The sequence below is a fragment of the Salvia splendens genome, chromosome 15, assembly GCF_004379255.2.
Source record: "Salvia splendens isolate huo1 chromosome 15, SspV2, whole genome shotgun sequence".
Classification (NCBI taxonomy): domain Eukaryota; kingdom Viridiplantae; phylum Streptophyta; class Magnoliopsida; order Lamiales; family Lamiaceae; genus Salvia; species Salvia splendens.
This window is the reverse complement of record NC_056046.1, coordinates 34,445,317-34,517,405: the sequence shown is the minus strand read 5'-3', so window position 1 is coordinate 34,517,405 and position 72,089 is coordinate 34,445,317. Positions and strand designations below refer to the sequence as shown.

General features: G+C 36.6%; 3 protein-coding genes, 3 long non-coding RNA genes and 3 pseudogenes across 6 annotated transcripts; 4 read left to right on the top strand and 5 right to left on the bottom strand.

Annotated features, from left to right (window-relative positions):
* Nucleotides 1–10,447: 10,447 nt before the first annotated feature.
* Nucleotides 10,448–13,612, bottom strand: LOC121767088 (annotated as a pseudogene).
* A 1,152-nt stretch (nucleotides 13,613–14,764) lies between these two features.
* Nucleotides 14,765–17,131, top strand: LOC121769485 ((+)-pulegone reductase-like). Its single transcript, XM_042166306.1, has 5 exons — nucleotides 14,765–15,016; nucleotides 15,416–15,613; nucleotides 15,882–16,037; nucleotides 16,172–16,254; nucleotides 16,599–17,131. The coding sequence occupies exons 1-5, from the start codon at nucleotides 14,792–14,794 to the stop codon at nucleotides 16,978–16,980; spliced, it is 1,044 nt and encodes a 347-aa protein (XP_042022240.1). The 5' UTR covers nucleotides 14,765–14,791; the 3' UTR covers nucleotides 16,981–17,131.
* A 5,963-nt stretch (nucleotides 17,132–23,094) lies between these two features.
* LOC121767756 lies at nucleotides 23,095–24,498 on the bottom strand. Its single transcript, XR_006043197.1, has 2 exons — nucleotides 23,741–24,498; nucleotides 23,095–23,565 (listed from the first exon to the last, which is right to left on the bottom strand). It is a non-coding gene; the product is annotated as an uncharacterized LOC121767756 (long non-coding RNA).
* A 747-nt stretch (nucleotides 24,499–25,245) lies between these two features.
* LOC121768338 lies at nucleotides 25,246–26,460 on the top strand. The gene is made up of 3 exons (XR_006043353.1): nucleotides 25,246–25,297; nucleotides 25,394–25,464; nucleotides 26,401–26,460. It is a non-coding gene; the product is annotated as an uncharacterized LOC121768338 (long non-coding RNA).
* Nucleotides 26,461–34,695: 8,235 nt separating this feature from the next.
* LOC121767086 ((+)-pulegone reductase-like) lies at nucleotides 34,696–38,833 on the top strand. The gene is made up of 3 exons (XM_042163285.1): nucleotides 34,696–34,702; nucleotides 38,084–38,321; nucleotides 38,723–38,833. Exons 2-3 carry the CDS (start codon nucleotides 38,097–38,099, stop codon nucleotides 38,831–38,833), a joined length of 336 nt encoding a protein of 111 aa, XP_042019219.1. The 5' UTR covers nucleotides 34,696–34,702; nucleotides 38,084–38,096.
* Nucleotides 38,833–40,290, top strand: LOC121767085 ((+)-pulegone reductase-like; the record flags this gene model as incomplete). The annotated part of the gene is made up of 4 exons (XM_042163284.1): nucleotides 38,833–38,901; nucleotides 39,189–39,344; nucleotides 39,479–39,561; nucleotides 39,907–40,290. Coding segments are annotated over 4 exons (615 nt in total), but the record flags the coding sequence as incomplete, so codon positions are not given.
* Nucleotides 40,291–45,220: 4,930 nt separating this feature from the next.
* Nucleotides 45,221–49,666, bottom strand: LOC121767084 (annotated as a pseudogene).
* Nucleotides 49,667–64,762: 15,096 nt separating this feature from the next.
* Nucleotides 64,763–70,274, bottom strand: LOC121766439 (annotated as a pseudogene).
* LOC121766507 lies at nucleotides 65,991–68,067 on the bottom strand. The gene is made up of 2 exons (XR_006043014.1): nucleotides 67,094–68,067; nucleotides 65,991–66,966 (listed from the first exon to the last, which is right to left on the bottom strand). It is a non-coding gene; the product is annotated as an uncharacterized LOC121766507 (long non-coding RNA).
* Nucleotides 70,275–72,089: the final 1,815 nt, after the last annotated feature.

Genomic DNA, 72,089 nt, shown 5'->3' with positions numbered 1-72,089 from the left:
ACCATCATGTGAAACGAGAATGTGGCCACAAACTCGATCACTGGACCGGCCGACCTAGAGGACGGCTCACGATCCCCATCAATGCACTAGCCTGAGTAGGGAACGGCTCACGATCCCCATCAGTGCACTAGCCTGAGTAGGGACTCACTCCCTAGTCAGACCCGAATTCGTTAACCATCAAAGTCTAGTAGGACATTATCCTAGTAGACAATCAGATAGACAATTCAAAACATAAAATACGGCATGACATAACATTTAAACCACCCTTATCTCTCCATAAACATATCATTGCAAATCAAAGAGTTTAAGTAATAGAGCCCACCTCAATAGCTTAGAAATTTCCTTTTATAACTTCTCGATCTGACTTTAACGAGCGTGCGAACCACCTTTTCGGAAAACAATTAAAATATACATCAATTCTCGGTAACGAAGACATTTAGAATGCATGCACTCTATTTAGAATCTTTTATTTTATTTTCTCGGTTTTCGTGCATTTTCGATTATTCGGCGGCCGCCCAAGGTGTCGCCGGTCGGCCGCTTACGCCCATTCTTTCCTCCGTTGGCTCCTCATATTTTCCATGACGTCAAAAATAATTTCTAAAAATTATTTAAGCGTATACTTTAATTATCGCAATTACTTATCGTTGAAAACATATTATTTCATGCTTAGGATAAAATTATTCATTCTTCAAAAATTATTCCAGAAATTAATTAAAAGCCAAGACTTAATTATTTTCCCCCGATTTATCTTTAATTACCGGCCCAAAAGATTAAGCTACTTAGCCACTTTATTCCTCCATAACCGAACAATACCCAACAAAAGTATGAGGCCCAATTTCCATAAGCAACAAAAGGCCCAACTAAAAAAAAACACATGGCCCATTCTTTTATCCCTCTCTCTATCTTCTCTCTCTCTTTCTTCTTTCTCTCTCCCCGTCTCTCTTTCTGCCGACCGAAACAGCGAGCAGCCGTCGTCGCCCTCTCTCCGGCTCGACGCCGTCGCTGCTGGAGTCGCCTGCCGTCGCAGCTGGAGTCGCCGGGAGTTGCTGTGCTGTCGGAAAGTTGCTGTCCGTCGGGAAGCTGCTGTCCGTCGGGAAGCTGCTGCGGTCGTCGACGCGGCTGTCCGTCGGGTAGCTGCTGTCATCAGGAAGGGTCGCACGACGCCGCTGCCGCGGGGAAAGCTCCTGCCGTCGCCCAACGGGAGCCGTCGCCTGCACCGGAACGTCGAGCGCGGCTGTCCGCCGCTGCCCGTCGCCGGCGGCGGCTTCTCCTCCTCCGAAACCACTCCGAAATGTCCCGCAATACACGTTATAGTTATAAAGTTAAGTTCTTTCATAGTTTCGGTTACGTACGACGATCGTTTGGTTGATTCTTAGTGGATTGCTATTTGGTTTGGTTATGGAACAAGAAGGTATAAAAACATATATGCAAAGCTAAAATAAACTCATGCTTTGATCGGAATGGATTATACCTCCAAAATGGTTGAAAATGGTAGAAGAAACACAAAAGATGGTGGCCAAATCTCCCTCCTTTCCTCTCGGCAATTTCCTCTCAGCCCTCTCACTTTCTTTTTCCTTGATTTCTTTGTTGTGTAATGTGAAGTGTTTAGGGAATGGATTAAAGAGGTAGTGGTTGTCTCTTGAGTTGTGGAAGTAATGGGGGAAGATAGAGGGGTGGAAAAATGGAGAGTCTCCTCCATGAAGGAGGAAACCGTCGGCCACCTTTGAGGAAGAGGAAGAAGAAAAGCTTTTGGGCTTGGAAATAATTCACTTCTATGTTGTTGGCTCAAATTAATTTATTTTGATTTGGGCTCAATTTAATTGGAAGCCCAAGTTAGAAAACCCCCAAAAAAATATACTATTATTTGGTGAATTTAACATAACTAGGATCCAAGCTATTTTGTTATCTCGTTCTTCATAACAAAAAAAATTAAAGTACGGGAAAATCGTACAACTTATATTTGGTGTTGTTCCAAATATAATTCCTTCAACCATTCCTCGATTTACGCACGTCATCTTCCATAAGAAAATATTCATCTCCACGTATTTCATTCGTCATGCTAAATATAGCAATATCGTCGTCATTCTTTCATAAAAAGTACGGGCGTTACATTCTACCTACCTTAACAGAAATTTCGTCCCGAAATTTGCTTATATCATAATATTATCAATCGTACTCCATTCATTATCACATCTAACATCAATTGCATAAACATTTCACATTTCAAAACATTTTACCTTCTCTTTTGTTGAGCGCGGCGAGACGGAATGTTGAGCCCTCGATGAATACTCTTTTAGTCTAGCGAAACGAGTCTAGACTAGATTGAATAAAAGACTCTCGGTCCAGAGCGGAAGGAAAAATTGCTCTGATACCATTCTGTCACGACCGCACTTCCTAAGGATAGAAAGTACGGTGGATCGCGACTAATGGGGGAATTAAGAAGCGGGGAAGAAAGGGAAATAACAATCAAGGGGTAGCAGTCAAGGAAGTACGACATATCGATCAAAATACGAAATTTTATTTATTAACAAGGTTTCAAATCTTTAAGGTACATAACGTGAATGACATAGTTTGACAATTCAAAGGAAAACAAAGAAATTATTAAAACTTGGCATAGCGGAAGCATTTGAGAGTTAGCTGCTACTATGTATGGAGACACAATAGTAACCGGAATGTTTATTGAATATGATCTCGGTCCAATGCTCAACATCCTCCGCCTCCCATCCTCGCTCAACCTGCACATAGGGAAAATATATGCAGGGGCTGAGTACTTGATGCACTCAGTGAACTCATGCCCAAAATACATTTATCGATTATGTCAAGCCATCATTGAGTGAAACTCGGGTTTTACTTTAAAAGGCCGAGAAACACTAAATCATTCCTTAAATAAAATTATGCCTGCAGGCAATCATCATCCCTCATCATGTACCATATCTGAACCATCATGTGAAACGAGAATGTGGCCACAAACTCGATCACTGGACCAGCCGACCTAGAGGACGGCTCACGATCCCCATCAATGCACTAGCCTGAGTAGGGGACGGCTCACGATCCCCATTAGTGCACTAGCCTGAGTAGGGACTCACTCCCTAGTCAGACCCGAATTCGTTAACCATCAAAGTCTAGTAGGACATTATCCTAGTAGACAATCAGATAGACAATTCAAAACATAAAATACGGCATGACATAACATTTAAACCACCCTTATCTCTCCATATACATATCATTGCAAATCAAAGAGTTTAAGTAATAGAGCACACCTCAATAGCTTAGAAATTTCCTTTTATAACTTCTCGATCCGACTTTAACGAGCGTGCGAACCACCTTTTCGGAAAACAATTAAAGTACACATCAATTCTCGGTAACGAAGACATTTAGAATGCATGCACTCTATTTAGAATCTTTTATTTCATTTTCTCGGTTTTCGTGCATTTTCGATTATTCGGCGGCCGCCCAAGGTGTCGCCGGTCGGCCGCTTACGCCCATTCTTTCCTCCGTTGGCTCCTCATATTTTCCATGACGTCAAAAATAATTTCTAAAAATTATTTAAGCGTATACTTTAATTATCGCAATTACTTATCGTTGAAAACATATTATTTCATGCTTAGGATAAAATTATTCATTCTTCAAAAATTATTCCGGAAATTAATTAAAAGCCAAGACTTAATTATTTTCCCCCGATTTATCTTTAATTATCGGCCCAAAAGATTAAGCTACATAGCCACTTTATTCCTCCATAACCGAACAATACCCAACAAAAGTATGAGGCCCAATTTCCATAAGCAACAAAAGGCCCAACTAAAAAAAACACATGGCCCATTCTTTTATCCCCCTCTCTATCTTCTCTCTCTCTTTCTTCTTTCTCTCTCCCCGTCTCTCTTTCTGCCGACCGAAACAGCGAGCAGCCGTCGTCGCCCTCTCTCCGGCTCGACGCCGTCGCTGCTGGAGTCGCCCGCCGTCGCAGCTGGAGTCGCCGGGAGTTGCTGTGCTGTCGGAAAGTTGTTGTCCGTCGGGAAGCTGCTGTCCGTCGGGAAGGGTCGCACGACGCCGCTGCCGCGGGGAAAGCTCCTGCCGTCGCCCAACGGGAGCCGTCGCCTGCACCGGAACGTCGAGCGCGGCTGTCCGCCGCTGCCCGTCGCCGGCGGCGGCTTCTCCTCCTCCGAAACCACTCCGAAATGTCCCGCAATACACGTTATAGTTATAAAGTTAAGTTCTTTCATAGTTTCGGTTACGTACGATGATCGTTTGGTTGATTCTTAGTGGATTGCTATTTGGTTTGGTTATGGAACAAGAAGGTATAAAAACATATATGCAAAGCTAAAATAAACTCATGCTTTGATCGGAATGGATTATACCTCCAAAATGGTTGAAAATGGTAGAAGAAACACAAAAGATGGTGGCCAAATCTCCCTCCTTTCCTCTCGGCAATTTCCTCTCAGCCCTCTCACTTTCTTTTTCCTTGATTTCTTTGTTGTGTAATGTGAAGTGTTTAGGGAATGGATTAAAGAGGTAGTGGTTGTCTCTTGAGTTGTGGAAGTAATGGGGGAAGATAGAGGGGTGAAAAAATGGAGAGTCTCCTCCATGAAGGAGGAAACCGTCGGCCACCTTTGAGGAAGAGGAAAAAGAAAAGCTTTTGGGCTTGGAAATAATTCACTTCTATGTTGTTGGCTCAAATTAATTTATTTTGATTTGGGCTCAATTTAATTGGAAGCCCAAGTTAGAAAACCCCAAAAAAAATATACTATTATTTGGTGAATTTAACATAACTAGGATCCAAGCTATTTTGTTATCTCGTTCTTCATAACAAAAAAAATTAAAGTACGGAAAAATCGTACAACTTATATTTGGTGTTGTTCCAAATATAATTCCTTCAACCATTCCTCGATTTACGCACGTCGTCTTCCATAAGAAAATATTCATCTCCACGTATTTCATTCGTCATGCTAAATATAGCAATATCGTCGTCATTCTTTCATAAAAAGTACGGGCGTTACATTCTACCTACCTTAACAGAAATTTCTTCCCGAAATTTGCTTATATCATAATATTATCAATCGTACTTCATTCATTATCACATCTAACATCAATTGCATAAACATTTCACATTTCAAAACATTTTACCTTCTCTTTTGTTGAGCGCGGCGAGACGGAATGTTGAGCCCTCGATGAATACTCTTTTAGTCTAGCGAAACGAGTCTAGACTAGATTGAATAAAAGACTCTCGGTCCAGAGCGGAAGGAAAAATTGCTCTGATACCATTCTGTCACGACCGCACTTCCTAAGGATAGAAAGTACGGTGGATCGCGACTAATGGGGGAATTAAGAAGCGGGGAAGAAAGGGAAATAACAATCAAGGGGTAGCAGTCAAGGAAGTACGACATATCGATCAAAATATGAAATTTCATTTATCAACAAGGTTTCAAATCTTTAAGGTACATAACGTGAATGACATAGTTTGACAATTCAAAGGAAAACAAAGAAATTATTAAAACTTGGCATAGCGGAAGCATTTGAGAGTTAGCTGCTACTATGTATGGAGACACAATAGTAACCGGAATGTTTATTGAATATGATCTCGGTCCAATGCTCAACATCCTCCGCCTCCCGTCCTCGCTCAACCTGCACATAGGGAAAATATATGCAGGGGCTGAGTACTTGATGCACTCAGTGAACTCATGCCCAAAATACATTTATCGATTATGTCAAGCCATCATTGAGTGAAACTCGGGTTTTACTTTAAAAGGCCGAGAAACACTAAATCATTCCTTAAATAAAATTATGCCTGCAGGCAATCATCATCCCTCATCATGTACCATATCTGAACCATCATGTGAAACGAGAATGTGGCCACAAACTCGATCACTGGACCAGCCGACCTAGAGGACGGCTCTCGATCCCCATCAATGCACTAGCCTGAGTAGGGGACGGCTCACGATCCCCATCAGTGCACTAGCCTGAGTAGGGACTCACTCCCTAGTCAGACCCGAATTCGTTAACCATCAAAGTCTAGTAGGACATTATCCTAGTGGACAATCAGATAGACAATTCAAAACATAAAATACGGCATGACATAACATTTAAACCACCCTTATCTCTCCATATACATATCATTGCAAATCAAAGAGTTTAAGTAATAGAGCACACCTCAATAGCTTAGAAATTTCCTTTTATAACTTCTCGATCCGACTTTAACGAGCGTGCGAACCACCTTTTCGGAAAACAATTAAAGTACACATCAATTCTCGGTAACGAAGACATTTAGAATGCATGCACTCTATTTAGAATCATTTATTTCATTTTCTCGGTTTTTGTGCATTTTCGATTATTCGGCGGCCGCCCAAGGTGTCGCCGGTCGGCCGCTTACGCTCATTCTTTCCTCCGTTGGCTCCTCATATTTTCCATGACGTCAAAAATAATTTCTAAAAATTATTTAAGCGTATACTTTAATTATCGCAATTACTTATCGTTGAAAACATATTATTTCATGCTTAGGATAAAATTATTCATTCTTCAAAAATTATTCCGGAAATTAATTAAAAGCCAAGACTTAATTATTTTCCCCCGATTTATCTTTAGTTATCGGCCCAAAAGATTAAGCTACATAGCCACTTTATTCCTCCATAACCGAACAATACCCAACAAAAGTATGAGGCCCAATTTCCATAAGCAACAAAAGGCCCAACTAAAAAAAACACATGGCCCATTCTTTTATCCCCCTCTCTATCTTCTCTCTCTCTTTCTTCTTTCTCTCTCCCCGTCTCTCTTTCTGCCGACCGAAACAGCGAGCAGCCGTCGTCGCCCTCTCTCCGGCTCGACGCCGTCGCTGCTGGAGTCGCCCGCCGTCGCAGCTGGAGTCGCCGGGAGTTGCTGTGCTGTCGGAAAGTTGTTGTCCGTCGGGAAGCTGCTGTCCGTCGGGAAGGGTCGCACGACGCCGCTGCCGCAGGGAAAGCTCCTGCCGTCGCCCAACGGGAGCCGTCGCCCGCACCGGAACGTCGAGCGCGGCTGTCCGCCGCTGCCCGTCGCCGGCGGCGGCGGCGGCTTCTCCTCCTCCGAAACCACTCCTAAACGTCCCGCAATACACGTTATAGTTATAAAGTTAAGTTCTTTCATAGTTTCGGTTACGTACGGCGATCGTTTGGTTGATTCTTAGTGGATTGCTATTTGGTTTGGTTATGGAACAAGAAGGTATAAAAACATATATGCAAAGCTAAAATAAACTCATGCTTTGATAGGAATGGATTATACCTCCAAAATGGTTGAAAATGGTAGAAGAAACACAAAAGATGGTGGCCAAATCTCCCTCCTTTCCTCTCGGCCCTCTCACTTTCTTTTTCCTTGATTTCTTTGTTGTGTAATGTGAAGTGTTTAGGGAATGGATTAAAGAGGTATTGGTTGTCTCTTGAGTTGTGGAAGTAATGGGGGAAGATAGAGGGGTGGAAAAATGGAGAGTCTCCTCCATGAAGGAAGAAACCGTCGGTCACCTTTGAGGAAGAGGAAGAAGAAAAGCTTTTGGGCTTGGAAATAATTCACTTCTATGTTGTTGGCTCAAATTAATTTATTTTGATTTGGGCTCAATTTAATTGGAAGCCCAAGTTAGAAAAACCCAAAAAAAATATACTATTATTTGGTGAATTTAATATAACTAGGATCCAAGCTATTTTGTTATCTCGTTCTTCATAACAAAAAAAATTAAAGTATGGGAAAATCGTACAACTTATATTTGGTGTTGTTGTAAATATAATTCCTTCAACCATTCCTCGATTTATGCACGTCGTCTTCCATAAGAAAATATTCATCTCCACGTATTTCATTCGTCATGCTAAATATAGCAATATCGTCGTCATTCTTTCATAAAAAGTACGGGCGCTACAAGCGACCACTACCATCTCTACTCCAAGTTCCTGGAGATGGTTGTGCCTCTAATCAAGGAAGAGAGGATCACATACGTCGAAGACATAGCCGAAGGCATTGAAAGCGCGCCTGGGGCTCTCTCTGGCTTATACTCCGGTCGCAACGTAGGGAAGCTGTTGGTGGTGGTTGCTCGTGAGTAATTTTGTTTTTACCATCGGAAACAAGGAAGGACTTAAATAAGGCTATAATCATGAATTATAAATATATGATCATGAATTTGATGTATTGTTATTAATTTAAACAGGTAGCACCTCCAATCCTCCATTTCTTATTTATCTCTTTTCTTCACTATTCATGGCTCTCATTATTTCATTTTCTATTTAATATATTTATTATAAAACTTAGTCAAAATACGAGATTTCTGAATTTTAACTTCCATAGACGTCTCTGGTAGGGTTGTCAATCGGGTCGGCCCAGCGGGTTTCAGGCCAACCTTGCCCGAGTTATGGGTCACTCAGGTGCGGGTTAATCAAGTAGTGGTTTTTTTCAGGTTATAGAAGTTCAACCCTAACCCTAAAAACTCGGGTTTCGGGCTAGCCCAACGGGTTAATCGGTTTGCTACCGATAAATTTAACATGTGATCAATCAAATAATGTTGAAAATTAGTTATATTTATAAAATGTAAAACATTTAATAAAATTGAATTTGAGATATATGCTTAAATTCAAACATAAACACGATTAAATACTATTGAGATTTATGCAAAATAAAACATAAACATCAAGAAATTTCAAAGCATATTTTAGAATTTTAAATGTTTTTCTTAGTGAATTTGAAGTTTCCAATTTATTTTATCTATTATTATATTAATAAAATTTAGTATATAATTTATATATTTAATATAAAATTGAAAGTTATTTTTTTTAGTTATCTATATTATAAAATAATCAATGAAGTGTTGAATTAGGAGTCAAACAAATCGGGCCAACCCTAATTTTACCCCCGGTGAAGCGCAATTATATTGACTCTTTTGCCCCCCGGTGAGGTCCGTGTTTTCCCTTTTCCTTCACCAAAAAGGCACCGTTGGGAATATTCCGTTTGATTTATGAGGTTTTCAGAATAAAATCTGATTCCTTTATCAAACCCCTCACGTAGTCTTTCGATACAATCTGCGTGTTTCCCTCCATTTTTCATTATGTGTTTTGTTTTGTTTATATTCTAAATTGAAGTGATCTTGACATATAATATCATGAAACTTTCCAAGTATTAGTTTTTCCCAAGAACATTAAAAATTGTCTAAATTATCACAAACTTTACATTTTATTGTTATTTCACAACTCGGCACAAATATGATATTTTCAGAAAAAATCTTATTATATGTGGGCAACCGTGAAGTGTTTATAATATTTTAGATATACGTTGAAAAGCTACGTTGAAAATCACAATGATTTAGTAAGTGCCAAGTAAGATAAAAAAAATGCGCGGAAGTTGGTTGGATATGGTGATTGACCTGCCATGGGAAATAGTAGTACTAACAAACAAATTAAGAGTAAAGTTTGTTATATTTTAGACCATTTTTTAAGTTATTGGGAAATACTAAATCTTGGCCTAATTTCGATGATTTTTGAGACCGACATCCCTTTATAAAACAATATGTGTTGGAAAAAAATTGCTTCCTATTATGTGTTGAAAATTTGGAAGTGCAATAAATTGAAAGGAATAATTTTCTTTAACCAAGCGTGAAATACGTTTATTGTTAGATGTGTGGGGATGGTCCGAGGAGTACTATAAAATTGACCATGCTTGTGAAAAATAAATGTTGGATTTATAGCAGCAGACCTTGAATAACAAAATGACTGCGTAGGAGTAATACTAATATAATACTAGTACAATAAATATCAATAATTGATCAACCATTGCCGGCGGATTCAGAATATAAATTGGATAGGAAATTTGTGTTCTCAACTTATCTTAGAGTACTTTAATGAGAGATAAAATTTTGATTCATAATTATAATGTTAGTTTAAAAATACATAATACATCATTAAGGGACGTCGTTGAAGTCTTTTTGACACATGTTCCTCGATAAGAATGCAACATATAACGTTTAGAAGACTGCGATATTTTAGTTTAATTTAAGCCCATATAATGGTGGTTGAAAGATGATAAAACTATACTATTATACAAAATTTCAACATGGAAATATTAATATTAAAATATTATAATTCAAGAATAATAAATTATTGTGTATCTAACAACATCTCCTGCTGTGACTGAATGCAAAGTATGAGATCGAAATGTGAACTATTCAGTGGCATTACTTTCACTCAAATTCAAAAGTTCTATCCCTTTGACTAGTGTATTCAAGCGTCGATTTCTCTTGACTAGGTCATCGAGAATTTGTTTTAATGAATTAAATAATTTTAAGCAAAGAAAATTTCATTGTTGCCTTTGATTTATTCTTCAAAGTAGAAAAAAGAAGTTTCATCTCTTAGTTTCTAGTTTCTAACATGTATAAAAATGGTAATTCTTTATTGAAGCTAACATAAATTATTTTAGATATACATTAATACACAAATCAATCGTCACCGTCCATTAAATCAAGATCGATAGGACCAAATTGATCAATCACGAGCCACAAGAACAACTTGCTTTCCCACTTTGCGACCAGAAAAGTGTCCAACCAAAGCAGCTGGCACAGCCTCAATTCCTTCAACAATGAAGTAGTTGAAGACGACGAATCCTTGCATTCGGATTTTCTTTACGATCACATACATCAAGTTGTGTGTCACGTCTGGCTCCTCCTTGTCATACTGCGAGATCGTCCCACAGGCGGTGATGCGACCGTGGGGTCTAATGTTCAGGAGCACCGAATCGAGCATTTTGCCTCCTACATTTTCGAAATATATGTCGATCCATTCGTGGAAGTACCTCAATAGTTGTGATTAATTTCATACACTTATTAGAGATAACAAAGTACGGGTCGGGGTTGTGCTCATTAGACCGAAAGGGAAATTTTGATCATAAATATATGTTTTTTGTTTATTTATGTGACTAGCCAGGGCCATATGGGCTATATGTATATATATCTTTGGATTGGACCGGCCCGACCCGACCCAATATCTTGTTGGCCCATAATCTATATGGTCAGATCAGTTAATTATATATGTAAAAGAAATTAATTAATTTTGTCACTTTATATATATACCTCTTTATGGCTTCATTCAGGTACGATTCTTCATTGTAGTTGAATGCATCATCAAACCCCAATATGTTCTTCAAAAGGTCAACCTTGAACAAAGTAATATATATAATTAAATTAACTCTAAAAAATATAAAGTAATTACAACCCCAAAAAGAAAATTGCTGCTTCAGTATTAAGATAATTGCTGAGGTTATTTTTATTAAAGATAATGCTTATTTAATATTTTAAACCTTGAATTAGAGTTGACTTTTGACTGTAGGTTATTTATGTTAATTATTACTATTATATTCCATATACATTTAATCACCAACAAATTATGCAAATTCAAATTGAAAAAAGAAGTTGGTGAATGGATTTTTATAAATTAATTTAAAAGAATAATTAAAAGACATTATGTTGTGATCCTGCGCTTCCAACGACATAACACCTAAATAGCTTAGCAAATTGGCCAACAAGCTAACCTACAACTCCTGATGCAGCCGATATAAAGACGAGTTCACCCTTTTTTAAAGAGCAAATCTCGTAAAATCCAACATATGCAGTGATACCGGCCATACCTTCACAAAATGATCGTCAAAATATGCAGTGATAGACGCAGAAAATTTCATTTAAAGATTATTACTTAAGTCTAATACTTTTGTTAGCGATGCGTGTATGATGTGGTTATGTGTTATTATTGTTAACATTTTAAAACACGTATTTCACAATTGATTTATTCTGATTTTGCTTCCGATTAAGATTTTGAGTTTAAAATGGTTTGATATAATTCTATAACCATAATTCAACCAATGAATTATTTAACTATAAAATTTAACATTATTTTGGTTTATGTCACATTTAATAGTTAAAATGCAAAATCAAATCGAATCAATAGTTTGGTTGCAAAATCAGAACAAATTAATAGTTTGATCGTTTACATGTGAATTTAATAGTTTGGTTGCAAAATAGAACAAATTAATAGTTTGATAATTTACATATGAATTGTAAAGTCTGTATGCAAAAACTATATTTTGATGAAAGTTTATAAATTTATAGGCAAATTATCCTACAATAATATGCACTGATACGATACATACGGCGGCTAATTTGACAAACAAATTTACCAAGAATTCCAGTGTAATAGGAGAGAGGCACATCTATAGAAGGGATTTATAATAAATGTGATGTATATTAAATTCAACCCTACTTATATTTTTCTTTTGTTTCTTGAACTTTGTTTATAGTTTGGCGTTTTTATATATTAAATTAAGTGAAAGATATGCATTAAAATCCCACTAGTCACGAATAAATATATTATTTTCATACGGTTAATTTTTACCGTGAATTATCCAAGTTTATACATTCAAAATATTATTCTCGATTCTCACATAAAATGTGATTTTCACATTAATCCATGAACACAGATAAAGTGATGTAATTATGTTATGACTATGAAAAAAAAAATACACTAGAACATTTAGTGTCTTAATACCTTCATAAATAACTTTATAGCGCCTAAATTAACATTTTATTAAGCCATAACGTGTAGTTTCTTCATAGCCTCCAATAAATATAGTATAAATTCTCATTTGATCCTTGATTAACACTCTCCTTTTCATTAGCCGTTGCATATCTGCTATTCTTTCTACATTGTTGGGTCGAAGACTTGAAGCACAACGACAAAAGCTTGATTCTGGCCGTATTCATGGGCTGGCAGTGGGGTCGATCGGCCCCCCTCGACCCCAATCGCCGTTCATTCCTAGATCTGGTTATATGCCTTGGCCATATTAAAATACTAATTTTGTTAATATTTAATGGTTAATTAATCTCATTTTGACTTGATGAATGAGTTAAATATGGATTGACTTGATTAACATTTTAAATATGAATTGAAATATATAGGTTAGGACCAGAAGCGAAGACTCTTAATTGATTATTATTGTATAGGACAAAATATGTTTTTTTTAATATGCGAGCCTAATTTTGGACTTTAAAATACAAGTACTCTACTAATTATTAATGTATAGGATAAAATATGTTTTTTAATATACGAGCCTAATATTAGACTTTAAAATAAAAGTACTCTACCTAATTGACAAAATCTATTAATGTATAGGACAAAATATGTTTTTTTAATATACGAGCCTAATTTTGGACTTTAAAATACAAGTACTCTACTAATTATTAATGTATAGGATGAAAATGTTTTTTTAATATAGGAGCCTAATTTTAGACTTTAAAATACAAGTACTCTATCTAATTGACAAAATTTATTAATGTATAGGACAAAATATGTTTTTTAAATATACAAGCCTAATTTTAGACTTTAAAATACAAGTACTCTACCTAATGGACAAAATCTTTAAACTGTGGTTCAAAATATCTTTTTAAATAAATATGCGAGACAAAATTTAAACTTTAGTCAAACTAAATAAATAATAAGTCTAATATTGTGTCGCATTTTTACGAAAAATTGAAAGTATTGAAAACAACTTTACAAATGTTGTGCGTGAATTAGCCAAATGTAGTGAACTTAATACCTAATGATCTATAAATACAATAAATTTTGCCAGCCATAACCTAAAGTCATAAAAGAAAATACAAACTGAGACTCGTTCAGTTTCCCTTATATGGCCTGGTGGGCCCACGTAATTGGATCTTTTTTCAAGTGTTCAGTGTTGGAGAATTGCGGCTGGTTAGGGGCTTTAGGTGTTAATATTTGTTTTTTAATTAAATGGTTGCTGAAGAAAATACCCCCGCCTATTATTGAGAAGAAGGAATATTTTATTAGTCCACGAACTTTGTTAATGTATCATTTTAGATCCGTGAACTTTAAAAATATCATTTGAAGTCTGTCAACTATGAGTTAATATCAATTAAAATATTTTTTTACTATTTTCAAGTTTTTTGGATGAAAATACCCTCAATACCGGGTACATATTTTTAATAAACTTATCACATACCCATATTTTTTTATACATATTTTAACTACTCCCTCCGTCCCTGAAATTTTGTCACATTTCATTTTCTGCACTCGTTTTGAACAAATGATACTTCCTCCGTCCGCAAAATGTTGTCCATGTTTGACTCGGCACGTGTTTTGAGAAATGTAAAGAAAAGTGAGTGAAAGAAGTTAGTGGAATGTAGGTCCCATATTTATATATTGAACTTATAATAGAATGTGAGTGTAATGAGTTAGTGGAATATGAGAACCATTTACCAAAAAAGTAAAATAATAGCAAAGTGCACAACATAACAGACGGACCAAAATGGAAAAACTGGAAAACGTTTCACGGACAGAGGGAGTAATAAATAATTAATGAAGAAATGGTAAAGTAAGATAGAGAATAATGTAGATAAGACTCTCTTCTATGTTATTCTCTCTCTTACTTTATCATATGTCCACTTTAGCTATTTATTATCATTTACAAAAACCATATGAGTATGTGATAGGTTAATTAAAAATATGATTGAGCGTATTTTCATCCAAAAAACTTGAAAATAGTAAAAAAGTGATATTAACTCACAGTTGACGGACCTCAAATTGTATTTTTAAAGTTCACGGATCTAAAATAATATAAAAAAAAAGATGTCCCTTCCATAGAAAATTAGAGCTCCCTATGATTCTCCTAGCAGAGGCGCCGCTACTACACACAACCCAAAACTTCTACTCCATTAGCCAAGAGATTTTCTAGGGATTTTCAGATATAAAACAATGAAGCTGAACACCAGAATTCCACCAGAATTAACGGCAAAATGGGTGAGGAAATTAGCAACAAGCAAGTGATACTCAGCAACTATGTCAAAACATCTGTGAAAGAATCCGATATGTCGCTGAGAACTTCCAAAATTCTGCTCAAAATTCCCAGCGGTTGCGACGGCGCCGTTTTGGTGAAGAATCTCTACTTATCCATCGATCCTTTTATTCTTGCCCTCATGAAGAATCAGGAGCTCGATTTACCTTCTTTCACGCTGGATTCTGTAAGTTTAGTTTTTTTAAGTGAAATTTTTCTTGTTGAAATTAATTTTTCTTCTGGTTGGAATAGAATTTGTTATACATGTCTTGATTTAAATTGGGGCCCTTAATTTTTTATTTTATTAAAAAAATAGACTTATAATACAATATTGTGCAGATGATCTCATTGGAATATAACAATAGTATTTTTTTCGTTTGATGAATAGTTTGAGATTTTGGGGAGAAAAATATAAACTGTATCTTTCTATTGATAAAATGTTTGTTATGTCTTTTGATGTTTCCGCAGAGGTCTTGTTTGATGAATAGTTTGAGATTTTGGGGAAAGAAATAAAAAATGTTATCTTTCCATTGATGCAATGTTGGTTGCATCTTTTTTGTGTTTGTTGACCTTTTTCTGGTGACAGCCTATTTATGGATTTGGAGTGTCGAAAGTACTGGATTCGTCTCATCCAAATTTCAAGACGGGCGAGCTAGTTTGGGGGTTTACTGGCTGGGAGGAGTATAGCCTTATTAAAGATCCAGACCAATTGTTTAAGGTTCAAGATAAAGATTTGCCCCTCTCTTATTATACAGGGATTCTTGGTGAGTTTCTCGAGCCCCTTGTGATTATCGACTTCAAATTTCACGCTTGATTCCTGCTTCCTAGTGCTATTTGTCTGATCTAGAACTAGTTGTTTGTGATTCTGCAGAAGTTATGTATGTAGTTAAACTGTTAACGAAAACGAGTTGTTGATGAACTATATATGCTTGAATTAATAGATTGGGAAATGTTGGATTTGTAGCGTTTATCTTGATAGTTTCTGAAAAACAACAGTAGGAGATGTACTAACTTGAGACTGAAAATCAACGTGTTTCGCGTTATCATTTTAGGCATGCCTTTATGTTGGTTTTTTCAAGTTTTGCTCTCCCAAAAAGGGGGAAACTGTGTTTGTCTCTGCTGCATCCGGAGCTGTTGGTCAGCTCGTTGGTCAGTTTGCAAAGATCGCAGGGTGTTACGTTGTTGGGAGTCCGGGGAGCAAAGAAAAGGTCAGAATCTAATGGCTTATCGAAAACTTATTAGATTGTTGGCTAGATTGGTTGTCGATTTATGTGCTATTTTTCTTCTGTGGCAAGTTTATGTTTCACATTTGATGAACAAGTCGGCTTTTGCATTGATGAAGGTCGATCTCTTGAAGAACAAATTCGGGTTTGACGAAGCATTCAACTACAAAGAAGAGCAAGACTATAATGCAGCGTTGAAGAGGTTCTATCATTGCTATAAAAATGTGTATACTTATTTAACATTGAAGAATAGTTAGTGATTTAACACATAATACACATATTTATGATCTTATATAACAAAAGAATCCTTTTGTATTCATGACAAATTTCATAAAAACTAGCAAAAAACCGCGAAGTTTGGTAAATCAGCTAAGAAAATCACCAAGTATGGATCAGTTCACAATCATCCCACGACTGTGAATAACAAATCCAAATATATAATTTTTTTGGTTAGTTTTTTGAAAGAATTTGACCAAATTTTATAGTTTTTCCGGCAATTTATCGTTATGTAGATAATACTCACAAATTTGTGTTGTTGTTAATTAGGTACTTCCCCGATGGCATCGACATCTACTTTGACAACGTGGGAGGGAAGATGCTCGAAGCGGTGCTAAACAACATGAGACTCAATGGCCGTGTTGCGCTTTGTGGGATGATCTCCCAATACAACAGCCTTGAGCAGCCCGAAGGCGTCTACAACTTGATTAACGCAATAGTAAAACGGGTCCGTATGGACGGATTTTTCACTAGCGACCACTACCATCTCTACTCCAAGTTCCTGGAGATGGTTGTGCCTCTAATCAAGGAAGAGAGGATCACATACGTCGAAGACACAGCCGAAGGCATTGAAAGCGCGCCTGGGGCTCTCTTTGGCTTATACTCCGGTCGCAACGTAGGGAAGCTGTTGGTGGTGGTTACTCGTGAGTAATTCTGTTTTTACCAACGGAAACAAGGAAGGACTTAAATAAAGCTATAATCATGAATTATAAATATATGATCATGAATTTGATGTATTGTTATTAATTTAAACAGGTAGCACCTCCAATCCTCCATTTCTTATTTATCTCTTCCCTTCACTATTCATGGCTCTCATTATTTCATTTTCTATTTAATATATTTATTATAAAACTTAGTCAAATTTCTGAATTTTAACTTCCATAGACGTCTCTGGTAGGGATGTCAATCGGGTCGGCCCAGCCGGTTTCAGGCCAACCTTGCCCGAGTTATGGGTCACTCAGGTGCGGGCTAATCAAGTAGTGGTTTTTTTCAGGTTATAGAAGTTCAACCCTAACCCTAAAAACTCGGGTTTCGGGCTAGCCCAACGGGTTAATCGGTTTGCTACCGATAAATTTAACATGTGATCAATCAAATAATGTTGAAAATTAGTTATATTTATAAAATGTAAAACATTTAATAATATTGAATTTGAGATATATGCTTAAATTCAAACATAAACACGATTAAATACTATTGAGATTTATGCAAAATAAAACATAAACATCAAGAAATTTCAAAGCATATTTTAGAATTTTAAATGTTTTTCTTAGTGAATTTGAAGTTTCCAATTTATTTTATCTATTATTATATTAATAAAATTTAGTATATAATTTATATATTTAATATAAAATTAAAAGTTATTTTTTTTAGTTATCTATATTATAAAATAATCAATGAAGTGTTGAATTAGGAGTCAAACAAATCGGGCCAACCCTAATTTTACCCCCGGTGAAGCGCAATTATATTGACTCTTTTGCCCCGCGGTGAGGTCCGTGTTTTCCCTTTTCCTTCACCAAAAAGGCACCGTTGTGAATATTCCGTTTGATTTATGAGGTTTTCAGAATAAAATCTGATTCCTTTATCAAACCCTTCAGGTAGTCTTTCGATACAATCTGCGTGTTTCCCTCCATTTTTCATTATGTGTTTTGTTTTGTTTATATTCTAAATTGAAGTGATCTTGACATACAATATCATGAAACTTTCCAAGTATTAGTTTTTCCCAAGAACATTAAAAATTGTCTAAATTATCACAAACTTTACATTTTATTGTTATTTCACAACTCGGCACAAATATGATATTTTCAGAAAAAATCTTATTATACGTGGGCAACCGTGAAGTGTTTATAATATTTTAGATATACGTTGAAAAGCTACGTTGAAAATCACAATGATTTAGTAAGTGCCAAGTAAGATAAAAAAAATGCGCGGAAGTTGGTTGGATATGGTGATTGACCTGCCATGGGAAATAGTAGTACTAACAAACAAATTAAGTGTAAAGTTTGTTATATTTTAGACCATTTTTTAAGTTATTGGGAAACACTAAGTCTTGGCCTAATTTCGATGATTTTGGAGACCGATATCCCTTTATAAAACAATATGTGTTGGAAAAAAATTGCTTCCTATTATGTGTTGAAAATTTGGAAGTGCAATAAATTGAAAGGAATAATTTTCTTTAACCAAGCGTGAAATACGTTTATTTTTAGATGTGTGGGGATGGTCCGAGGAGTACTATAAAATTGACCATGCTTGTGAAAAATAAATGTTGGATTTATAGCAGCAGACCTTGAATAACAAAATGACTGCGTAGGAGTAATACTAATATAATACTAGTACAATAAATATCAATAATTGATCAACCATTGCCAGCGGATTAAAAATATAATTTGGATAGGAAATTTGTGTTCTCAACTTATCTTAGAGTACTTTAATGAGAGATAAAATTTTGATTCATAATCATAATGTTAGTTTAAAAATACATGATACATCATTAAGGGACGTCGTTGAAGTCTTTTTGACACATGTTCCTCGATAAGAATGCAGCATATAACGTTTAGAAGACTGCGATATTTTAGTTTAATTTAAGCCCATATAATGGTGGTTGAAAGATGATAAAACTATACTATTATACAAAGTTTCAACATGGAAATATTAATATTAAAATATTATAATTCAAGAATAATAAATTATTGTGTATCTAACAACATCTCCTGCTGTGACTGAATGCAAAGTATGAGATCGAAATGTGAAATATTCAGTGGCATTACTTTCACTCAAATTCAAAAGTTCTATCCCTTTGACTAGTGTATTCAAGCGTCGATTTCTCTTGACTAGGTCATCGAGAATTTTTTTTAATGAATTAAACAATTTTAAGCAAAGAAAATTTCATTGTTGCCTTCGATTTATTCTTCAATGTAGAAAAAAGAAGTTTCATCTCTTAGTTTCTAGTTTCTAACATGTATAAAAATGGTAATTCTTTATTGAAGCTAACACAAATTATTTTAGATATAAATTAATACACAAATCAATCCTCACCGTCCATTTCCATTTACACCTTGGGCCAAAAGGAATTAATTTGAGGAAGTATCAGTTGGGCCACCTTTTAAAGAAAATTGGAAGTATGTGTTAAGAATTTAAATTAAATCATGGCCTCCTCTAAGTTGCTCAAATATTTGATGTTAAGAAGTGGTACGCTAATTAATTCCGAGCAGATGAATAGACTTCGGAAAATTTCTATGCTTAAACAATTTTACATAGGAGGTAACGCTTAAAGACTTTTATGAATGAAGGAAGTAAAGAAAAAGAATAAAATGATCACGCACTTAGGATGCATTCACGTTTGAGTTCAATTGGCTCCTTAAGCCTAATTGAGTATTATTTTTATGTTACTAAAAGGGCGTCTTCGCGCGTCATCTAAAATCAAGTCAAGGAGTTTGTGGGCTAAGAGATAGCCTTTGAGGTGGGCATTCTTTACAAAACATGATTTTAGTATGAAAATGTGAATCTTTTCTCAAGTATGTTTGTCATGCCATGTTTTGCTTTTATGATTACCTATCTGCTTGGTTGTGCCAATTAAGTTAAATCGAATTCGGGTCCCAGTAGCGCCGCAAACCCTACTCGGACTAGTGTACACATGAGGGGACCGTGAGCTAACATAGGAGTTGGCTGGTCCAGTGACCGTCGTGGAATGTGGCCACATTCCCGGTTCACATCAATATCAGATATGGTATTTAAGGTATGTGATTGCGCAATAGAATTTATGAAATGAAAGGAATTTAGTGACTCGGGCCTTTTTAATAAAAACCCCGTGATCACTCAACTGTGGCTGACAAACTAAATGGAAATTATTTTGGCACTGTGCCCACTGAGTATATCAAATACTCAGCCCTGCATGTTTCTTTTCTAACGTGCAGGTTGAGCGTGGACGAGGAGGCGAAGGGGTTGGGAAAAGACTATTAATAAGTAGTGGGTAGCCCAAAGTAGTATGTCTTCATACATATTATTTTGTCTTGGACTCTTCCGCTGCAAAGTAGAATTATGTTCGAGAGATTTATGAACTTAGTCGATACTCTGATTTCATTTTGACTATATACCTATTCGCCTTTGAAACCATTATTTTGAGTTGCTTTTTCACTTACGTTGCTCCATGACTTATTAATTTGTGTTTAGTCGCGAAATAACTACAGTCACTAGTACTAGGGAGTTGTGGTCGTGACAACATATTAAAATTCCTCTAAAATCTTAACCATTCCTTAGAGCATGGAATACAGAGGAGCAAAAACAATTACGAAATGCAGAAAAATAATATTCCAATAGAAGAGGATTCACATATTTTGACATTAGTAAGAACATCATCGGTGCAAGAAAATTGCATCGTGGAGACGGTTATTATCCTGCTTTTTGCCATGTTTGAATCTAGCTCAGATTTCAGTATTGAAAGCCAATATATAAACGCCGAAATTTCTCTTTTCATTGAAAGGATTCATTGTAATTTATTTTCCAAAACATATCATTAGTGTAAATCACATTAAATTTGTTGAGTAGTTGTGGGTACGTTTTGTAATTGCAACCCACATTTAAATATATTTTTATCATTAATATAAATCACATTAAATTTGTTGAGTGATCGTGGGTGATGTTTTGACACTACCACCCACATTCAAATACTCAATATATTTACATCGGTTACATAATTTCTAGGTCATTGATTTAATTAGATACCACATTAGTATAAATCAATAAATTACATCATTTAAAGGTATTTTAACGGAGAAAAAAAAATGTAAGCACAAAACTTATAAATATTCAAATTCATACCCAAAACTCTATAAATATTCAAAATTAAGGTCAAAACTCGCCTTTTATATATGTATAGATGAGACAGATGGAACAATTAATTTGAAAAACCTTCTCCTATATGTATAACTCTATTTTAACTTTTAAACTAGTATCACACCCATATATATGGATACATGGATTAAGATATTTTTTAACATTGATATATATGGGACAATAAATTAGTTAAATGAAATTAGAAACATTATAAACATGAAACAATTAATCATGAAACAATTTGATCACAAATTATAATGTTCCAATATTGATGCCACAATCAATGGAATCACAACACCACCATTTAAGCTGCAAAATTCTACATTGGACCACATGAGATGAAAATTACACGGGCACATGCAAGTTGAACCCAAGAATAATACTATATTTTTATTTAATTGGAAAATTAGTTGATCAGTTATCCAGCCTCTAATACAGCAAGCAAAGACTCCACCGTTCAAATCATAGATTTTTCTTTTTATCAAAAATTAAATAAGAACAACTATTGAAATTTGATCAATATCTTATTTTAATGCAACTAAAATGTCAACCATCACATTACATCCTTTTAGGAGTTGTCGATTGGCGGCGCACATGGGTGTTTTGAAGCTACATTCAATAACATTATTTCCTCAACTCAAGAGGAATAATGTTATTGAATGTAGCTTCAAAACACTCATATTCTTGAAGGGCTTCTCGAATTTGGGTTTTGGTTGATTCCCACCTTGGAGAATCATTTTCTCCTAGGTTGCTCAAATCAATCAAAGGGAGCTTCATGCTTACACAACTCAATTTTATGAATAAAAACCTAGGTAGCTCTCTTCTTGTAGGAAAACTCAAATCAGCTTGGTTTTGGTTATGGTATAGTTTCCATTTTATAGGGCTATTTATAGATCTTGGTTGTGGTTATGCTCTGTTCGGTTTGCAAGATTGTATCCGAGATTAAATTTGTAGTGTGTTTGGTTCATGAGATTCAACCCCACAACTCAATCCTAGATGGATCATGAGATAATTAGTCATAGCTAATCCCTACGACTAAAATAATCTCACAACTCAGTCCTAGGTTATATTTTGTTATTATTTTATCTTGGAAACCAAACAGTTGGCGGTTTAATTATTCATTAAAAAGCTCATTTAGTAGGGATGGGTAAGCATGAATACTTGGTAACATAGTACGGACCAAACTAACCTAATCCAATCCAATACAGACTCAAATATTACCCACAACAACTAACTCTATACTACTACTACTACTACTACTACTAATACTACTATTTTAATTATTTGTACTTTAATTTTAATATTTTTTAAATTTTATTCACTCAAATTATTTATATATTATTCAAAATCTCTTTGCAATTGATTTTTTTTTCAAATAATTATAGGAAGATAAATTTGAATATACATATTAATGTTCCATCTATCTCATATAAATAGTCCACTTCTATATTTGGTGACTTTATTGTTCCATCACTTTCTCTCTCAATGTTTCTCATATTTTACCAATTTTGCATCAACCTATGTCGTACCAAAAGTGTCTATTCTTATGGGACGAAATGGAGTAATATTTAACGTGATTAAAAAATTATCTAATAAATATATACGAAATACAATTAAAATTAGAAAATTATAGGAATATAGATGATTTAATTCTCACATAATTTTTTTTTAATTTAGAGTACTACAATTTATTAAAAAAACATTCAAAAATACATTTAAAAAAAACTGATAAAACAATAATTTAATTTATGGCTTACCCAACCTAGCTTGAGCTAGGTTGAGTCTAAACTTATAGAAAGAAAATGCAGCCCAATCTAGCCTACTTTAGTCATGGGCCTGAGTCTAGAAAGGCCTGGGCATGCGCCGCCAATTGACAACTCCTAAAAGGATGCAATGTGATGGTTGACATTTTATTTGCATTAAAATAAGATATTGATCAAATTTCAATAGCTGTTCTTAATTTTATTTTATTTTTGATGAAAAGAAAAATGCTCAAGCTAGGTAAACAAAGAGAAATAAGCCTCACAAACCACAAGAACAAAACTCACCCAAACCAACACCAAAAGTAAAGAAAAGTTAAAAAGTAAAAACATCTATACCAGGGATCTAGCCTCTAGGTATCAAAAACAAACACCAACCCAAAAATGTTTACATGTTGTTAATGGTTTAGGACTTTTGTTAATAATTTAGTGGGCAGAAAGTAACTATTGGATCTAGCCTTTAGCGGCGTAACAAATGGGGGTATATCTTCCTCCCCTTCAGAGGTAGAAAATGATGGACCTCCTGTGTTCAACCCGGACCTGGTGACAACGGGAACGAATGCTGTTCTTATCTTCCAATTTCCCTCGGAGTCTCTCCAGTTCCCGGTATTGTTCCAGCGTCCACGATTCGGGCCAAGGTACAGCAACTACAAGAAATAAGAAATAACAAAGTAAATAAACTATTTACACTAGTGTCTCAAACACAAGCACATAAAACGTCATCCATCCCCGGCAACGACGCCATTTGAAAAGCCTGCCTTTTAAGCTAATCCTTTATAACCCTCTGAAACACAATCAAAATTAAACACGTATAGCATATACCGCTTGGTCAAGTCTAAGAACGGATGGCTCAAGCTAAGCACAGCTACTGATGGCTGTTTGTGCTCCAGATTGAAATTTGGGATGCCTTTCAAGACCTTAACCCGCACTACTATCGTCTTAGTAGAGGGAAGTACGGGTCGAATCGCACAGGAATGGTTGCGAATGGAATTGAGATTGAGACATTTTGGGGGGTTTTGGCTGCTGCCACGCTTTTGGGGGTTAAGATTTACCTAAGAAAATAAACGACTCAACTTATAAAACTAAACTTATCAAGTTAAATAAGAATATGATGGAAGTAAATAACCAACTGATCAACTAGACTGATAAAGCGAAAAGCAAAAAGCATGTTGGGACCACTGACACAAATGCGCGCACTCCAAAAAGATGTGAAAACTAGAAAAGGTGACAGAAACATGCAGTTTAACTAACTACCATCTTCTTCTTCTCCAAGAAACTAAAAGCGAACATCAAACAACATATTTGAACAGTAACATGAAATAAAACAGACTCAACATAGATCCGTATGAGATCCAACGTAAATAAGACAGATCTAGACAATCTACTCTATTTTCATGCACCCAACTAGCTGAAAGCACAAAACTACCAACGTGAAAACAAAAAGAGAGCTGAAACTAAACGCATCAGGGTCATCATAATTGAAATCCACAGATCTAACACAGCAAGAACTAAAAACTCCATTTCATAAAGGATCGGCGGTGGAAATATCCAAACTCAGGTTCCAAACACAAAATGCACGATCTAAACACAACGGAATTGAAACTAGAGTAGTTAATAATTAATGGTTAATTAATCTCCTTTTGACTTTATGAATGAGTTATATATGGATTGACTTGATTAACATGTTAAATATGAATTGAACTATATAGGTTAGGACCAGAAGCGAGGACTGTAACGCCCCGTTTTTCTAAACCTAATTTTTAAACCCTAAAGTACTTGCATTTAATGCTATTAATATTGCGAAGTCCGTGAATTAATTGTTGAGTGGAATTGTGGCTAGACTGGGGATTTGTGAAATAAATTACTGAGCGGATTTAAAATAATTCCTTTCCGTGAGGAATAAATATATTGGCCTCAATCTGCGAGTTGGATCGAAAAAATTGAATAAGTGATATAAAAACTCAGTCCATGCTAAATAAATTGTGGCTGCACAGTTTAAATAAAATACAAAGGGACCGCGAATTAAACTAATTTAACTAAATCTTCTCCCTGTTGACTTGGTCACCGAGCTGCATTAATCCAAATTTTTTAATTAAAGATTCTGCAGAGATTTTCCTCCTCCGTGATGAGACTTTTCTCCTCCGTGATCTGTAAATAAATACCAAACAAATTCAAATTAATAAAAAAAGAAAAGAAGAAGAATTAGAATTAGAATTCCACCGCCTTAACCCACGTTAAAACCGTTTCCTCCCCACTTCCTAAATCTCTCCCATATCTTTTAATACCCTCCCTCTATATTATACACTCCCCAATTAGTTTCTCTTCTAATCGTTATCTGCAGCAAGAAACCAAGACCTATTCTTTCAACTTCTATTCAAGGTAATCTTGCAAACTCATTCAATCTTCTTGCTTTTGCAACTGGCGAGTACAAAATCGCAATTTATTTACTCGTGACACAATTGCTTGGCATCACAGTTTGAGAGGAAAAGCAAAACTTGCCGTGAATCCAATTTCTTTTGCTGCTAGGCAATTTCTTCTCCCCAAAGGTACATCAATTCCCCTCTACAATAGCCTTAATTATGTGCATCTCATAAGTTCCGTAACCAATCTAATAATCTGGTAATAAAAACAAAACCGAATAAAAGATTGAACATTTAACGAATCGGAATCAAGTAAGAACTTAGCTTCGGGGTAAATCGGGGCTGTTTCGGGAATAGAAACGGATATGCCAAACCATCGGACAACTCTGGTCGCAGCGCTGGAAACGATGATGGAGCGGCTGCTCGTGGAGACGATGGCGCGAGAAGAGAGTGTCCGTCAATTGGGGTTTTATCTTTGTTTCATTCGTTTCTGCTTGAGTTTAAATTTGGGGAAGAAGAAAAGGGGGATTGAGAGAGAAAGGGAGAACGACGGATCTGGAAAGAAGAAGTGTTGATTTCATTACTGTAAAACATTTTTTTATTATTAGTTGAAGACGTTTTTCCAAAGTTTGAATTTGAGACCGTATTTGTGTTTGTCAAAAAGGGGAAGAAGCATTGGAATTTGTATATATATATATATATATATATATTACTTTAATAATTGATGATGGTTTTAAAATAGTGGTGGAAGAGTATACGTGTACACGTATAGTGTTGAATGGGAATATGTGTTTCTAAATTGTTTTATTCATCTAATACCATTAGTATTTTATACTAAAGTAGAAAGGGATAAGAGTATATGTGTACGTGTACGATGGAGTATTTTAGTTCGTTTTTCTTACTCCCTTTTGCCCCATTTAATTTAGTTGGTTTATTTAATTGGTTTATGCCTGTCTTTTATGCGATTTGTTGGTGCTTGATCGCTCGGAGTTAATCGAAGTACTTAAGTTTCTAATTAAGAAAGTTTATAATCTTGATCGAGAAAATAATTGGAGACATAGGATGCATGCATTTTATTTATTTGAAAAGTGTGTTGATTTATGTATTATCAAAATTCTAAAGGTGAATTCTCGCAAGTGAATCGTGATACCAAGGGGAAGAAAGTACTTGAGAATTAAGCTGTCGAGGTGGGCTTTCTTTTGCTAAACTCTTTTACACTTTCAAAAGTATGATTATGGTGGAATAAGGGTGGTTTAAATTGTTATGTCATGCCATGTTTATTTTGATGATGAGATTGTCGCCTGATGCCTAGTTTGTGAGTTCGCTCCATTAGGCTATAGGGCTATGTTAAACGAATTCGGGTCTGAGTAGGGCCGCAAATCCTATCAGGCTAGTGTACACAGGTGGGATCGTGAGCCGTCCTTGCTAGTCGGCCGGTCTCGTGGGCGAATAGTGTGGCCACACTTTCATCGCACTATGGACAGAGGATGTGATTGAATGATTGTTGAGAAAGTGGGGAGATTATTTTGACTGGCCAGTCTATGAAATTGTTTTGTGATACTCGATGCTATTTCTTTTCTAAATGTAAAACTCGAGTTCACTGTGGTATGGATGACATAACTTTCATCAAATGTTTTCGGAATAAGCCCACTGAGTATATTAAGTACTCAGCCCTGCATGTGTTTTCCCTATGTGCAGGTTGAGCGGCGACGAGCAATTGGTGGTGTTGAGCAATTTAAAATTGAAGCATGGTTTGGTTAGTTGTGTACTGCGAGTGTCGTTGTGTCTCCACACATGACGTCACTCTTTCTCTTGGACGCTTCCGCTGAGACATTGTTTTTACTCGTCAATCTTTTAGCTTTGAACCTAATTATTTGGATAATGTCAAACTCTTGGCCCCTTTTTATTAAATATTAATTATTGGTCAAACTCTTTACTGAAACCCTAGTTTCCTTTGTCTGTTTATTAAGTTCTTTTAATCACGATCGCCCGTATTTATTAACCCTAAAGGGCGGTCGTGACAGTTTGGTATCAGAGCCTCAGTTTCTTTCCGCTCTGGACCCAAGAGTCTTTTGGAGTCAAAATCTATCCTTGTATTAATTGGCTAAAGTGTTAAACGTTGAAGGCTCAACACCACAACTCGTCACGCCCAACCACAAAAGAAGAGGTAAGAATATTTTGGCGACTTTTTAAATGAATTACTGAAATCTTTGAAATTCGATGGAAAAATGGTTCCTTGTGAAAATGGCAATTTTGAGGTCTATAGGAAATTTAAAGTAAATGCTATGGCTTTTAGAAAAAATTGTGGTCATACGAGACGTGAGACACTATGGGAGAATGTGATTGAAGGTGAATGTTATGGATATTGAAGTGTGAATATAATCGCATGCTTGAGGCGGAGACTTGTTATTACAAATTTGAACTGCGAATTTAACTTAAATGACATACATGTTGATTACTTGAGCGGAAATTCATTTTTATGCCTATGTGGTCGAAATTGCATGAGTATGAAACTGTGAATACAAAGCATGATGAGTGCATAGTTGCAATTTTGTGATTGTGATACAGATGTCCATGAACTGTATGATTTATGAAATGTGATTCCATGGATGATGGATAGATTGAGTTACTATTTTAAATTTTAATATATGCTGGATGAAATGCTATGGAATGATAAATGGTTTATATGGATAAACATGTTTGACTGCGCAATACGTTTTATGTGATAATTCATGATTGATGAAGTACGAGGTATCGTATAAATCATTATGAAAGTGAAATGTGAAATTTTGAACTTTGTTGCAAATGTAGAATCCATATGAAGCTTGAATTAAGCAACGATCGAATATATGTTGAAGTATGAGACTATGAACTATGTCTGTAAAACATAGAGCGCCTAAGAAGTATGCTAGGCTGAACGTGCTCGAACATAGTTGTAAATTAATAACTACAATATCACTTTCCTGAGTGATGGGACAAACGAAAACATATATTTCGAACTAGACGGACTATTATAGCTGCCTATTGTTTTCCCTGGATGATAAGAACAAAAAGAAAGGAAGTTTCTAACGAGATCAAGACAAGAAGAAATGTTAGGTGATGTATCATTACAACGACGAGAAATTGTGCCTGCAATCAAATAAAGTGAATGCAATCGTGCATAACATGTTAATGCGACGACGCGTTACAAATATGACAACACTTATGACACGTTAAGGCCGAGAGGGTTATTACCAAGTGAATGACCGCTAGGGCGTGCCAAAAACAATATGAAGATGTGACCTTCAAGGACAGTTAATTGCTGTAACGACACCAAGAATCTTGAGTTAGAATTTAGAGTTTTCGAGAACGCCTCTATTATCTTCGGGAAATGACGTAGTGCCACATTTGTAGCTAGAATGGATGAATTTAATTGACAGTACTTACTTGGATTATCAAAAATTTCTTTCTATGAAGCTCCTTGACAATGATATTCTTTTCGTGCATTTAAAACTTTTGATTGACCTGCAATTTGCAAGTGATGCATCACTGTTTCCTTTTAATGAAAGTAGTGACTCATTCTTGTTCCTCTTGAGTCATTTTTGGAGCCATTCTAATCAAGGGCCATTTCAATAGTACTCCTCATGTTGAAATCCGTTCTGGTCCAAGTAAGACTGTTAAATAGATTTCTAAATTCTTGATACAAGACTCTCAAGAAGGACAATGGCTCGATCTCTGCAAACACATATGAGGAATAAGTTTCAAGAGACACATACAAATGATACACCAACAACTCAAGGAGTCGAATATTTTTGCATCTATGCTTAGTTGCAGCAAATGGCAGAATAATCAAACGTTGTGCCATACCTAGATATTAGGTCTTGAGAAACAAAAAGCTTAGAGAAGCCGTGTACATCAAATGATCACGTTTTGCGGCTCAGAATTTATGTAAGTGGTTGATCAATGGATATACGGATAACAACTGAGAGTCGGAATATTAAGGTCGTCGCATAAGATCATCGTTGTACGATAGTATTGGAATGAAAATACGAGCACCCTGATAGATTATGTTATACGAACGAAGGTCGTCGATGAGAGGAAATCATCCAACAAGTGGCCAACTAAAATGGGAAACAATCGAAAAGAGAAACGCGTGCAAGCACCATCACCACCACCTCCTCCGCCTCCAGTAGACCGAGAAATTGTGATGATGTTCTTAAAACAAAAACCTCCCGTCTTCGATGGAATGGGAGAGCCGGAAAAGGGCTGAGAGTTGGATACGTGAATTGGAGCGTATTTTCACGATTCTGATGTGCAACGATGCGGAACGAATGACTTGTGTGACCTACCAATTGACTGGGTCAGCTAACTTCTGGTGGGATACCAAGATGAAGACCACGCCACGAGATCAAGTGGGTAGAATGACTTGGGAGAACTTTAAGGAGGCGATATATAACAAGTACGTACCAAAGGGCTACTGAAAGGAAAATGCAGCTAAGTTTTACAACTTAACCCAAGGGCTTATGTCGGTGACTGAATATGACCGCACTCTGCGATATGACTCGGTATGCACCTGAACAAGTTAACACCGATGAGAAGCTAACTGATAAGTTCCGTGAGGGTCTAAGGCATGAGATAAAGATGGCATTAGCTAGTCGTGGGAGACTTACATACGCAGAAGCGTTGGCCCTCGCACTAGATGTTAAGGCAACTATGCCCAAGGAGAGGGCGATGTGAAACACTACACTGGCACTGCCTCCACCACATTATTCTCGAGAGAAGAGAAAGTGGGATGGGAATAGGACCCACTATGAAAACAAGAGGTACCAGCCCACCCAAAACCGACCACAGTATGGGGGCAGACAAAATTTCTCTAACTAGAGGGGTGACTTCCGACCTAGACCACCACAATGCAATGTGTGCTCCAAGTACCATTTCAGAGAGTGTAGAATGCAGAACACTACTAAGTGCTTTGATTGTGGAGGAAATGGCCACTTCCCTAAAGAGTGTCCGAGCAAGAATGTGGGGATGGGGTCAAGGCAGAACAATCAAAGATTCCGTCAGCAGCCGAGGGCACCACTAGCGGAACCAAGGGTGAATCGTGATCAACCTTCGCGACAACAACAACTTCACCACCCAAGACTTCCCTCCTTAGAGCATATGCGTTGATTTCTAAACAACCCAAGACTGAACAAGGGAGTCACGAAAACGGAAACTTGGCAAGTATGGGCAAACTCCTCGATACATCTATTGTTGTATTGTTTGATACGGGCGCATCGCATCCTTTCATATCAGAACTATGTGTGCCTGCTAATAAATCTGAGCATAAGATGATGGTGACCTCACCAGTGGGAGGGGTAATAGAGATTTCTCAAACATGCTCGAATGTAAAAATTTTTATGGGAGAACTTAAGCTAGTCACGCACAACCTACAAGTCATGGCAATGTGGAATATCGATATAATCTTGGAAATGGATTGGTTAACTGCCAATTTTGCTACTATTCGTTGCAAGGAGAGACAAATATCATTACAAGCCCCTGGAAAGGAACCAATCGTGTATCATGGAATCACGATGAACAGAAAAACGTCTATCATCTCCGTATTCCAAGCCACTACGATGTTGAGGAAAGGGCGTCCTGCCTATCTGGTCTATCTACAAGGAGATGGAAAAGAAGAAAGGAAAGTGGAGGATGTTGTCGTGGTACGAGAATTTCCAGACATTTTTTTTTCCTGAAGCTTTGCATGGCCCACCGCCAGATCGACAATTGGAGTTCATAATCGACCTAAAGCCAGGGTCGACACCGGTGTTCAAGGCCCCATATCGAATTGCACCTAAAGAGTTGGAGGAACTCAAGATACAACTTCACGAACTCATGGACTTGGGTTTCATTAGACTCAGTGTTTCACCGTGGGGCGCGACTGTGCTTTTTGTGAAGAAGAAAGATGGGTCGATGAGAATGTGTATTGACTATAGAGAGTTGAACAAAATGACCTCAAGAACTAATATCCACTGCCGAGGATAGGTGACCTATTCGATCAACTTCGAGGAGTCGGTGTGTTCTCAAAGATGGACTTAAGGTCCGGATACCATCAATTGAGAGTCCGAAGAGAGGACATACCGAAGACTGCTTTTCGCACAAGATATGGTCACTATGAGTTTGTGGTAATGTCGTTTGGATTGACGAATGCACCTGCAGTATTCATGGATTTAATGAATCGAGTATTTCATCCATATTTGGATAAATTCATTTTGGTCTTCATAGATGATGTACTCGTCTACTCGAAGGATGAGAAGGAACACGAGGAACACCTGCGAATCACTTTGGAGCCATTGAGGAGTGAGAAACTATATGCCAAATTCAGCAAGTGTGAGTTTTGGCTTAAGGAAGTGAACTTCCTTGGTCACATTGTGTCGGCAGAAGGAATTCGAATGGACCCCGCCAAGGTTAAGGCGGTACAGCAATGGAAAGCACCTTAAACACCAAACGAGATTCGGAGTTTCCTAGGCTTGGCAGGATACTAACGAGGGTTTATAGATGTATTCTCCAAGATAGCGAGACCCATGACCCAACAACTCAAGAAGGGGGCAAAAGTCAATTGGACCCCGGAGTGTGAGGCAAGTTTCTAATTGTTGAAGGAGAAGCTAACTAGTGCACCGATTCTAGCCGAGCCAGGGCCTGGAGTGAACTACGTGGTAAACACTAAAGCTTCGAAGGTGGGACTTGGATGTGTGTTGATGCAAAACAGCAAAGTGATTGCTTACGCGTCACGACAATTGAGGCCACACGAGTTGAACTATCCAACCCACGACTTGGAGTTAGCAGCGGTAGTACACGCCTTAAAGATTTGGAGACATCATCTCTACGGAGTTCGATGTGAGATCTTTACGGACCACAAAAGCCTAAAGTATTTCTTTGAGCAGAAAGATTTGAACATGCGGCAACGAAGATGACTCGAGTTGGTGAAAGACTACGATTGTGGCATCAACTACCACCCCGGCAAAGCAAATGTAGTGGCAGATGCTTTGAGCCGGATCCCAACTGGCTACTTTTCTCACCAAAGAGGAAAGCCTGATTCGCGAGTTCAGCAAGATGCGTTTGGAAGTGGTGGGGGCACTTGGAACAGTGGAAGCCCGAATCGCCACCTTAGTTGTTGAACCTGATCTAAGGTAGAGAATTATTGAAGCACAACGGATGTATGCGAAATTAGAGGAGATTCGTGTAGAGGTGCGAACTGGCGAATCTGGGAATTTTAGCGAAGAAGGTGACAATGCCCTTACTTTCGAAGGAAGACTATGCATACCGAATAACGAGGAACTCAAAAAAGAAGTTATGAGTGAAGCACATGACACTCCTTACACCACCAACCTAGGAATACGAAAATGTATCAAGATCTGAAGAAGTCCTTTTGATGGAATGGTATGAAGAGGGATATAACGTCATTTGTTGAGAGATGTTTAGTCTGCCAGCAAGTGAAGGCTTTACATCAACGACCGTATGGGAAGTTACAATCACTGGAGATCCCTGAGTGGAAATGGGAGCACATCGCCATGGATTTCATGACGGGATTGTCGAGGACTCTGAGAGAAAACACCACTAATTGGGTAATTATAGATCGACCTACCAAGAGTGCGCACTTCATACCGATTCTCATAAGTTATGGGTCCAACAAGCAAGCTCAAATTTACGTAAAGGAGATAGTCCGATTGCATGGTGCCCCAGTGACTATTACGTCCGATAGTGACCCAAAATTCACCTCAAGATTTTGGATAAGTCTACAGAAAGAGCTTGGAACTAAATTGAACTTCAGCACAACGTTTCACCCGCAAACCGATGAGCAGTCCGAAAGAACGAGCCAAACTCTCGAGGATATGTTGAGAGCCGTGGTACTCAACCGAGGAGGAAGCTGGGAGGCAGCACTACCATTGATTGAGTTCACCTACAACAACAGTTTTCAGACAACGATAAACATGGCGCCGTATGAGGCATTACGGGAAAAAGTGTAGATCGCCACTCTACTGGGACGAAGTTGGCGAGAGAAGAATACTTGGACCCGAAGCAGTTGAAGAGATGGTGGGAATCGTTTGGCAAATTCGTGAAAGGATAAAAGAAGTTCAAGACAGACAGAAACCATACGCGAATGTCCGACGAACTGACCTACAACTCCAAGCTGGCGATAAAGTTTTCCTGAAGGTATCCTCGTCAAAAGGGACAACACGTTTTGGCGTCAAGGGCAAATTGAAGCCGTGATTTATTGGGCCTTACGAAATTCTTGAAGGAGTGGGCCCTGTTGCATACCGATTGACGCTATCACCAAACCATTGGGAATTTGCACACCAGTTTTCCATGTGTCACAGTTACGGAAATACGTGTTCGACCTGAAACACGTGATCCAATACGAAGAAGTCGCCTTGAATCCAGACTTGAGCTACGAGGAGAGACCCCAATCTATTTTGGACCGAAAGATCAAGAATGTGAGAAATAAACATGTTGCTTGTGTCGAAGAACTTTGGAAAAATCATGGGCATGGAGAAGCCACGTGAGAGAATGAGGACAAGATGATGGAATTGTACCCAGAACTCTTTACTTAAGGGTAACAAATTTCGGGACGAAATTTCTGTTAAGGTTGGTAGGATGTAACGCCCCGTTTTTCTAAACCTAATTTTTGAACCCTAAAGTACTTGCATTTAATGCTATTAATATTGCGAAGTCCGTGAATTAATTGTTGAGTGGAATTGTGGCTAGACTGGGGATTTGTGAAATAAATTACTGAGCGGATTTAAAATAATTCCTTTCCGTGAGGAATAAATATATTGGCCTCAATCTGCGAGTTGGATCGAAAAAATTGAATAAGTGATATAAAAACTCAGTCCATGATAAATAAATTGTGGCTGCACAATTTAAATAAAATACAAAGGGACCGCGAATTAAACTAATTTAACTAAATCTTCTCCCTGTTGACTTGGTCACCGAGCTGCATTAATCCAAATTTTTTAATTAAAGATTCTGCAGAGATTTTCCTCCTCTGTGATGAGACTTTTCTCCTCCGTGATCTGTAAATAAATACCAAACAAATTCAAATTAATAAAAAAAGAAAAGAAGAAGAATTAGAATTCCACCGCCTTAACCCACGTTAAAACCGTTTCCTCCCCACTTCCTAAATCTCTCCCATATCTTTTAATACCCTCCCTCTATATTATGCACTCCCCAATTAGTTTCTCTTCTAATCGTTCTCTGCAGCAAGAAACCAAGACCTATTCTTTCAACTTCTATTCAAGGTAATCTTGCAAACTCATTCAATCTTCTTGCTTTTGCAACTGGCGAGTACAAAATCGCAATTTATTTACTCGTGACACAATTGCTTGGCATCACAGTTTGAGAGGAAAAGCAAAACTTGCCGTGAATCCAATTTCTTTTGCTGCTAGGCAATTTCTTCTCCCCAAAGGTACATCAATTCCCCTCTACAATAGCCTCAATTTTGTGCATCGCATAAGCTCCGTAACCAATCTAATAATCTGGTAATAAAAACAAAACCGAATAAAAGATTGAACATTTAACGAATCGGAATCAAGTAAGAACTTAGCTTCGGGGTATATCGGGGCTGTTTCGGGAATGGAAACGGATATGCCAAACCATCGGACAACTCTGGTCGCGGCGCTGGAAACGATGATGGAGCGGCTGCTCGTGGAGACGATGGCGCGAGAAGAGAGTGTCCGTCAATTGGGGTTTTATCTTTGTTTCATTCGTTTTTGCTTGAGTTTAAATTTGGGGAAAAAGAAAAGGGGGATTGAGAGAGAAAGGAAGAACGACGGATCTGGAAAGAAGAAGTGTTGATTTCATTACTGTAAAACATTTTTTTATTATTAGTTGAAGACGTTTTTCCAAAGTTTGAATTTGAGACCGTATTTGTGTTTGTCAAAAAGAGGAAGAAGCATTGGAATTTATATATATATATATATATATATATATATATATATATATATTACTTTAATAATTGGTGATGGTTTTAAAATAGTGGTGGAAGAGTATACGTGTACACGTATAGTGTTGAATGGGAATATGTGTTTCTAAATTGTTTTATTCATCTAATACCATTAGTATTTTATACTAAAGTAGAAAGGGATAAGAGTATATGTGTACGTGTACGATGGAGTATTTTAGTTCGTTTTCCTTACTCCCTTTTGCCCCATTTAATTTAGTTGGTTTATTTAATTGGTTTATGCCTGTCTTTTATGCGATTTGTTGGTGCTTGATCGCTCGGCGTTAATCGAAGTACCTAAGTTTCTAATTAAGAAAGTTTATAATCTTGATCAAGAAAATAATTGGAGACATAGGATGCATGCATTTTATTTATTTGAAAAGTGTGTTGATTTATGTATTATCAAAATTCTAAAGGTGAATTCTCGCAAGTGAATCGTGATACCAAGGGGAAGAAAGTACTTGAGAATTAAGCAGTCGAGGTGGGCTTTCTTTTGCTAAACTCTTTTACACTTTCAAAAGTATGATTATGGTGGAATAAGGGTGGTTTAAATTGTTATGTCATGCCATGTTTATTTTGATGATGAGATTGTCGCCTGATGCCTAGTTTGTGAGTTCGCTCCATTAGGCTATAGGGCTATGTTGAGATTGTTGCCTGATGCCTAGTTTGTGAGTTCGCTCCATTAGGCTATAGGGCTATGTTAAACGAATTCGGGTCCGAGTAGGGCCGCAAACCCTATCAGGCTAGTGTACACAGTTGGGATCGTGAGCCGTCCTTGCTAGTCGGCCGGTCTCGTGGGCGAATAGTGTGGCCACACTTTCGTCGCACTATGGACAGAGGATGTGGTTGAATGATTATTGAGAAAGTTGGGAGATTGTTTTGACTGGCCAGTCTATGAAATTGTTTTGTGATACTCGATGCTATTTCTTTTCTAAATGTAAAACTCGAGTTCACTGTGGTATGGATGACATAACTTTCATCAAATGTTTTCGACATAAGCCCACTGAGTATATTAAGTACTCAGCCCTGCATGTGTTTTCCCTATGTGCAGGTTGAGCGGCGATGAGCAATTGGTGGTGTTGAGCAATTTAAAATTGAAGCATGGTTTGGTTAGTTGTGTACTACGAGTGTCGTTGTGTCTCCACACATGACATCACTCTTTCTCTTGGACGCTTCCGCTGAGACATTGTTTTTACTCGTCAATCTTTTAGCTTTGAACCTAATTATTTGGATAATGTCAAACTCTTGGCCCCTTTTTATTAAATATTAATTATTGGTCAAACTCTTTACTGAAACCTTAGTTTCCTTCGTCTGTTTATTAAGTTCTTTTAATCACGATCACCCGTATTTATTAACCCTAAAGGGCGGTCGTGACAGTTTGGTATCAGAGCCTCAGTTTCTTTCCGCTCTGGACCCAAGAGTCTTTTGGAGTCAAAATCTATCCTTGTATTAATTGGCTAAAGTGTTAAACGTCGAAGGCTCAACACCACAACTCGTCACGCCCAACCACAAAAGAAGAGGTAAGAATATTTTGGCGACTTTTTAAATGAATTACTGAAATCTTTTTAAAGTATTGAAAACAACTTTACAAATGTTGTGCGTGAATTAGTCAAATGTAGTGAACTTAATACCTAATGACCTATAAATACAATAAATTTTGCCAGCCATAACCTAAAGTCATAAAAGAAAATACAAACTGAGACTCGTTCAGTTTCCCTTATATGGCCTGGTGGGCCCACGTATTGGATCTTTTTTCAAGTGTTCAGTGTTGGAGAATTAGCGGCTGGTTAGGGGCTTTAGGTGTTAATATTTGTTTTTTAATTAAATGGTTGCTGAAGAAAATAACCCCGCCTATTATAGAGTAGAAGGAATATTTTTTTTAGTCCACGAACTTTGTCAATGTATCATTTTAGATCCGTGAACTTTAAAAATATCATTTGAAGTCTGTCAACTATGAGTTAATATCAATCGAAATATTTTTTTACTATTTTCAAGTTTTTTTGATGAAAATACCCTCAATACCGGGTACATATTTTTAATAAACTTATCACATACCCATATTTTTTTATACATATTTTTACTACTCCCTCCGTCCCTGAAATTTTGTCACATTTCATTTTCTGCACTCGTTTTGAACAAATGATACTTCCTCCGTCCGCAAAATGTTGTCCATGTTTGACTCGGCACGTGTTTTGAGAAATGTAAAGAAAAGTGAGTGAAAGAAGTTAGTGGAATGTAGGTCCCATATTTATATATTGAATTTATAATAGAATGTGAGTGTAATGAGTTAGTGGAATATGAGAACCATTTACCAAAAAAGTAAAATAATAGCAAAGTGGACAACATTTCACGGACGGACCAAAATGGAAAAACTGGAAAACGTTTCATGGACGGAGGGAGTAATAAATAATTAATGAATAATGGGTAAAGTAAGATAGAGAATAATGTAGATAAGACTCTCTTCTACGTTATTCTCTCTCTTACATTATCATATGTCCACTTTAGCTATTTATTATCATTTACAAAAACCATATGAGTATGTGATAAGTTAATTAAAAATATGATTGAGGGTATTTTCATCCAAAAAACTTGAAAATAGTAAAAAAGTACTTCGATTGATATTAACTCACGGTTGACGGACCTCAAGTTATATTTTTAAAGTTCACGGATCTAAAATAATATTAAAAAAAGATGTCCCTCCATAGAAAATTAGAGGTCCCTATGATTCTCACCTAGCAGAGGCGCCGCTACTACACACAACCCAAAACTTCTACTCCATTAGCCTAGAGCTTTTCTAGGGATTTTTCAGATATAAAACAATGAAGCTGAACACCAGAATTCCACCAGAATCAACGGCAAAATGGGTGAGGAAATTAGCAACAAGCAAGTGATACTCAGCAACTATGTCAAAACATCTGTGAACGAATCCGATATGTCGCTGAGAACTTCCAAAATTCAACTCAAAATTCCCAGCGGTTGCGACGGCGCCGTTTTGGTGAAGAATATCTACTTATCCATCGATCCTTTTATTCTTGCCCTCATGAAGAATCAGGAGCTCGATTTACCTTCTTTCATGCTGGATTCTGTAAGTTTAGTTTTTTTAAGTGAAATTTTTGTTGTTGAAATTAATTTTTCTTCTGGTTGGAATAGAATTTGTTATACATGTCTTGATTTAAATTGGGGCCCTTAATTTTTTATTTTATTAAAAAAATAGACTTATAATACAATATTGTGTAGATGATCTCATTGGAATATAACAATAGTATTTTTTTTCGTTTGATGAATAGTTTGAGATTTTGGGGAGAAAAATATAAACTGTATCTTTCTATTGATAAAATGTTTGTTATGTCTTTTTGATGTTTCTGCAGAGGTCTTGTTTGATGAATAGTTTGAGATTTTGGGGAAAGAAATAAAAAATGTTATCTTTCCATTGATGCAATGTTGGTTGCATCTTTTTTGTGTTTGTTGACCTTTTTATGGTGACAGCCTATTTATGGATTTGGAGTGTCGAAAGTACTGGATTCGTCTCATCCAAATTTCAAGACGGGCGAGCTAGTTTGGGGGTTTACTGGCTGGGAGGAGTATAGCCTTAGTTAAAGATCCAGACCAATTGTTTAAGGTTCAAGATAAAGATTTGCCCCTCTCTTATTATACAGGGATTCTTGGTGAGTTTCTCGAGCCCCTTGTGATTATCGACTTCAAATTTCACGCTTGATTCCTGCTTCCTAGTGCTATTTGTCTGATCTAGAACTAGTTGTTTGTGAGTCTGCAGAAGTTATGTATGCAGTTAACTGTTAACGAAAACGAGCTGTTGATGAACTATATATGCTTGAATTAATAGATTGGGAAATGTTGGATTTGTACCGTTTATCTTGATAGTTTCTGAAAAACAACAGTAGGAGATGTACTAACTTGAGACTGAAAATCAACGTGTTTCGCGTTATCATTTTAGGCATGCCTTTATGTTGGTTTTTTCAAGTTTTGCTCTCCCAAAAAGGGGGAAACTGTATATGTCTCTGCTGCATCCGGAGCTGTTGGTCAGCTCGTTGGTCAGTTTGCAAAGATCGCAGGGTGTTACGTTGTTGGGAGTGCGGGGAGCAAAGAAAAGGTCAGAATCTAATGGCTTATCGAAAACTTATTAGATTGTTGGCTAGATTGGTTGTCGATTTATGTGCTATTTTTCTTCTGTGGCAAGTTTATGTTTCACATTTGATGAACAAGTCGGCTTTTGCATTGATGAAGGTCGATCTCTTGAAGAACAAATTCGGGTTTGACGAAGCATTCAACTACAAAGAAGAGCAAGACTATAATGCAGCGTTGAAGAGGTTCTATCATTGCTATAAAAATGTGTATACTTATTTAACATTGAAGAATAGTTAGTAATTTAACACACAATACACATATTTATGTTCTTATATAACAAAAGAATCCTTTTGTATTCAACACAAATTTCATAAAAACTAGCAAAAAACCGCGAAGTTTGGTAAATCAGCTGAGAAAACCACCAAGTATGGATCAGTTCACAATCATCCCACGACTGTGGATAACAAATCCAAATATATAATTTTTTTGGTTAGTTTTTTGAAAGAATTTGACCAAATTTTATAGTTTTTTCCGGCAATTTATCGTTATGTAGATAATACTCACATATTTGTGTTGTTGTTAATTAGGTACTTCCCCGATGGCATCGACATCTACTTTGACAACATGGGAGGGAAGATGCTCGAAGCGGTGCTAAACAACATGAGACTCAACGGCTGTGTTGCGCTTTGTGGGATGATCTCCCAATACAACAACCTTGAGCAGCCCGAAGGCGTCCACAACTTGATTAACGCAATAGTAAAACGGGTCCGTATGGAAGGATTTTTCACTAGCGATGTCACGACCGCACTTCCTAAGGATAGAAAGTACGGTGGATCGCGACTAAGGGGGGAATTCAGAAGCGGGGAAGAAAGGGAAATAACAATCAAGGGGTAGCAGACAAGGAAGTACGACATATCGATCAAAATACGAAATTTCATTTATCAACAAGGTTTCAAATCTTTAAGGTACATAACGTTAATGACATAGTTTGACAATTCAAAGGAAAACAAAGAAATTCTTAAAACTTGGCATAGCGGAAGCATTTGAGAGTTAGCTACTACTATGTATAGAGACACAATAGTAACCAGAATGTTTATTGAATATGATCTAGGTCCAATGCTCAACATCCTCCGCCTCCCTTCCTCGCTCAACCTGCACATAGGGAAAACATATGCAGGGGCTGAGTACTTGATGCACTCAGTGAACTCATGCCCAAAATACATTTATCGATTATGTCAAGCCATCATTGAGTGAAACTCGGGTTTTACTTTAAAAGGCCGAGAAACACTAAATCATTCCTTAAATAAAATTATGCCTGCAGGCAATCATCATCCCTCATCCTGTACCATATCTGAACCATCATGTGAAACGAGAATGTGGCCACAAACTCGATCACTGGACCGGCCGACCTAGAGGACGGCTCACGATCCCCATCAGTGCACTAGCCTGAGTAGGGACCCGAATTCGTTAACCATCAAAGTCTAGTAGGACATTATCCTAGTAGACAATCAGATAGGCAATTCAAAACATAAAATACGGCATGACATAACATTTAAACCACCCTTATCTCTCCATATACGTATCATTGCAAATCAAAGAGTTTAACTAATAGAGCCCACCTCAATAGCTTAGAAATTTCTTTTTATAACTTCTCGATCCGACTTTAACGAGCATGCGAACCACCTTTTCGGAAAACAATTAAAGTACACATCAATTCTCGGTAACGAAGACATTTAGAATGCATGCACTCTATTTAGAATCTTTTATTTCGTTTTCTCGGTTTTCGTGCATTTTCGATTATTCGGCGGCCGCCCATGGTGTCGCCGGTCGGCCGCTTACGCCCATTCTTTCCTCCGTTGGCTCCTCATATTTTCCATGACGTCAAAAATAATTTCTAAAAATTATTTAAGCGTATACTTTAATTATCGCAATTACTTATCGTTGAAAACATATTATTTCATGCTTAGGATAAAATTATTCATTCTTCAAAAATTATTCCGGAAATAATTAAAAGCCAAGACTTAATTATTTTCCCCCGATTTATCTTTAATTACCGGCCCAAAAGATTAAGCTACTTAGCCACTTTATTCCTCCATAACCAAACAAAACCCAACAAAAGTATGAGGCCCAATTTCCATAAGCAACAAAAGGCCCAACTAAAAAAAACACATGGCCCATTCTTTTATCCCCCTCTCTATCTTCTCTCTCTCTCCCCGTCTCTCTTTCTGCCGACCGAAACAGCGAGCAGCCGCCGTCGCCCTCTCTCCGGCTCGACGCCGTCGCTGCTGGAGTCGCCCGCCGTCGCAGCTGGAGTCGCCGGGAGTTGCTGTGCCGTCGGGAAGTTGCTGTCCGTCGAGAAGCTGCTGCGGTCGTCGACGCGGCTGTCCGTCGGGTAGCTGCTGTCGTCGGGAAGGGTCGCACGATGCCGCTGCCGCGGGGAAAGCTCCTGCCGTCGCCCGCACCGGAACGTCGAGCGCGGCTGTCCGCCGCTGCCCGTCGCCGGCGGCGGCTTCTCCTCCTCCGAAACCACTCCGAAACGTCCCGCAATACACGTTATAGTTATAAAGTTAAGTTCTTTCATAGTTTCGGTTACGTACGACGATCGTTTGGTTGATTCTCAGTGGATTGCTATTTGGTTTGGTTATGGAACAAGAAGGTATAAAAACATATATGCAAAGCTAAAATAAACTCATGCTTTGATAGGAATGGGTTATACCTCCAAAATGGTTGAAAATGGTAGAAGAAACACAAAAGATGGTGACCAAATCTCCCTCCTTTCCTCTCGGCAATTTCCTCTCGGCCCTCTCACTTTCTTTTTCCTTGATTTCTTTGTTGTGTAATGTGAAGTGTTTAGGGAATGGATTAAAGAGGTAGTGGTTGTCTCTTGAGTTGTGGAAGTAATGGGGGAAGATAGAGGGGTGGAAAAATGGAGAGTCTTCTCCATGAAGGAGGAAACCGTCGGCCACCTTTGAGGAAGAGGACGAAGAAATGCTTTTGGGCTTGGAAATAATTCACTTCTATGTTGTTGTCTCAAATTAATTTATTTTGATTTGGGCTCAATTTAATTGGAAGCCCAAGTTAGAAAAACCCAAAAAAAAATACTATTATTTGGTGAATTTAACATAACTAGAATCCAAGCTATTTTGTTATCTCGTTCTTCATAACAAAAAAAATTAAAGTACGGGAAAATCGTACAACTTATATTTGGTGTTGTTCCAAATATAATTCCTTCAACCATTCCTCGATTTACGCACGTCGTCTTCCATAAGAAAATATTCATCTCCACGTATTTCATTCGTCATGCTAAATATAGCAATATCGTCGTCATTCTTTCATAAAAAGTACGGGCGTTACAAGCGACCACTACCATCTCTACTCCAAGTTCCTGGAGATGGTTGTGCCTCTAATCAAGGAAGAGAGGATCACATACGTCTAAGACATAGCCGAAGGCATTGAAAGCGCACCTGGGGCTCTCTCTGGCTTATACTCCGGTCGCAACGTAGGGAAGCTGTTGGTGGTGGTTGCTCGTGAGTAATTCTGTTTTTACCATCGGAAACAAGGAAGGACTTAAATAAGGCTATAATCATGAATTATAAATATATGATCATGAATTTGATGTATTGTTATTAATTTAAACAGGTAGCACCTCCAATCCTCCATTTCTTATTAATCTCTTCCCTTCACTATTCATGGCTCTCATTATTTCATTTTTTATTTAATATATTTATTATAAAACTTAGTCAAAATACGAGATTTCTGAATTTTAACTTCCATAGACGTCTCTGGTAGGGATGTCAATCGGGTCGGCCCAGCGGGTTTCAGGCCAACCTTGCCCGAGTTATGGGTCACTCAGGTGCGGGTTAATCAAGTAGTGGTTTTTTTCAGGTTATAGAAGTTCAACCCTAACACTAAAAACTCGGGTTTCGGGCTAGCCCAACGGGTTAATCGGTTTGCTACCGATAAATTTAACATGTGATCAATTAAATAATGTTGAAAATTAGTTATATTTATAAAATGTAAAACATTTAATAATAGTGAATTTGAGATATATGCTTAAATGCAAACATAAACACGATTAAATACTATTGAGATTTATGCAAAATAAAACATAAACATCAAGAAATTTCAAAGCATATTTTAGAATTTTAAATGTTTTTCTTAGTGAATTTGAAGTTTCCAATTTATTTTATCTATTATTATATTAATAAAATTTAGTATATAATTTATATATTTAATATAAAATTAAAAGTTATTTTTTTTAGTTATCTATATTATAAAATAATCAATGAAGTGTCGAATTAGGAGTCAAACAAATCGGGCCAACCCTAATTTTACCCCCGGTGAAGCGCAATTATATTGACTCTTTTGCCCCCCGGTGAGGTCCGTGTTTTCCCTTTTCCTTACCAAAAAGGCACCGTTGGGAATATTCCGTTTGATTTATGAGGTTTTCAGAATAAAATCTGATTCCTTTATCAAACCCTTCACGTAGTCTTTCGATACAATCTGCGTGTTTCCCTCCATTTTTCATTATGCGTTTTGTTTTGTTTATATTCTAAATTGAAGTGATCTTGACATATAATATCATGAAACTTTCCAAGTATTAGTTTTTCCCAAGAACATTAAAAATTGTCTAAATTATCACAAACTTTACATTTTATTGTTATTTCACAACTCGGCACAAATATGATATTTTCAGAAAAAATCTTATTATACGTGGGCAACCGTGAAGTGTTTATAATATTTTAGATATACGTTGAAAAGCTACGTTGAAAATCACAATGATTTAGTAAGTGCCAAGTAAGATAAAAAAATGCGCGGAAAATGATTGGATATGGTGATTGATCTGCCATGGGAAATAGTAGTACTACCAAACAAATTAAGTATAAGTTTGTTATATTTTAGACCATTTTTTAAGTTATTGGGAAATACTAAATCTTGGCCTAATTTCGATGATTTTGGAGACGGATATCCCTTTATAAAACAATATGTGTTGGAACAAAATTACTTCCTATTATGTGTTGAAAATTTGGAAGTGCAATAAATTGAAAGGAATAATTTTCTTTAACCAAGCGTGAAATACGTTTATTTTTAGATGTGTGGGGATGGTCCGAGGAGTACTATAAAATTGACCATGCTTGTGAAAAATAAATGTTGGATTTATAGCAGCAGACCTTGAATAACAAAATGACTGCGTAGGAGTAATACTAATATAATACTAGTACAATAAATATCAATAATTGATCAACCATTGCCGGCGGATTCAAAATATAATTTGGATAGGAAATTTGTGTTCTCAACTTATCTTAGAGTACTTTAATGAGAGATAAAATTTTGATTCATAATCATAATGTTAGTTTAAAAATACATAATACATCATTAAGGGACGTCGTTGAAGTCTTTTGACACATGTTCCTCGATAAGAATGCAGCATGTAACGTTTAGAAGACTGCGATATTTTAGTTTAATTTAAGCCCATATAATGGTGGTTGAAAGATGATAAAACTATACTATTATACAAAATTTCAACATGGAAATATTAATATTAAAATATTATAATTCAAGAATAATAAATTATTGTGTATCTAACAACATCTCCTGCTGTGACTGAATGCAAAGTATGAGATCGAAATGTGAAATATTCAGTGGCATTACTTTCACTCAAATTCAAAAGTTCTATCCCTTTGACTAGTGTATTCAAGCGTCGATTTCTCTTGACTAGGTCATCGAGAATTTTTTTTAATGAATTAAACAATTTTAAGCAAAGAAAATTTCATTGTTGCCTTCGATTTATTCTTCAAAGTAGAAAAAAGAAGTTTCATCTCTTAGTTTCTAGTTTCTAACATCTATAAAAATGGTAATTCTTTATTGAAGCTAACACAAATTATTTTAGATATAAATTAATACACAAATCAATCCTCACCGTCCATTAAATCAAGATCGATAGGACCAAATTGATCAATCACGAGCCACAAGAACAACTTGCTTTCCCACTTTGCGACCAGAAAAGTGTCCAACCAAAGCAGCTGGCGTAGCCTCAATTCCTTCAACAATGAAGTAGTTGAAGACGACGAATCCTTGCATTCGGATTTTCTTTACGATCAAATACATCAAGTTGTGTGTCGCGTCTGGCTCCTCCTCGTCATACTGCGAGATCGTCCCGCAGGCGGTGATGCGACCGTGGGGTCTAATGTTCGGGAGCACCGAATCGAGCATTTTGCCTCCTACATTTTCGAAATATATGTCGATCCATTCGGGGAAGTACCTAAATAGTAGTGATTAATTTCATACACTTATTAGAGATAACAAAGTACGGGTCGGGGTTGTGCTCATTAGACCGAAAGGGAAATTTTGATCATAAATATATGTTTTTTGTTTATTTATGTGACTAGCCAGGGCCATATGGGCTATATGTATATATCTTTGGATTGGACCGGCCCGACCCGACCCAATATCTTGTTGGCCCATAATCTATATGGTCAGATCAGTTAATTATATATGTAAAAGAAATTAATTAATTTTGTCACTTTATATATATACCTCTTTATGGCTTCATTCAGGTACGATTCTTCATTGTAGTTGAATGCATCATCAAACCCCAATATGTTCTTCAAAAGGTCAACCTTGAACAAAGTAATATATATAAATAAATTAACTCTAAAAAATATAAAGTAATTACAACCCCAAAAAGAAAATTGCTGCTTCAGTATTAAGATAATTGCTGAGGTTATTTTTATTAATATTTTTTATTAAAGATAATGCTTATTTAATATTTTAAACCTTGAATTAGAGTTGACTTTTGACTGTAGGTTATTTATGTTAATTATTACTATTATATTCCATATACATTTAATCACCAACAAATTATGCAAATTCAAATTGAAAAAGAAGTTGGTGAATGGATTTTTATAAATTAATTTAAAAGAATAATTAAAAGACATTATGTTGTGATCCTGCGCTTCCAACGACATAACACCTAAATAGCTTAGCAAATTGGCCAACAAGCTAACCTACAACTCCTGATGCAGCGGATATAAAGACGAGTTCACCCTTTTTTAAAGAGCAAATCTCGTAAAATCCAACATATGCAGTGATGCCGGCCATACCTTCACAAAATGATCGTCAAAATATGCAGTGATAGACGCATAAAATTTCATTTAAAGATTATTACTTAAGTCTAATACTTTTGTTAGCGATGCGTGTATGATGTGGTTATGTGTTATTATTGTTAACATTTTAAAACACGTATTTCACAATTGATTTATTCTGATTTTGCTTCCGATTAAGATTTTGAGTTTAAAATGGTTTGATATAATTCTATAACCAGAATTCAACCAATGGATTATTTAACTATAAAATTTAACATTATTTTGGTTGATGTCACATTTAATAGTTAAAATGCAAAATCAAATCGAATCAATAGTTTGGTTGCAAAATCAGAACAAATTAATAGTTTGATCTTTTACATGTGAATTTAATAGTTTGGTTGCAAAATAGAACAAATTAATAGTTTGATAATTTACATATGAATTGTAAAGTCTGTATGCAAAAACTATATTTTGATGAAAGTTTATAAATTTATAGGCAAATTATCCTACAATAATATGCACTAATACGATACATACGGCGGCTAATTTGACAAACAAATTTACCAAGAATTCCAGTGTAATAGGAGAGAGGCACATCTATAGAAGGGATTTATAATAAATGTGATGTATATTAAATTCAACCCTACTTATATTTTTCTTTAGTTTCTTGAACTTTGTTTATAGTTTGGCGTTTTTATATATTAAATTAAGTGAAAGATATGCATTAAAATCCCACTAGTCACGAATAAATATATTATTTTCATACGGTTAATTTTTACCGTGAATTATCCAAGTTTATACATTCAAAATATTATTCTCGATTCTCACATAAAATGTGATTTTCACATTAATCCATAAACACAGATAAAGTGATGTAATTATGTTATGACTATGAAAAAAAAATACACTAGAACATTTAGTGTCTTAATACCTTCATAAATAACTTTATAGCGCCTAAATTAACAATTTATTAAGCCATAACGTGTAGTTTCTTCATAGCCTCCAATAAATATAGTATAAATTCTCAATTGATCCTTGATTAACACTCTCCTTTTCATTAGCCGTTGCATATCTGCTATTCTTTCTACATCATTGGGTCGAAGACTTGAAGCACAACGACAAAAGCTTGATTCTGGCGGTATTCATGGGTCGGCGGTGGGGTCGGTCGGCCCCCCTCGACCCCAATCGCCATATTAAAATAATAATTTTGTTAATAACTAATGGTTAATTAATCTCATTTTGACTTGATGAATGAGTTAAATATGGATTGACTTGATTAACATGTTAAATATGCATTGAAATATATAGGTTAGGACCAGAAGCGAAGACACTTAATTTATTATTATTGTATAGGTCAAAATATGTTTTTTTAATATACGAGCCTAATTTTGGACTTTAAAATACAAGTACTCTACTAATTATTAATGTATAGGATTAAAATGTTTTTTTAATACAGGAGCCTAATTTTAGACTTTAAAATAAAAGTACTCTACCTAATTGACAAAATCTATTAATGTATAGGACAAAATATGTTTTTTTTATTATAGGAGCCTAATTTTAGACTTTAAAATACAAGTACTCTATCTAATTGACAAAATTTATTAATGTATAGGACAAAATATGTTTTTTTAATATACAAGCCTAATTTTAGACTTTAAAATACAAGTACTCCACCTAATGGACAAAATCTTTAAACAGTGGATCCAAATATCTTTTGAAATAAATATGCGAGACAAAATTTAAACTTTAGTCAAACTAAATAAATAATAAGTCTAATATTGTGTCGCATTTTTACGAAAAATTGAAAGTATTGAAAACAACTTTACAAATGTTGTGAGTGAATTAGTCAAATGTAGTGAACTTAATACCTAATGACCTGTAAATACAATAAATTTTGCCAGCCATAACCTAAAGTCATAAAAGAAAATACAAACTGAGACTCGTTCAGTTTCCCTTATATGGCCTGGTGGGCCCACGTAATTGGATCTTTTTTCAAGTGTTCAGTGTTGGAGAATTGCGGCTGGTTAGGGGCTTTAGGTGTTAATATTTGTTTTTTAATTAAATGGTTGCGGAAGAAAATACCCCCGCCTATTATATAGTAGAAGGAATATTTTTTTAGTCCACGAACTTTGTCAATGTATCATTTTAGATCAGTGAACTTTAAAAATATCATTTGAAGTCAGTCAACTATGAGTTAATATCAATCGAAATATTTTTTTACTATTTTCAAGTTTTTTGGATGAAAATACCCTCAATACCGGGTACATATTTTTAATAAACTTATCACATACCCATATTTTTTTATACATATTTTTACTATTCCCTCCGTCCCTGAAATTTTGTCACATTTCATTTCCTGCACTCGTTTTGAACAAATGATACTTCCTCCGTCCGCAAAATGTTGTCCATGTTTGACTCGGCACGTGTTTTGAGAAATGTAAAGAAAAGTGAGTGAAAGAAGTTAGTGGAATGTAGGTCCCATATTTATATATTGAATTTATAATAGAATGTGAATGTAATGAGTTAGTGGAATATGAGAACCATTTACCAAAAAAGTAAAATAATAGCAAAGTGGACAACATTTCACGGACGGACCAAAATGGAAAAACTGGAAAACATTTCACGGACGGAGGGAGTAATATATAATTAATGAAGAAAGGGTAAAGTAAGATAGAGAATAATGTAGATAAGACTCTCTTCTACGTTATTCTCTCTCTTACGTTATTCTCTCTTTTTTACATTATTAAGCAGTACATTGCCATTACTCGGTTGATTACATCCATTATATATGTTGTGTTTACGACATCAGACACTAGTACCAAAATATGCTTATGTTAGCAAGAAGTTCCGCATACTATGTATGGATCAAAACAGACATGGCAACAAGTAATTTTTTTCTCAACCACAATGAGTTATCCAAAAAAAAACATAGTGTTAAAAGTAATATAAATAGCGTTTCCAATGATTATCCGTATGATCAATCCAATTCATTCATGACTTCCTTCTGCCGTGGAGGTATGCTTTTTATACAGGTAATGAACTCGGTGGGGGTCTGTCGACAGTAGAGGTGGTCGACTTTCTTTCCCCTCGACTTCCTCTTCTCTTTGTCTTCATGAGACGTACTAGCCTCGGCCCCTTGCTGTTCAGCCAATCTCTCCCTGAACTTTTGGGCAATTGCACGTGGAAGAACATCATCCACTACTTCGTCAATATCCAACCTTGGTTGCTTCGCTGCTGTCCAAAAATCAGTAATGTATCGCATTAATGCACAACACTATCTGTATAATGTACAAATGTAATCAAATAATGCACCAATGAATTAATGTATCGCATTTGTGCATTAATGTATCGCATTAATGCACAACACTAATTGTATAATGTACAAAGATAATCAAATAATGCACCTGAATTAAAACTAAAATCATAATGTACACCAGTCCCTACAATAATGTACATATAGCAACAAATAATGCACAAATGAAAATAATAATGTACATATAGCATCTGACTTAATCAGATGGATGTAGCTTCAATCTAAAAAATAATGCACAGAACTGCATACAATAATGTATACATTTCAGCAACTAATGCACGACATAATATAACATTCACTAAACCAAAATCCATAATGTATACCAAGTAATGCACAAACGAATATTAAACCAATAACAAATTTTGTTAACAACTCCCTACAGTACTGAACAAATAGGATCAAATAATGCACAGATGATAACAACATTCACTCATTTACAGGCTTTTTATCAAACTGATTTATATAGTTTCAAACAAAAACATAATGCACAACAATTCATACAATAATGTACACATTGCATCAAACAATGCACAAATAAATACAAGATACACTTAATTACAGGCTGTCCAAAATCGCCCAAAAATTACCTGCAGTCTGGGTTGGTTGGCTTCTGAAGGGCCTTCCTCGTTTCGTCATACTGGATCTGTGACACAATCCAAAAATCAAATCGGGATACAATCTTCTCTCTAAAATCGCCCAATACACAATTGTAAACCAGTTATTAACTACAAACTTCAATAATGAACAGAACCCTAGCACAAATGAACCCAATTTTACGATTTACGAAAAATTGACCAAAACAAGTGCGAAAAACTTGAAACTATTTGGTAGAAAACAATGAATCTACGATTAGGTGGTGTGTCGTCGGTGATAATCGCCGCTTAACAGTGGTGTCGTCGGTGATAATCGGCTATTAATAACAAATTGAAGCATAAAAACCCTACCTTGATGTCTACTTGAACCGGAAGTCACGCGCCAAGGGAGTACGTTTTCGATAGTGAAACGGCATCGGAGGCTGGAAAAAACAACGAAAATCAACTTTTGGGTTTGATTTTGGTGGCTGGTAGTGGCGGCTAGGGTTTGGAAATGAGTGGAAATTGGGGGAGACGATGTTGAATCGTGGGTTTGAGGAGTGAGACAGTTGGAGTGAGAGAGAGTGTGAGTAGATGGAAGGTCTATGAAAATCTCGCTTACCGTTTTAATTCATGGTTGCTTACAATTTTACCCATATAATGCACAGAATGAACCTAATAATGCAACACGGGATGATTTTGTGAGGCTTCATCTAGTCCGTCCATCATACTAATCTAATGGTTGATATTAAGAAGGAAATAATCACGAAGGGGGCAATAGGACCCTAATGCTCCCCTATATATATATATATATATAAGGATAGAGTCCCATTATTCACAAATCCAGTCTTAAAGACCCAACCGCAGAACCATACTAAATTAGGGTTTTAAGATCTAGTGTTTCCTGAAGGAGATACACAAATTTATAAATTATTTTCGCCTTCATCACGAGCCTATTTTAATTCATCCGAAGGCAAATAAGTCATACTAACATGTTACGAAGATTTAACTTCATTCCAGAATTTATTACTTCATTCCAGAATTTATTACTTCATTCCAGTATGTTTTTACTTCATTCCAATAGGATTATTACTTCATTCCAGTACGTAAATGTGGTTTCGCCGTCGCATACCATTCTCTCTCTTCACAATGTCTATCAGCACCGCCACAACACTGATATGGTGTAATAAACACATGGAATGATGTAATAAAATTTGAACGAAGTTTATGTAGAAGCATTTGAAGTCCTACTGGAATGAAGTAAAAACCTTATCCAATGAAGTAATAACGTTTATAAATGAAGTAATAAACCCACTTAAATAAATTGTATTTTTTAAAGTGAATAAAGTAAAATTCTAGGTCAATGACTTCAAATGAAGCATATGTTGAATCATTTCAAAACCTACTGAAAGCAAGAAAAACATGTTGTAGTTTCAAGGTATTATGTACGGAGTGAAGTAATAAACCTAATACAATGAAACAAAATGGGCTTGTAATGAAGACCGAAAAAAATTTACACAACACTACATCTCATCAAAGAACTAGATCTAATGGCCCTAATTTGGTCTCTAGTTCGGTCTTTAAAATTGGTTTGACATTGATCACAACTCTATATATATCTATAAATATATATATAGGTGTGTGTGTGTGTGTGAATGTAAATACTAAATATGGGGTGTTACAATAATTGATCTATGTCCGTAGGTGAAATAATTCTGCGACACGTTCTACCATCACATCACACTAATAAAAATATGAAACATCTATGTCAATAATAATTCCGCTGGTGGATAACTTCCACCTGAGCTCGATTAGGATGGTTCTGTCAGGGGCAGCGCCACTGGGGAAGGATCTGGAAGTCACAGACGGTTTTGGACAGGTGAAAAGTGAAAAATAACTTATATACCTAACTTCATTTTTCATGTCCTTTAAATGATCATTTAATACCGGAAACACTAAATTCAATTTAATTACTCCCTATATTTGTGTAGAGATTATAAGAATCATACAACTAATTGATTTACTTTATTTTACTCTAAATTCAGTGTTAGGAAAATTAGTTGGGTATGTGGAGGAATGTGAAGTTATGTCGAATTAATTTGTCATTACTCCTTATTGATCTATTGCATATATAACTAATCGATTTAAATCCTTATTATGGTACCACTTGCATCTAATACTTTGTCAATTTTGATTTATAGTATAACTAAATGCACGGTTCCTAGAGAGATATTGAACCAAATTTTCAACAAATTCAACATTTATTTATTGAACAATAGAATGGCATACTAAATTTGATTTCATTTTATTTAACCCTTTTTTTATAGTGATGCTCCCGTCTTAGTCCGATAATTTCAATAAATTGTTTAATTAATTATAGAATGATTGTCAATGTCTGCAAATGCTACCACATAACATGCATGTTAAAAATTTGTACACGAAGTTATGTACTAGCCATGTATAATAATAATATTATCATAATTTCTAACCTTTTTTTATTCTAGGTAGGTTAGATAGACCACGAGGAATTCAAAGATATTAGACAAAAATAATAAATTCATGGGCTAACTAATAAACATAAATTTCCTACCCCGTTTGTCCATTATTCTAGGTGGGTTAGATAGACCACAAGGAATTCATGATATTGGACAAAAATAATAAATTCATGGGCTGACTAATAAACATAAATTTCCTTGCATGTTTGTCCATACTATATTTTTTCATAAGTAATATTTAGTTATATTATAATTCAAAATTGACAAAGTATTAGATGCAAATGGTACCATGATAAATATTCGAATCGATTAAATATATATGCATCACATCAATGAGGAGTAATGACAAATTAATCCGACCTAACTTCATATTCCTCCACCTACCCAACTAATTTTCCTGACACTAAATTTAGAGTAAAATAAAGTAAATCAATTAGTAGTATAATTCTTATAATCTCAACACAAATATAGGGAGTAATTGAATTGAATTGAATTTAGTGTTTCTGGTATTAAATAATCATTTGAAGGACATGAAAATTGAAGTTAGGTATATTAGTTATTTTTTACTTTTCACCTGTCCAAAAACCACATGCGACACACGGCTGAGCAGAGCCGCTTCCAGCTCCTTCCTAGAGGCGCCGCCTCTGGCATAACCATCCTAATCGAGCTCAGGTCGAAGTTATCCACCAGTGGAATTATTAGTGACGTAGATGTTTCATATTTTTATTAGTGTGATGGTTGAATTTGTCGCATAATTATTTCACCTACTGACATAGATCAATTTTGTCTTGAACTAGTCATTTCAAGTGATGTTTCAAAGCTAATAAAGATGATTTTTATATTTCTACCGCTGTGGGCTATATTAGTAAATTCTATGTAATTTAAGATTGAAATGGTGTTGCATATATTAATATCACTGAATTTTTCATGATAATAAAACAGTCATTTCCTGCCTTAATTCAACAGGCCCTTGCCCATTAAACGAGTCACAGAGAAAATTTAACCAACAAATCAAATTCTACATTGGGCCATTAAATGCACTATGAATGCCCCTATTTACCAATTCAACCACACCCATATTTTATAAATAATAACCCTCTCAGTCTCAACTCATCTTTGTAGTGCATAGACATCTCATCCGCCACAATCAGAAATCCAAGATGTACGGAACAATGTTTGCTGAGATGACGGTTGACGTACCGGCAACCGAAGCATGGAAGCTCTACAGCAGTCTCCTCTTGGTATTTTGACGTGTTTTGTGAGAAATGCGTAAATTTGAGCCTAAAAAGATAGCTTAAAGTCGAAGATGAAAATCTGGAGCATTCAACCCGCCCAGCGGACCGCTGGCGGCCAACGACCGCTGAACAAGCCGCAGTCCGCTTCGAGAATGTTGTGCTGAAAAGACTAGTTCAAGACATAATTGTAACACCCCAAATCAGAATTTGCCTATAAATCTTCATGTCAGTGCATATTATTATAGAATAATTTGCCTATATATTTATAAATTTTCATCAAATTATAGTTTTTGCATACCGACTTTACAATTCACATGTAAATTATCAAACTATTAATTTGTTCTATTTTGCAACCAAACTATTAAATTCACATGTAAACGATCAAACTATTACTTTGTTCTTTGGTGAGGCTCGGAACGACGGATCAGATTAATCAAGGTTATATGGAAGATAACCGAACCCGGTGGATCAGTTAGCAAATTGTCGTTACTACTTGATCAAGTCAATCCTCAAACCGACTCACGCAAAGAAAATATTTATAACTCCCAAAGACTCGCACTACTTTAACTACTGGATTTATGCTAGGCAGAATTTAAACTAACTACTTGATTAAACCACGGAATAGTAAATCATTTTAACATTCATTATAACTAGGCACTTGGAACAATATATAAAGGCGAGAAATTAAACTGTGACAGTGAACTTGAAGATCCGAAAACAAAAGAACTTTGATTCCAGAATAGATCTCGTCCAAAGCGAAATATAAAGCGAAAACTAGCTACGAAATTGAAAAAACATAAAGCGAGTAAAGGCCGAGCAATTCTCGGTCGGAAACTGGAAACAGCGCCGGACAGAACTGAAGCCTCTGTCGCACTGAATCACTTACCTTTCACTAAAATTCTAAACTAAGCTAGCTAAGAACTGGAACGAAAGTTAACTAAACTAAGCTAAAACCAAAAACTAACTAGAAAGCGGATAAAGTCCTCTCTATTGTGGTGTCGCAGCCTCTATTTATAGGCAACCTTTGGTCGAATAAGCTAGCGAAGAACTGGAACGAAAGTTAACTAAACTAAGCTAAAACTAAGAGCTATCCTCCAGCAGGGATAACAACCTTGTCGGCGAATATTCGCTTTCTTCCAGGACCGCGCGTCTCTTTGGTCGACACGTATTCCTCCTTCTAGAAGACAGTGGTCCCTTCATAGCAGGATGGTGTCCTTTGTATTGGCACGTGTCTTCTTCTCTTTGCCAATGGTCCCCGCCTACCTGCTTGATCACTCCCCTTGATCAATCTCCCTGATTTCTTGGCCTTTTGCGTCCTTTGTGCCGACTTGATCAGTTTAGCCTTGATGTCTTGGTCAAGCTGCATTCCTGCACTTTTAACACTTGTTTTGCGCAATAAACAGATCAAGTGGCGTACTTTTTACCCTTTAAACCGATGCATGAAATGAGCCTTATCAAACTGCTCACACTTAAAACATACTTGTCCTCAAGTATAAAAGACAAGAAAAGAAAAAGATAAGGCAAGTTTCAAGCACGGTTTACTCATCTCAAGAAAGAAAGGAAAAAAGAAAGACTTAAAAACACATATTTACATAGATGCATTAGACCGAATAAACTTCCAACAATCATACCCGAGGTCGAGGTCAATCCATTTGCCAGCAGCTTATGTTTCTTCTCTCCGCATATACTTGATCAAGTCGTCAGTTTGTCAAGATCGCTGCATATGAACTCGTCCTCGAGGGACTGGATGCAGTGGAAAAAGGGTTAGGCAACGGCTCAGAAAGCACAAATCTAGGACAACTTCTCTCACTTAGACCAGACAATGGGCTAAGTGTGAGATAGTGCAATCAGTCAAAACATGCCAATAGGAACAACAAAATATAGACGAAAATGTAGTTCAAGCAGTGGACTAAGTGTGAAAAGCAGAATAAAAACATCAATATATACAAACCAAAGTAAAAACTAGAATTAAAATTGTTTGGAAAGTTATAAGCTTGAGATAAGGGGGTGATACTATTGTTTCCGAGAGGGTTGATCGGGGGATGCCGAAGGTGGCCAGGTTGATGATGGACGTCGAGGGGGATGAGAGCTTGTAGAGGGAGTTGGTTGCCTGGTAAGGGTATTTTAGCGGATAGCCTCCAGAATTTTGGCCAAAGCGACCAGCTGAGCATGTGAGTTCTCCATCAGTTGCGTAAGCGTTTGCTCAATGCGGAGCAAACTTTCGCGGTCAGTGTGTGCAGCCTCTTCTGGCTCTGTCCTCTCAATGGGTACCATGTTCAGGTCGGCCCTCTGTCTTTCTGGGTTCGCCGGACGATCAGCCGTTCTTCTGGTTTCCTCCTGCTACGTTTCCTGCCTGCTCTCTTGCTGCCTCTCCTGCCTTGCTTGTGAGTAGAAGCGCAGTCTCCTGCCGGGTAGTCGCTCTAGTACCTGTATTCTCACAAGGAAATCTAGATCAAATAACTCTGGGTTTGGGCAGCGGTCGGGTAGCTCTACACCTTCTTGGAACACCAGAGTCCAATTGCGTCGGAGGTAGCAAATGTTGAGGTGGCGGGAAGAGCGAGCGGCAATCTGATTCATCGAGTGGGTAATCCAGTAGCCAAGGTGCACCTTCCTTTGCTCCCTCATGAAGTAGAGCTCAGCCACAGTAATGATAGCCATCGTGTTGGCTTGAACGTGGAGGTTACACCCGAGGTATACTTGGGCGAGTCGGAGGGCTGGATCCGCTATGTATGTTCCTCTGGACTCAGAGGCTTTAAAGTCTGGGGCACGACCGTTGCACAGGGCTTGCCTGACGGCCTGCTGCTCAAAATCCGGTTACCTTTGAGGAAGACCAATGTCACGGCCGAACCACTCCTCTCTGGTGACCTGGGCTTCTGTGTAGAGTCCCATCCTTACGGAGAACTCGTTAAGGCTCATCTTTTGCCCATGGCCGAACACCCTAAAAGAGATGCTCCATGCCTCCAAGTCTGTGCTTCCGGTAAACCGGAAGGATGTGAAAAATTCCTTGGCCAGGGCCTCCGGTATGAAGGTATCCTCAATATCCAGCAACCATTCGAAACCAATGCCCGTAATATACTGGGCAAATCTCTCCTCAACCTTGATCCTCTCCAGGGTTGGCTGATGGAGTTTCTTACCAGCTTTCAGCCGCTTCTGGGGAGTTACCCTCTGGGTGACCTCCTTCTGCCACTTTGGGTCATCAAATTGCACCATCTGCTGGAGGAGGCCCGTGGTCAATACCACAGTCTGTTTGAAGAGGTCGGCGGTGGGGGGGTACTATAGGCCTTCCTTGTCGCCTACGGGATGTTCGGGCCCATCGAAGTTCCCTGCTCTCAGCATCACTGCCTAACTCGTTTTCTCGTGGCAGTGGGGAAGTCGGGTGCCCTGCATCAGCAATAATAATGCCCTGGTTGGCAGGGCGGCTACGCTTAGGAGGAGGAGGAACTATCTCCTTCCCTTTTCTTTTCATTTCTCTCTCCCTCCTCATATATCTGTCCCCGACAGCCTCTCTCGCATCCCACGCGCCTCCGATCCTTTGACCTATCGGCGGCACCTCCTCATCTTCGTTAATGAGGTACCGTCTGACGTGAGGCCCTGTATTTCTGCCTCCGCCCGCGCCGTCTGTTCGTCTGCCCTGGCCTTCATGGCGTCTACTTCTTCCATAAGCTGGTTCGTTGCTACGCGGCGTGTTCTTCATCGGAACCCACGCCACCGTCGTCTTCACCTGGCCGCCTTGCTGCCGCCGAGCACCACCAACCGCAAACCGCTGCCTCGATCTGCGTGCGGTCAAACTGTAGTGGTCTCGACCGCCGCCAAGGCTGCGCGCCCAGCCGCCGCCGCCCAGCCACCTGTTCGCCGCCAGCCGGGAGTCGTCGGGAGAACTGCTGCCACCGCTGCCGCGAGAGACAGCGGCTGTCGCCGCCCAGCCATCCGCCGCGGCTGCCGCTGCTTCGAGTGCAGCAGCCGTCCGCCGCCCAGCCAGCCTTCCGCCACCGCCACCGTCGCTTAGATCTGCTCGCGGCCGAGCCTGCTAGGGTTTCGGCCGCCGCCTAGGCCTCCATCTCGTTGGCTTCGTCTTCGTCTTGTTTTATCCATTGTATTACATTTCATTGTATTCTAACTATTACATATGTTTACAACACAAGGAAAAACAAATCTAATCTACCACGGTCAACCCCCGTGGGTTTACAATAAAACGAAGAACATCAAGATTCAACATTCACGCAATATCACAAGCATAAAAACAATCATCCATCACATTTTTCAAATATGTAGATCTACACGAGTGGAACACTATTGACATAGATCTAGAAAAAACTATCATAGATCTACAATATTCTTAATCAAGAATATTCTTATAGATCTAGAATATTCCATTTAATATAGATCTAGAATATGTTCTATAGATCTTGGAATACTCTATTGTAGATCAAGACATTCCTCATCAATTTTGAATAAAATTCATAGATCTAGAATGTTCTTTAGCCGATCTAGAGTATTCACTTATAGATCTAAAATATTCTTCATTGATCCATGTAATTTTGAAAAAACAAGATTAAATCCACATAATCAGAGCCTAAAAGCATGGCTCTGATACCAATTGTTGGGAAAATCGTAGCGGAAATTACAAATTAAATAAATCCACAAAAGAATCTATTTAGGAGATTATGTGGACCGGTTCAATTTCATGATTATGTAGAGACATATTATTGCGCAATTAATCACATAACTTTGAATTAAATTATGTCATTGAATACTTACAATAATGATTCTCCAAAGAATCAAAGTGGCTCGCTACTTCTCCATGTGTAGATCTTGATACTTCAATGTGATTGCAAGACCAAGGATCTTTTAACCTATGACCCAACTCTAGATCTAAATTCCTTGTGGGAGGAATCTCTTAGAAATGTAGCGATCTCGAAGAAGAAGACAAGAACGCCAAGAACACACAAAAGACAATTTTTGACTTCCCTATAGAGAGAGGGGGCCGAAAATATGATGTGTGGAGGCTAGGGTTTCACTCTTGTGATGTGTGTTTTTGTCAAGCCTCCTTCATCCCTTTATATAGAGTTTTTGTGGGCTAGGTTAGGGATCTATGGGGCTTGGATTGGGTCTCCCTCATTGGACCTTCTTTACTAATAAAATAATAACCCATAATTCAATATAAGGCCAATGGAATATTTCTTGTGCCACTATCGAAGAAATATTGACCGTCCATCCAATCCGTGATTACAAGCAATCCGAGTTAACCTCTTTAATATATTATTTCCCGTGTCTAAGACTTTCTATATCCATTAGTTAATTTGTAGTCTGCTATGGACTTTAAATTAATCAATATCTTTTATTTCCAAGTGTTTGTCTAGTAAGAGAAGTATATTAAAATATACTTTGCCTTTTCTATTATTCTTGGTTAAAATCCAAACCGATCGAGTTTCAGAATAATAGAACTTTTCTCGAACACCTATTGGGGATATAGTCATACCACGCGGGCACACGATTCACTGTAATAATAAAACTGACACCATACTAGTTATCAATTACTACTACCCAAGATATCAGGAATATTGGGTTACGAAAAACCTGCACCTACTGGTAAGTCAAAGCAGCGTATGATCGAATAACGTGTGTCCTATATTATTACAAAGATTAAGAAATGCTAAATCTCCAAGACATCGTCTTACAGTAGATACTTTCAATGCTATACCACACCAGTGTCACTAGTCATTCTCAAGGTAAAGACGACTTTCGGATGGACACTGCAACCTTTCGCGATAGGTATCCAAAGCCTATCTAGGTTGTGAAAAAGTTTTACTTCTACAAGGTACCAGCTGGGCCACCTACTGTGATGACCTGTTCCACGACCCAACCTTTAATGTAGAAGACTTAGACTGATTTTACTCTCCGACGCTTTAATTATATAATTTAATATATAATTAAATACGGTCAATACCCATTAAAGTAAAATACACAATGTGAAGAAAACATTTATTATTCTCATTAAATGAGGAGAGTTTACAATATACAAGCAATTTATCAAAATCGGCGCCTCCTCCTTCTCATTCACTTGTCTCGATTTTCATGCCTAGCACGTGGGAGAATTAGGTTTTTGAAATTGAAATCGAAATCAAAAACAAAAAAAAAATTTGAAACTAGGGTTTCGAAAAACCCTAGTTGATCACCCACCGTGAATCACAACGGAGGAGCGGCTGGGGGGGCGGCGGCCGGCGCTGGTCGTCGTCCAGTGGGTAGCTCGGGTCCAGTGGGAGCAGCGGTGGGCGGCGGTGGCGGCAGGCGGCGCGGCTGTTGGAAACGCGTCAGATCTATTAAGAGATCCGACGACGTGGGTCGCTGGCGCCTGCTGCGGCGGCTGGTCGACGTACGTGGCGGCTCCAGGAGGTGTTGAAGGCGGCGGTTCAGGCAGGCGGAGGTGCTGGCGGCGTGTCGGGTCTGTCTCGGCGGATCTGGCGGCGTATGCTGTCGGTAACTCTCTGCGGCAGCTGACCTTCATCCGCAGCGACGCCAAACGACGTTTTCAGGGCGTGGCGGCGGTGGCAGCGGTGACTCCGGACGCCGGTCGTCGGAGGGAGCAGTTCCCGACCAGGGGAGGCGGCGGCCCCAGCGGCCGCAAGTGCCGAAACCCTAGCTAGGGTTTGAGCGCGCGTTTCGTCTCATCTCGTTGATTCATTTCTTAACTCACAAGTAATTTATAATTGTGGTTTAAAATCCTAAACCTAGAATAATTCAATAACTTGTGGAAATTAGAATGATTCTCTAATTAAATCAAGATTCTAATTTAAAAGAGAATAATTGCCTTCTTTAAAATTGCCAATTGAATAATTTGGTAAATAATTGATTTAATTTTTTAATTAGTTGATTTTGATGGATTATTTCCATCTAGATAATATCATGGTAATTAACATAAGGAAATTCAATTTTAATTTATCTAATTTTTGGCTTCTCCTTAATAAGATGGAAATTTAAAGAATATTATCTCTAGATGCTTTCATGTTTTATTTTAAGATTTAATTGAAAAATTGTCTACATTTTAATTGGTATGTTATGGAATTATTTCCTAGATATATACCTAAGTAAAAGACACAAGTTTTTCAATTATATGATCCCTTAAAATTTTTCGAAAATTACACTAATAAGAATTAGATGGATTTTAATTGAAATTTAATTCCTAGTTTGAATTATATCTTTAATTTTGATGAAGGTGAATTTTGTTTCATCTCGACAACGTCAATTTAGTTAAAGAAGTTAGAAATTCATTTAGCATTATCATGCTACTAAAATCCTATATTATTAATGTGTGAAGTGATTAATTGGATTTTAATTGGAATTCAATTCCTAGTTTAAAATTTGAATTTTTATCTTTAATTTTGATGTAGGTGAATTTTGTTTCATCTAGATAACATCGAATTGTCTTAAAGATATGAAAAATTCATAGAGCATTAATCTTGCTATTAAAATCCTTAGTAATCCACACAGTTGAAAGTTCTCTTTAATCTTTGATGAAGGTGAAATTTGTTTCATCTAGAAAACATCGTTATAAGTTAAAGATGTAATAAATTTTTTCTAATCATGAAAGCTAAGAGAACTTTAATTCTCGAATTTAATTGGTGTGTTTTAAATGGATTTAGTCTTTATTGGATAAGTGCGGATTTATGTATCCAAGTGGGCATTTTAAATTAAGACTTAGCTAATCTTTTATGATATACACCTAGATATAATTTTTAGGATAATGATTGATTAATTCTATCTAGGTAAATCCTAATAGTATTAAAAGGTAATTCTAATAATCAAGATACGTTATTTTAACTAATAATGTATGATTGTTTAAGATTGGACTTAAAGTCTAGATAATCTTGTTTATGTGAAGGTAGAATTTTGTTTCTATCTATATTTATTTAAGATGCTTAATTAAATGATCAAGTTTCGTCATTATGGTTATGTGAACCTTTTATAAGTATGTTTACATGTTTTTAATGATGATTGATGGATATTTAATTGGAATTATGATTTTATTTGTTAAAATCTAGCTTTAACTCATGCATCGCCTATGTACTTATTGCTTTGCATGCATAGATAGTACATATTTAATTATGCTTTGAATGTGGATGCCTACCTAATCTACTTAAGTGATAATTAAACTATTAAAACCACCAACACAAAAATATGAAGCGATAATTACAACACGTTTGTATATAGCCTCCATAAAATTGATCTAAGTACGAAGTAGTGACCGGTCTATCTTTACGGGAGGAACATTACCAGTTTGTATGTTTAGATTTCTCTAGATAGAGGTTATTAAAATCGTAAAATTAGTTTTCAGTAATATCGCGACTGGTCTTTACCGGAGCAATATTGCTGCGAAATTATAAGGATTGTATTTTAATAATGCTTAGAGGGAACTATAGGAGGAGGTGCTTGTCCGGTCCGACCTTTCTTTAGAGGAGTTCACGCACAAGTAAAGAATCCTTAGTGCTTAATTTTATGGTTATACGCTTTAGCAGTGTTAGTCAGCCATGCCATTCTTATGGTCTCTGGACTATCTGTCGACACTGTGGCCAGTAAAAATTATGGATTTCTTGCATGAATATGACACAACTTCCTCGTTGAAGAACGTTTGTGCTTGATTTTTGTTGATGTAAAATGGATAAATTGTTTTGTGGTTATTTGCAATTCTTTGAAATTTTACATGTTTATATTATTGGTGTTTTGTTCTCAGCTTGAACGAGAGATGTTTACTACTTGGGAAGTTTATAGTGCGATCTTTAAATCAAAGGAACGCGATTCTGATTCTTATTTGGATTGGAAAAGGAGACTTGACATTGATCAGTTGGCTCGTGATTTGAAATTAGTCCTCAGTAAGAATCGCCCCTCTGCTTATTACATATCAGACAAGGAAAAGGATGCTTATGATCGATGGGATACCGCGAGCGGTCATGTCAAGAAGTTTTTGTTGGCTTTGGTTGACAATGCTCTTGGCTGGATTGACAAGCCCGACAGGTGGATTGAAGAACCTAAATGATTTGATGAAATGTCCACCAAGTGTCTCATGAGATCAGTGGTGAACATTTTGAGGAGAACTGTCTTGAAGGAGAACCAAAACATTATTGACTACGTCGTGGAAATGGTTGACGGTTTTGATAGACTCGAGGCGTTGGTGGGAAAATAGGCCCAGAAACCCAACAACTCATGATCCTCGACGGACTTCCAAAGAGCTTTGAGAAAGTAAGGAAAGAGATAATGGACAAGTTTTGGCCAACATCTCTTCTAGTACTCTCTAGCAAGCTCATTGAGACACAAGTCCAGATAAGGAAGATGGAGGGTGGGATGGTCAATAACTCCACTGACCTAAGACGCAAGTCTGACATGGCAGAGAGTTCGACCCAAACCAATGTGATTAGGAGGAAGACGTGATCTCAATCTAGCTATGACATTTATGTTTTGAACAATGAGAGTCTTATTTTGCTTTATTTACATTGTTGAATTTTTGAGGTTTTTGATATTTATACATTGTTTGGTTTTGATATCATATGGATTTTTGATATGGAATTATATTCCTGGATTATCAATTGTGTTTTTGGATTATCAATATCATTTTATAATGCTTGCATTATTAGATAAATGAAGTTTTGACTATCCGAATATTTATGACATCAAGTGTAACATGGTTTTAATATCAAAATGTTTACTTGTGGATATATTTGCTGATTCAATTATTAAGAAGTTTACTTCTAGTAATGTTGGTTATTAAGTTTCTTTAATCCTTAAGTCCTTTGAACCATTATTTTGTCGATGAGTCAATAGAACATTTATGTTCGACATGGATTCAATACAAAATAAAGTGATCTTATGATCGCGTTTGTACAAATGAAGGTGTAAGAAAAATAATCACAATAATTGATTACAAGACAAGTAAATTTGAAGTTTTATTTATTTTGTTGTGAAAATGATAATTAAAATAGTCACTTTTCGGTTTTTCTGCTTTGGTTGTCTTGTAAACTTCAAGGAAAAGGGAAAACACGGACCTCACCGGCGGGCAAAAGAGTCAATATAATTGCGCTTCACCGGGGGTAAAATTAGGGTTGGCCCGATTTGTTTGACTCCTAATTCAACACTTCATTGATTATTTTATAATATAGATAACTAAAAAAAATAACTTTCAACTTTATATTAAATATATAAATTATATACTAAATTTTATTAATATAATAATAGATAAAATAAATTGGAAACTTCAAATTCACTAAGAAAAACATTTAAAATTTTAAAATATGCTCTGAAATTTCTTGATGTTTATGTTTTATTTTGCATAAATCTCAATAGTATTTAATCGTGTTTATGTTTGAATTTAAGCATATATCTCGAATTCAATATTATTAAATGTTTTACATTTTATAAATATAACTAATTTTCAACATTATTTGATTGATCACATGTTAAATTTATCGGTAGCAAACCGATTAACCCGTTGGGCTAGCCCGAAACCCAAGTTTTTAGGGTTAGGGTTGAACTTCTATAACCTGAAAAAACCACTACTTGATTAGCCCGCACCTGAGTGACCCATAACTCGGGCAAGGTTGGCCTGAAACCCGCTGGGCCGACCCGATTGACATCCCTACCAGAGACGTCTATGGAAGTTAAAATTCAGAAATCTCGTATTTTGACTAAGTTTTATAATAAATATATTAAATAGAAAATGAAATAATGAGAGTCATGAATAGTGAAGGGAAGACATAAATAAGAAATGGAGGATTGGAGGTGCTACCTGTTTAAATTAATAACAATACATCAAATTCATGATCATATATTTATAATTCATGATTATACCCTTATTTAAGTCCTTCCTTGTTTCCGATGGTAAAAACAGAATTACTCACGAGCAACCAACACCAACAGCTTCCCTACGTTGCGACCGGAGTATAAGCCAAAGAGAGCCCCAGGCGCGCTTTCAATGCCTTCGGCTATGTCTTCGACGTATGTGATCTTCTCTTCCTTGATTAGAGGCACAACCATCTCCAGGAACTTGGGGTAGAGATGGTAGTGGTCGCTAGTGAAAAATCCTTCCATACGGACCCGTTTTACTATTGCGTTAATCAAGTTGTGAACGCCTTCGGGCTGCTCAAGGCTGTTGTATTGGGAGATCATCCCACAAAGCGCAACACGGCCGTTGAGTCTCATGTTGTTTAGCACCGCTTCGAGCATCTTCCCTCCCACGTTGTCAAAGTAGATGTCGATGCCATCGGGGAAGTACCTAATTAACAACAACACAAATTTGTGAGTATTATCTACATAACGATAAATTGCCGGAAAAACTATAAAATTTGGTCAAATTCTTTCAAAAAACTAACCAAAAAAATTATATATTTGGATTTGTTATCCACAGTCGTGGGATGATTGTGAACTGATCTATACTTGGTGGTTTTCTCAGCTGATTTACCAAACTTCAAGGTTTTTTGCTAGTTTTTATGAAATTTGTGTTGAATACAAAAGGATTCTTTTGTTATATAAGAACATAAATATGTGTATTGTGTGTTAAATTACTAACTATTCTTCAATGTTAAATAAGTATACACATTTTTATAGCAATGATAGAACCTCTTCAACGCTGCATTATAGTCTTGCTCTTCTTTGTAGTTGAATGCTTCGTCAAACCCGAATTTGTTCTTCAAGAGATCGACCTTCATCAATGTAAAAGCCGACTTGTTCATCAAATGTGAAACATAAACTTGCCACAGAAGAAAAATAGCACATAAATCGACTACCAATCTATCCAACTGTAACAACCCGAACTTTCGTACCTTATTATTATTATTAGCCTAAAGATAAATAATAAGTGATCGTTGTAGTATTCAAAATCTGCCTTTTTCATGTATAATAATTGATCTTGGAATTATAAATAATCGTTGCTTCGTTCTCGAACGAATATTTCAAGTAAAAATAAATAAATAAATAAATAAATAAATAAATAAATAAATAAAATAACACTAAATAAAAATTTATAATGTCCGGCATATCTCCGAAGTCCGCTAAATTACTATTATACAAATTTATCAAATCCTTATCTATTACAATTAGAGAAAAGTTCACGTAGCCCGTTCAACGGTCGTGCTCGCACTCCAAGAAAGTCCGGTACATCATTAGGGAATACTATGGACGTTATTTGTTTTCCTACACCAAAGCCACGAACTTGAAACGATTATACCTACACCAAAATTTAATAAACAAGTGAATAAATAAATAAACAATTACTTAAATCATTAAATAAATAAATAAAATAAAAAGAGGGTAGATTAAGTGGATCGAATTTTTTTTTCAATAGCATTTAATGCTGCATTTAATTAGAATGGCGGATCATTATCTCCTCCTAACAAAGGAGAATAATTTGAGATAGTAATGTGTAAGACAACTTTCTACCACAACTTGCTACACTGTTACTTTCACTACCATCTTTTGTGAATATGCATATAGATATACAATCAGTTTTTTTTCTTTTTCACCATCACACCCCCTTATCTCTCTGCACACACCAACCCCACAAAACATAGAGGAGTTCGAAGAGGGAGATTGCTACAATCCAACAACACTTTTTCACCACAAAGAGGTAAACAACAACCCTTTTCTTTCTTGCACATACGTACAAGCATATGCATATCTAAAGAGATTAGAATCTGCTCAAATCAGAAATCAACAATACACAACAAGTTTAACACCATGTTTCGCCATCAAATCAAAAATAGCAAGATAATTGTTTAAGGATCACCAAATTCACATAACATATAAATAATCCAATAATCCAAGTCCCACAACCAAGGTAAGCATGAATTAAGAATCTTATCTTAGAGGATGAATCTGCCGAATAACTTCAGGCAACGAGCTCTGCACTCCGTCGCCGACGATGGCGGCCCACGCTCCAAAAACACATCTGTTCTTTTTCATATCTTGAATCCGGAAATTTTGAATTTAATCAGCAAAGTTTTCATCAAAGAAAAATATATATAAAAGTAATAACTTAAAAAAAAAATGAAAAGAGAGGGGGCGGAGGAACGAACTTTCCGACCACCCTACCTGTCGAGAGACGGCGTCGGCGGCTGGAGGGGGAGGTTCTCGGTGATGGCGGCGGGGACGCGAACCAGCGACGGAGGCGGATTCGCGGCGGTAGCGGATTCGCGGTGACGGCGGGAATCGGAGTGGAGAGAGAGAGAGGGAGGAAGCTGACAGAGAGAGAGTGCGCAGCTCTACTGCTGTCCGGAGACGGCCGGACTGCCGGGAGGAGGGCGGCGAAGCCGCTGCCTCTGCATGTCGGCGGTGAAGAGGGAGAGAAAAGAGAGAGAGATGGAGAGAAGAGAGAAAGAGAGAGAGAGGGGAGAAGAGAGAGGAAGAGTCAGCGGCGACGGCGGGTGGCGGCGCTGAGGATGGCGGCGGCGGTAGCAGCAAGTGAAAAGGGGGGAGGGGAGTTCTCTCATTTTAGGCTTACGGTAGATTGGGGAAGATGAAATAGTATTTACATATGGGTTTTATTTTCTTGTTGTTGGGCTAATGAATTAGTTACTTGGGCTAAGGGAGTGGAAGAATTTAAATTTGAGCCCAATTCCTTTTAACAAATGGGGCTGCAGTAAATAAATGAAGGGAAGCCCAATCCCGAAATTTACCTATCCTTTCGGCTGAAAATAAAAGAGAGTCTTCGTCTAGTTTAGAAAATAATATCTTTTGGGAGCAAATATAATATTAAATTTTAGCCAAAGTTTAAGTTAAGGTTCAATTAATATTTTTTATATGGTTTCATCTAATTGTATAACTAAGATAAAATAATTGATCTAGGAATTTATTTTAGAGTTTTACTTAATGAGTAAAATTTTCAAAGTAAAAAGATACATAGATCCAATTTAGTCGAAGCCCGAAAATAGTAGATGAAGACGAATCAAATAATATATGAGCTTAAGAAATTTCTTAAAGATAAGTGAAGTAAGAAAAAGGAGATTTATTATGAGGCATGCATTCTAATTTAAGTAGTTTTGTCCTGGAGTCTAATTAGTGTATTATTATATTATGAAGTTTTCAAAAAGGTTACCTTCGCAAGTAAAGTCGGAACGAAAGATTCAAGTTAAGGAAACTAAACGATCAAGGTGAGCTTTCTTATACTAAAAATACAAATTGTATTTTATGAAATTGAACACATGTTCGTGATTTTTAAAGATGTTGTCTTGCCATAAATGTTTTTGTGTATGATGCCTATCTGTTGGCTACGGCCAAGTGAATTATGAATGATGATATAAGTCGAATTCGGGTCCCAGTGAGGGTGGTGTCCCCACTCGGACTAGTGTACACAAGCTCCCTCTGCATGTTGGGCAGAGCAGGTGACCGAGGAAGGTGGCCACCTTCCCGGCACAAGAATACCTCTGACATGTTGGGCAGAGAAGGTGACCGTGCGAGAACACCATCTCGACGGCACAATGTGATCAGATATGTCTAAGTACAGGAAAAAAAAGGGACTGCAGTCCAATGTGATATTTTTAGTAAGCTCGGGTCTTTTCAACAACACCCCGAGTGTTACTGTGATGATGGCTTGACAATATTTTCAAATGTATATGTGTAATTGTCGGCAATGTGTTCACTGAGTACTTTTTGTACTCAGCCCTGCATATATTTCTAAATGTGCAGGTTGAGCAGCGAAGTGGTGGAGGAAGTGCTATTGAGACAAGACATTTAATTCAGTCAGATTTTGACTCTCGAAGGTTCATGTCTTCATACATGGAACCGCGTTCATTTGTTTTCGTTGTGCATCTTAAAAGACTCAAGTCTATTTTGTTCAAAACTCTGATTTTATTTCGAGCTATGGTCGATTTGTGTTTTCCCCTTTCTTCCCCGCTTCTTTAATCCTCCCCTAGTCGCGATCAACCGTGTTTTCTATCCTTAGAAAATGCGGTCGTGACACCAACAATCTAATAAGTTTTCGATAAGCCATTAGATTCTGACCTTTTCTTTGTTCCCCGCACTCCCAACAACGTAACACCCTGCGATCTTTGCAAACTGACCAACGAGCTGACCAACTGCTCCGGATGCAGTAGAGACATACACAGTTTCCCCCTTTATGGGATAGCAAAACTTGAAAAACCCAACATAAGCTGTCATGGCGGGCATGCCTAAAATGATAACGCGAAACACGTTGATTTTCAGTCTCAAGTTCGTACATCTCCAACTGTTGTTTTTCAGAAACTATCAAGATAAACGTTACAAATCCAGCATTTCCCAATCTATTAATTCAAGCTTATATAGTTCATCAACAGCTCGTTTTCGTTAACAGTTTAACTGCATACATAACTTCTGCAGAATCACAAACAACTAGTTCTAGATCAGACAAATAGCACTAGGAAGCAGGAATCAAGCGTTAAATTTGAAGTCGATAATCACAAGGGGCTCGAGAAACTCACCAAGAATCCCTGTATAATAAGAGAGGGGCAAATCTTTATCTTGAACGTTAAACAATTGGTCTGGATCTTTAATAAGGCTATACTCCTCTCAGCCAGTAAACCCCCAAACTAGCTCGCCCGTCTTGAAATTGGATGAGACGAATCCAGTACTTTCGACACTCCAAATCCATAAATAGGCTGTCACCAGAAAAAAGGTCAACCAACACAAAAAAGATGCAACCAACATTGCATCAATGGAAAGATAACATTTTTTATTTCTTTCCCCAAAATCTCAAACTATTCATCAAACAAGACCTCTGCAGAAACATCAAAAAGACATAACAAACATTTTATCAATAGAAAGATACAGTTTATATTTTTCTCCCCAAAATCTCAAACTTTTCATCAAACGAAAAAATACTACTGTTATATTCCAATGAGATCATCTACACAATATTGTATTATAAGTCTATTTTTTTAATAAAATAAAAAATTAAGGGCCCCAATTTAAATCAAGACATGTATAACAAATTCTATTCCAACCAGAAGAAAAATTTAAGTTAAAAAAACTAAACTTACAGAATAAAAACTAAACATACAGAATCCAGCGTGAAAGAAGGTAAATCGAGCTCCTGATTCTTCATGAGGCTTAGAATAAAAGGATCGACGGATAAGTAGAGATTCTTCACCAAAACGGCGTCGTCGCAACCGCTGGGAATTTTGATCTGAATTTTGGAAGTTCTCAGCGACATATCGGATTCTTTCACAGATGTTTTGACATAGTTGCTGAGTATCACTTGCTTGTTGCTAATTTCCTCACCCATTTTACTGTTAATTCTGGTGGAATTCTGGTGTTCAGCTTCATTGTTTTATATCTGAAAATCCCTAGAAAAGCTCTTGGCTAATGGAGTAGAAGTTTTGGGTTGTGTGTAGTAGCGGCGCCTCTGCTAGGTGAGAATCATAGGGAGCTCTAATATTCTATGGAGGGACATCTTTTTTTTATATTATTTTAGATCCGTGAACTTTAAAAATATAATATGAGATCCGGTTTGAGGGTATTTTCATCCAAAAAACTTGAAAATAGTAAAAAAATATTTCGATTGATATTAACTCATAGTTGACAGACTTCAAATGATATTTTTAAAGTTCACGGATCTAAAATGATACATTGACAAAGTTCGTGGACTAAAAAAAATATTCCTTCTTCTCAATAATAGGCGGGGGTATTTTCTTCAGCAACCATTTAATTAAAAAACAAATATTAACACCTAAAGCCCCTAACCAGCCGCAATTCTCCAACACTGAACACTTGAAAAAAGATCCAATTACGTGGGCCCACCAGGCCATGTAAGGGAAACTGAACGAGTCTCAGTTTGTATTTTCTTTTATGACTTTAGGTTATGGCTGGCAAAATTTATTGTGTTTATAGGTCATTAGGTATTAAGTTCACTACATTTGACTAATTCACGCACAACATTTGTAAAGTTGTTTTCAATACTTTCAATTTTTCGTAAAAATGCGACACAATATTAGACTTATTATTTATTTAATTTGACTAAAGTTTAAATTTTGTCTCGCATATTTATTTAAAAAGATATTTTGATCCACAGTTTAAAGATTCTGTCCATTTGGTAGAGTACTTGTATTTTAAAGTCTAAAATTAGGCTTGTATATTAAAAAAACATATTTTGTCATATACATTAATAAATTTTGTCAATTAGATAGAGTACTTGTATTTTAAAGTCTAAAATTAGCCTCCTATATTAAAAAAAACATTTTTATCCTATACATTAATAATTAGTAGAGTACTTGTATTTTAAAGTCCAAAATTAGGCTCGTATATTAAAAAAAACATATTTTATCCTATACATTAATAATTAGTAGAGTACTTGTATTTTAAAGTCCAAAATTAGGCTCATATATTAAAAAAACATATTTTGTCATATAGAATAATAATCAATTAAGTGTCTTCGCTTCTTGTCCTAACCTATATATTTCAATTCATATTTAACATGTTAATCAAGTCAATCCATATTTAACTCATTCATCAAGTCAAAATGAGATTAATTAACCATTAATTATTAACAAAATTAGTATTTTAATATGGCCAAGACATATAACCAGATCTAGGAATGAACGGTGATTGGGGTCGAGGGGGGCCGACCGACCCCACCGCCGGCCCATGAATACGGCCAGAATCAAGCTTCTGTCGTTGTGCTTCAAGTCTTCGACCCAACGATGTAGAAAAAATAGCAGATATGCAACGGCTAATGAAAAGGAGAGTGTTAATCAAGGATCAATTGAGAATTTATACTATATTTATTGGAGGCTATGAAGAAACTACACGTTATGGCTTAATAAAGTGTTAATTTAGGCGCTATAAAGTTATTTATGAAGGTATTAAGACACTAAATGTTCTAGTGTATTTTTTTTCATAGTCATAACATAATTACATCACTTTATCTGTGTTCATGGATTAATGTGAAAATCACATTTTATGTGAGAATCGAGAATAATATTTTGAATGTATAAACTTGGATAATTCACGGTAAAAATTAACCGTATGAAAATAATATATTTATTCGTGACTAGTGGGATTTTAATGCATATCTTTCACTTAATTTAATATATAAAAACGCCAAACTATAAACAAA

Coding starts and splice junctions, on each gene's coding strand:
- LOC121767086 (XM_042163285.1), top strand. CDS start 38,097: ATGGGTGAGGAAATTAGCAACAAGCAAGTGATACTCAGCAACTATGTC. Junction 38,322..38,722: donor CTTCTTTCATGCTGGATTCT/GTAAGTTTAGTT, acceptor TTATGGTGACAG/CCTATTTATGGATTTGGAGT.
- LOC121769485 (XM_042166306.1), top strand. CDS start 14,792: ATGGGTGAGGAAATTAGCAACAAGCAAGTGATACTCAGCAACTATGTC. Junction 16,038..16,171: donor GTCCGGGGAGCAAAGAAAAG/GTCAGAATCTAA, acceptor GCATTGATGAAG/GTCGATCTCTTGAAGAACAA. Junction 16,255..16,598: donor TATAATGCAGCGTTGAAGAG/GTTCTATCATTG, acceptor GTTGTTAATTAG/GTACTTCCCCGATGGCATCG.